Source organism: Lolium perenne, chromosome 3 (assembly GCF_019359855.2).
Source record: "Lolium perenne isolate Kyuss_39 chromosome 3, Kyuss_2.0, whole genome shotgun sequence".
Classification (NCBI taxonomy): Eukaryota; Viridiplantae; Streptophyta; class Magnoliopsida; order Poales; family Poaceae; genus Lolium; species Lolium perenne.
In genome coordinates, this window is record NC_067246.2 from 293,854,010 (window position 1) to 293,926,098 (window position 72,089).

The 72,089-nt window shown below is 41.5% G+C and overlaps 4 protein-coding genes across 5 annotated transcripts; 1 reads left to right on the top strand and 3 right to left on the bottom strand.

Annotated features, from left to right (window-relative positions):
• The first annotated feature begins 34,032 nt into the window (after window positions 1-34,032).
• On the top strand, window positions 34,033-38,747 carry LOC127345148 (KH domain-containing protein At1g09660/At1g09670). Its single transcript, XM_051371583.2, has 7 exons — window positions 34,033-34,454; window positions 34,926-35,011; window positions 35,691-35,836; window positions 36,278-36,394; window positions 36,486-36,602; window positions 37,933-38,076; window positions 38,157-38,747. Exons 1-7 carry the CDS (start codon window positions 34,336-34,338, stop codon window positions 38,307-38,309), a joined length of 882 nt encoding a protein of 293 aa, XP_051227543.1. The 5' UTR covers window positions 34,033-34,335; the 3' UTR covers window positions 38,310-38,747.
• A 982-nt stretch (window positions 38,748-39,729) lies between these two features.
• LOC127345146 (uncharacterized) lies at window positions 39,730-43,076 on the bottom strand. Of its 2 annotated transcripts, none has more exons than XM_071828561.1 (4): window positions 42,822-43,076; window positions 40,925-41,099; window positions 40,274-40,398; window positions 39,730-40,183 (listed from the first exon to the last, which is right to left on the bottom strand). In XM_071828561.1, exons 1-3 carry the CDS (start codon window positions 42,955-42,957, stop codon window positions 40,302-40,304), a joined length of 408 nt encoding a protein of 135 aa, XP_071684662.1. In that variant the 5' UTR covers window positions 42,958-43,076; the 3' UTR covers window positions 39,730-40,183; window positions 40,274-40,301. The 2 variants fall into 2 exon arrangements, with proteins under 2 accessions (XP_071684662.1, XP_051227540.1); XM_051371580.2 differs by having other exon boundaries at window positions 40,269-40,398.
• A 1,875-nt stretch (window positions 43,077-44,951) lies between these two features.
• Window positions 44,952-51,727, bottom strand: LOC127345145 (CLP protease regulatory subunit CLPX1, mitochondrial). Its single transcript, XM_051371579.2, has 15 exons — window positions 50,981-51,727; window positions 48,916-48,977; window positions 48,521-48,621; window positions 48,312-48,391; window positions 47,837-47,887; window positions 47,658-47,732; window positions 47,506-47,583; window positions 47,060-47,116; window positions 46,579-46,649; window positions 46,388-46,487; window positions 46,140-46,244; window positions 45,871-45,933; window positions 45,669-45,791; window positions 45,440-45,598; window positions 44,952-45,313 (listed from the first exon to the last, which is right to left on the bottom strand). The coding sequence occupies exons 1-15, from the start codon at window positions 51,650-51,652 to the stop codon at window positions 45,254-45,256; spliced, it is 1,857 nt and encodes a 618-aa protein (XP_051227539.1). The 5' UTR covers window positions 51,653-51,727; the 3' UTR covers window positions 44,952-45,253.
• An 836-nt stretch (window positions 51,728-52,563) lies between these two features.
• LOC127340195 (uncharacterized) lies at window positions 52,564-53,606 on the bottom strand. The gene is made up of 3 exons (XM_051365969.2): window positions 53,502-53,606; window positions 53,032-53,315; window positions 52,564-52,936 (listed from the first exon to the last, which is right to left on the bottom strand). The coding sequence occupies exons 1-3, from the start codon at window positions 53,529-53,531 to the stop codon at window positions 52,564-52,566; spliced, it is 687 nt and encodes a 228-aa protein (XP_051221929.1). The 5' UTR covers window positions 53,532-53,606.
• Between the last annotated feature and the right edge of the window lie 18,483 nt (window positions 53,607-72,089).

Below are 72,089 nucleotides of genomic sequence, written 5' to 3' on the forward strand. Positions count from 1 at the left end.
AAAATCCATAAAAATTTGAAAAACTGAAAAATTAAAAACTGTTGCTATGGGAGAACCTACAACCTATTTGGAGCTTATAGAATTATATATGAATTATAGAGAATCAATAATGGGTAAAGTTATGAGTGCTGTGATAGAAAAGTTGGATACAATTGCTAAAATCTTGCTTAAACGCCATGATATAAACTGTTGCTCTCAACAGGATACTAAACATCTTAAATTTCAATGTGGCTTTAGTGAGGAATTTTTAATTAAGAACTATAATCGTAATAGCTATATTCATTTTGGGTTCGAAGAAGTAGAACAATTTGTTTTGTTTATGGGAGCTTCTGAGATCGAATCCTTCATTGCTAAAAATTATGAAACTTGTGTTGTTTGTAAGGACCTTAAAGATTATGTCTCTTCCATCCTTAATTTTTGCATAGAAAGTTAGAGCAATAATCCTTATATCATTGATTATAAAGAGAGACTCATTAATGCACAAGAATGCACTCACAATTTGCAGGAACCAGTGGAAGAAGAAATTGATGAACCTAAAAGCTCATTGGATGAAAAACAAGAGGAGAGTAATGAACAAAAGGAGGAAGAATGGATTAGCTACCCATGCCAATCTTCTAATGAGAGTAACTCTTTATCTCTTACACTATTTGATTGTCCTCCATGCTTACCAAAGGAGGTTGAATGTTATGTTCCTGTGGATTCTCTTGAAATATCCCCTATGAGTAAAATTTGTGAGAATAATTATGCTACTGTTACCTATGATAATCCATGCTACTTTGACAAATCTTATGATAATGCTTTGTTTGTGCCTGATGTCGAAATGCATGGTACTAAAGAATTTTTCTTAGCAAATGTTTATGATAAATCTCTAGATGATGGTCCTATGTTACTTGATATTATTAATTGTACAATAATGAAAATGCGGTTGGAGAAGTCTTGACTTTATCTAGGAGTCCCATATCTCTTGAGAATGATCAATCATCTTGTTATATTATTGATAAAAGTGGGTTCGAAAGTTTTAATCCCACTATTTTTGAGCTTGATAAAAATTATTTGTTTGTGGATCATGAAAAGCATGCTGCATGTGATAGTTATATTGTTGAGTTTGTTCATGAAGCTACTGAAAATTATTATGAGAGAGGAAAATATGGTTGTAGAAGTTTGCATGGTACTAAAACACCTCTCTATATGCTTAAAATTTTGAAGTTACTCTTGTTTTATCTTCTTATGCTTGTCACTTTGTTCTTCATGAATTTATTTGTGTACAAGATTCCTATGCATAGGAAGTGGGTTAGACTTAAATGTGTTTTGAACTTGCTTTTTGATGCTCTCTTTTGCTCCAACTCTTATTTCTTGCGAGTGTATCATTAAAATTGCTGAGCCCATCTTAATGGCTATAAAGAAAGAACTTCTTGGGAGATAACCCATGTGTTTATTTTTCTATTGTTTTCTTGTGTCTTGGAAGTTGTTACTACTGTAGCAACCTCTCCTTATCTTTATTTTATTGCAATGTTGTGCCAAGTGAAGTCTCTAATAGAAGGTTGGTACTAGATTTGGATTACTGCGCAGAAACAGATTTCTTGCTGTCACGAATTTGGGCAGTGTTCTCTGTAGGTAACTCAGAAAAATCTGCCAATTTACGTGAGTGATCCTCAGATATGTACGCAACTTTCATTAGTTTTGAGTTTTCTGATTTGAGCAACGGAAGTACCTCTTAAAAATTCGTCTCTACTGGCTGTTCTGTTTTGGCAGATTCTGTCTCTGTTTTTTGCATTGTCTCTTGTGGACTTTAAGTGAGGCTTTCTAGACGTGGAGAGCTGTAGCTAATGTTTTATTGAGTTCTTGCAATGTGTCACTACAGGACCAAGGTGGATTAAAGTTTTTTGAGTACTAACCCCTCTAATGAAGTTTATGAGAAGTTTGGTGTGAAGGAAGTTTTCAAGGGTCAAGAGAGGAGGATGATATATGACTAAGAAGAGTGAAAAGTGTAAGCTTGGGGATGCCCCCGTGGTTCATCCCTGCATATTTCAAGAAGACTCAAGCGTCTAACCTTGGGGATGCCCAAGGCATCCCCTTCTTCATCAACTTATCAGGTTTCTTCTATTGAAACTATATTTTTATTCGGTCGCATCTTATGTGCTTTACTTGGAGTGTCTGTGTGTTTATTTTCGTTTTGTTTATGTTTGAATAAGATCGGATCCTAGCAATCCTTGTTTGGGAGAGAGACACGCTCCGCTTTTCATTTGAACACTTGTGTTCTTCGCTTTTAATGTTCATGACAAAAGTTGGAAGCTATTGCACTTGTTGTTATTTGGTTGGAAACAGAAAACGATTCATATTGTATTGGATAATTTGATACTTGGCAATTGTTTTGAGCTCTCAAGTAGATCATGATTAATCTCTTGCATCATGTAATTTGAACCTATTAGTGGAGAACTACCGTAGAGCTTGTTGAAATTGGTTTGCATGATTGGTCTCTCTAAGGTCTAGATATTTTCTGGTAAAAGTGTTTGAGCGACAAGGAAGACAGTGTAGAGTTTTATAATGCTTGCAATATGTTCTTATGTAAGTTTTGCTGTACCAGTTCATACTTGTGTTTGCTTCAAACAACCTTGCTAGCCAAAGCCTTGTACTGAGAGGAAATGCTTCTCGTGCATCCAAAACCTTCAGCCAAAAACTATGCCATGTGTGTCCACCATACCTACCTACTATGTGGTATTTCCTGCCATTCCAAGTAAATACTTCATGTGCTACCTTTAAACAATTCAAAATTTTATCATTCCTTATTTGTGTCAATGTTTTATAGCTCATGAGGAAGTATGTGGTGTTTTATCTTTCAATCTTGTTGGGCAGCTTTCACCAATGGATTAGTGGCTTCATCCGCTTATCCAATAATTTTGCAAAAAGAGCTGGCGCGGGGTTCCCAGCCCCCAATTAATTAACTTCATTAATAATTCTCTTCACATGTTTTGCTCTGATTCATCAGTAAGCAACTTAATTTTGCAAATAGACACTCCTCCATGGTATGAGATTGTTGGAAGGCACCCGAGGATTCGGTTAGCTATGGCTTGTGTAAGCAAAGGTTGGGAGGAGTGTCACCCATAAATAAAAACTAAAGTACATGTGTAAACAAAAGAGAAGAGGGATGATCTACCTTGCTGGTAGAGATAACGTCCTTCATGGGAGCCGCTCTTTGAAAGTCTGTTTGGCAAGGGGGTTAGAGTGCCCACTACCATTCGTTGACAACAACAAACACCTCTCAAAATTTTACTATTATGCTCTCTATATGATTTCAAAACCTAAAAAGCTCTAGCACATGATTTAATCCCTGCTTCCCTCTGTGAAGGGCCTTTCTTCTACTTTATGTTGAGTCAGTTTACCTACTTCCTTCCATCTTAGAAGCAAACACTTGTATGAACTGTGCATTGATTCTTACATATTTGCTTATTTGCATTCATCATATTACTTTGTGTTGACAATTATCCATGAGATATACATGTTGAAAGTTGAAAGCAACTGCTGAAACTTATATCTTCCTTTGTGTTGCTTCGATGCCTTTTGTAATATCCCAGGTATTGGGGTTACAAAAATAGAGGAAACAGAGGTGTGCATTGCATTCATGCATAGAAAATCTGGGGAATTTTCGCGCTTTAAAGTAAAACTGTCACAGTAACTGAAGTTTCACTTGACCTTGGTGGAATTGAAGTAGCTCATCAAGTCAAGCGCTATAAACCTCAATGTGACTTTGTTAAAACTTTGTTTTGGGAAAAGATGATTTGATCTAAGGGGTTAGATCAAATGGAATTAAAACCAACACAAGAAAATATTAATTAAGGATCAACTACTTGATCTTATTAAAGATAATAACATGGTGTTTCTTGAACCAAACCTTTGAACTTAACACCAACAAAAGCTTATCATTGAACCCTAGAGATGGGAGAGGTATATAACCAACAAAGAGATAAGAAGCAAACTCTAAATTATTAACACTTAAAAGTTAAGCAACTACCTTGAGGTATAATTGAATTCACTTTAAAACTAATTACCAAATATGATAAAACACCAGGACCTAAGTGCATAAAAGCCACACATTTTGATTTTAATCATAACTTATTAAATAGGTGGAATATTACAAAACTAAATTCGTTTACATTACGAATTATAGTTCAAACTATTTGAATAAAATAAACTATGAGTACTTTGAAACTTATATGATCATGCCTTGGTGAAATCAAAATCATCATTCAAAATTGGGGTATAATTCTTACTCTTGACATTTTGATCCCAATTATAATATAAATACAATCACATATGATATAGTGACTCACCCATAAGCATAAGATCATTCATAAGACATTTAGTAACAAAAGCCACTTGGCTCTCCAAAAACAAATCAAATGAGAGGATAATACCCATGCCACATAGAATGAAAATATCTACATAGCTTGCATCCTAAGCTATGCCACCTCATGCTTAAAGGATTGCTATGAATGAGAGCATGACAACCAAGCACCTTACTCATCAAAATAAAGCAAGAGTCATCCACATATGTGTCATGATACTAGAGCATGCCCAAGCCTATAAAAGGAGCCTCACACTCCATTCATCTCATCATCTTGCACCATGATGCAAGGACACCAACACATTGAGCCACTCCATAAAATAGTTAGGATCAAGATGAAGCAGCTAGGAGGTGGAGGCATGCCACAAGATGCAGGTTTATCAGAATTCCTGAAGAACAAGCTACAGAAGATAGCAAGGTAGAATTCTTAGGCAGACCACATGCTTAGATAATCATATCATCATCCCTTGAGTAGAAACCTAGATTATAGTCCAAGTCCTTGTGGATGGAGAGGGGTAATTGGTACAACCATATCTAAATATTTCTAGTAATAACTTAGGAAGCCAAACCTTGATCATTATAAATTGTGTAATGATCATAAACCCTAAGAAACTGAGGTAGAGATATCAAGAACAAGTTGATCATGTTTAACCATGATCATGCTCTTGAGTTATGTAAGGATAAGTTAAATCCTAATAGGATAAGAAGATATCATTCCCTACATGAAATCATAGGGAGGTAACTAGCAAGCAAACCTAGGCTTATATCCCAACCCTAACTTGTGAACCACTTGGTGATCATAAGTAGAATCATACCATATCTATATTTCATAAATTAATGAACCTAAGAAAACCTTAGTGTCAAACTCTATACTTTATAAGGTGAGAAACCATCCATCTATATGACCAAAGTTAACTATAAAAAAGAACTATAACCACTGTAGTTACTTTAATGATTAATTGAGAATACTAATAGAAGTTAATTGGTAGAAGATAAAACCAATTTTCAAATCCTTAGTAATTAGACAAGCACATAAAATATGAAGCAAGTAACCATCTTATCATGGTTAGGGGAGATTAAACCCTAGCATTGCACTCTCATGCTTAATTATTGAACACAAGAGACATCTAGTGTTAAACTCTATAACTAGAACCATAAGTGGTGATCAACCACTTATAATTATAACCAAAGCCAAACCATGATGAGAGTAATGCCTACTCTAAGTAATTAAGGTGTTATTAAGTCTAACCCTAGTACCACCTTTGAAAGATGGTTATAATAAAACCTACAAAACCTTAACAAGCAAGTGCTCACATAAAATTATGTGCAGGTGACAAATTTCTCAAATAGAAACCAAGCAGTAATAACAATCTATGAAATACTTTGAGTTCAAGTAGTAACTCTAATCATTCCAAAGTATTTGATTCATAAGAAAAAGGGAATTTAAACTCATGTTTAATTGCTATTTTAAATAAGCCAACAAGTATGAAATGTAATCAAATATAAACTACTTGTTATAAATAGAAAGAATGGTGTAATAATCATTATTCTGCAACTTGATGAAATTAACCTAGTTGAGAAGCCTGCAAAAATAACAAAGTTTGAATTTGAATTCATACAAGCAAATCCTACAAAGGAGATTGAATTCAAAACTGAATTTAAATAAGCAAGTGCAAAACAGAAAAAGAAAACCGAAAAGAAAATAAGGAAAGGAGGAAGCTTACCTATCGGGCCACCCCAGCCAAAGAAAGAGCCTCGCAGAGCAGCCCAAAGAAGACGGCCCAAGCACCAGCCCAACATCAGCCCATACCTCTTCGTTGAAAAATCAACAAGAGGAGCTCGTCCTCATCCCCTCCGTGCGCTGGAGGCCACCGCGACGCCGTGCTCGTCTTCCCCGTCGTGCTGTCGACCTCCCCTTGCTCCAAACGGTGACGAGGCTCGCCTTTGGAGCCCTATAAGTAACCCAAGTCGACAAATGAGCTCCGTTTCCTTCTTCCTCCGCTCGAATTCCTCACAGACGGAAAACCTAGCTCGCCGGTCTTGTTCGTCGCCGTCGATTGAAGCATCGCCGAGCCACACTGAGAAGCCCTGGAGCTTCGCCAAGCCCCCAGCAACCTCCTCGTCGACGCACGCTTGCCGGGAAGCTTCGAGGACCTCGAATTGCGACCTCACTGCCCCGCCGGTCACCATCAACCATCGCCGTTCGCCGTCGCCATAGACCTCCCCTCGCCTCGCCGACCTCACCACTGCGTTCCTGGTGAGCTCACGAGCCTCCCAGTACCCTCGCTTCGCTTGATTACGCCCTGCATCATCGACACGCCGCTCGCCCGTGTCCTCCGCCGCAGTACCTCGCCGTTGAGCTTGCTCCGGTGACCAAATAGGGGCGGCGCAAGTACCGTAATGCTCACGGTGGGGTGCTCGTTCGATTGGTCTTCGGTAGATGAAATCGTCCCGAGCCCGGGAACGGCGGCGCCGTCGCCGAATCCCGCCGGCCAGGAGCTTCCCCGGCCATCTCACCTATTTTGACCTGGTCAGCCACACGTGGCAGCTGACCTGGCAGCAGCCCCACCAGTCAGTGACTGGGTGGGTAGGTTAGCCGGGTGTATTTAGTTATTTCCTTTTAAATTTCAATTCCATAATTACTGCAACGTTACAAATTTATATAAAATTCATATTAAGTCAGAAAAATATAAATAAGATATTAAAATTCTTAGAAAAGAAAACTCTATCCAATAAAAATATAAAATGAAAATTTTATTTTTAATAAAAATTTAATTATTTAATACTTGATATTTAAGCCTTTAATTTTAATTCTAAATTCAGTTAAAATTCAATAATTAGGAAAAACTTCATAAAATTAATTTTCCTTTTCTATTAACTTATTAAATCCTTATTAGAAGGATTTAAAACCCTAAATAATAATTACCTTAATTATAAATTGTTTAAAAATAATAAAATACCAAATTCCATATTATTTTATTTTCCAAGTTACTAATAACTTCAACTTTAACATGAAGTTATTAATCATAGAATTAAATGATAAATAGCAAACCCTAAATTCCACATGGAATGATAATACAACCATATCATTTCATGTGAAACCCTAAACCCTAAATTCATTTAGACCCTAGTTCCATTATTACATGTGAACCCTAAATTGCTTCTAACCTAAACCCTAGGTTAGAACATGTGATCATGGTACCTTCATTCAAAGCATAGAACCCTAGTAGCAAGTAAATACCTGTCCTGACCACATAAAATGTAGAAGACCTAGCACTAATATATGGATATCCCATGTGTTCATCTTCATCAAACCTAGATAATCAAAGTAGGGTGAACCAAGTGTAAACCCTAGATCCTATTACCAAAGCCATTATCCATATTCATTCCTACTTAGCATCACACCAATGTGATGAACCTCAGGAGCAACTATGCCAAAACCTGAGCATTACCTAACCATATTCCACTAAACCCTACTAGTATTGGATATTTATCAACCATCCTATTCAGGAACCAATTACTCCTTACTTAATAGAACCAACAGTAAAACCTAGACCACCTCAATCTAAATTGATATACTTCTTAATACTTAAGAAGTATGTTCTTCAAAAGTTATTCTTTTGAAGAAAATAAGGAATCATCATCAATCCTACTTAATAGGACCCATAAGCCCTAGCTAGCTATCACCAACAAGATGAACCCCCATGATAGCAACCATGTATAATTAATTGCTTAAGTTGCTTATGCTTAAGTAAAACCAATCAAGCCTAGTTGTTGATGAATCCAACTATGTTGCGATCCATCTACCACTTACTCCAGAATCCAATTAGAACCATAGAACCCCACAAACCTAATTATCATACTTGTTCTTTATTAAAAGAACATGTTCTTCAAAAGTTATTCTTTTGAATTATATAATAAGTAATCATCAACCATGCACTATAGAATTTAAAATTGACAACAGCTCTTTACTTATTATACAACTACTATTCCTTGATGTGTACGATTGTTACTATGCATTCTACCACTTGTTTATGATTCTAAAACAACACAAACCTGAATAAGAACCTTGTATGTGAATCACTCTAAAAGTGTAACACACCCTAAACTAATCATTCCAACTCACTAATCCTAAATCATCGGGGTTAGGACACGTTTAGAGCGATTACATCTCTTACTTATGCATTATTGCATCTTTGCCAATCTTTTAAACATCGTCCTTACCGGACGATGATGCTGTTTCAGAATTTGGAGTTATTGCGTACCGAAGACCTTGTCTGCATAATCTTGCAGTCAAGAAAGGCAAGTTCATCGCTTGCTCATGTCATTTGAGTATCTTTATCAAATTACTTGCAAAGAATTATGGTTATCACTATTGCATAAAAACCAAAACCACTATTTTCATAACTATGAATATGACTATGTGGTGGGCAATGGAACCATGGATTGTGTTGATATGGTGGAGGTTCCATTGCAAGGGTTTATATCCATCTAGGATTAAACAACAAATGTCGTCCAGTGATTCTTGTGCCGTAATACCCGTGTTAACCATAAGATCCGGAGTGGGACGGAGTAGTCAAAAGTGTTTCCACCTCTCGTTCATCAACGGATGCGCTTTACCGTAGACACTTGTATCTGTCAGGGCAAGCGGTTGGCTGGGGAAGTCTTAAGTCCCCACGGCATAGTCCGTAGACACTTGTCGCTCGAAGTGCAAGCGGTTGGCTGGGGAAGCCTTAAGTCCCCACGGTATTGCGGTCTATGATGGGTTGCAGCTACCGGCGTAGGAGTGTATGGTAGAGCCCAAAGATCAAGCCGTCGTGGTCGGGGTCCACCTTGAAATCTACAGGAATAATGGGACCGGCGTGGACCCAGGGTCGGGGCATGCAACAAAGGGTGGGTGTTCGAGGTAGCGGAGGAACATGATTGGCTAGACCTTATACCGGGCCTCACACCAAAGGAAGTGTGGACGAGCACGCGGCTCGGTTGGCACTGATGTCTACGGGAGCTTCTATTCTTGTAGACAGTGTTGGGCCTCCAAGAGCAGAGGTTTGTAGAACAGCAGCAAGTTTCCCTTAAGTGGATCACCCAAGGTTTATCGAACTCAGGGAGGAAGAGGTCAAAGATATCCCTCTCATGCAACCCTGCAACCACAAAGCAAGAAGTCTCTTGTGTCCCCAACACACCTAATAGGTGCACTAGTTCGGCGAAGAGATAGTGAAATACAGGTGGTATAAATAAGTAGTAGCAACGGCACCAGAAAAGTGCTTTGCCCAGGACAGTAAACAAGCAGTAGTAACGCAGCAGTAGTAACGCAGTAAAACAGTAAACAAGCAGCGATAGCAGTATTTAGGAACAAGGCCTAGGGACTAGACTTTCACTAGTGGACACTCTCAACATTGATCACATAATAGAATAGATAAATGCATACTCTACACTCTTGTTGGATGATGAACACATTGCGTAGGATTACACGAATCCTCAATGCCGGAGTTAACAAGCTCCACAATTCAATGTTCATATTTAAATAACCTTAGAGTGCATGAAAGATCAATTTGACTAAACCAAGTACTAACATAGTATGCACACTGTCACCTTCACACTATGTAGGAGGAATAGATCACATCAATACTATCATAGCAATAGTTAACTTCATAATCTACAAGAGATCATAATCATAGCCTACGCCAAGTACTAACACGGATGCACACACTGTCACCATTACACCGTGCAGGAGGAATAAAACTACTTTAATAACATTGCTAGAGTAGCACATAGATAAATTGTGATACAAACACATTGCAATCATAAAGAGATATAAATAAGCACTTCACTATGCCATTCATAACAGTGAATAAGTATTCTGTGAAATATAGCCTAAGAGACCCACACGGTGCACACACTGTCACCTTTACACACGTGGGACAAGGAGTCTCCGGAGATCACATGAGTAAAATTCACTTGACTAGCATAATGACATCTAGATTACAAGCATCATCATATGAATCTCAATCATGTAAGGCAGCTCATGAGATTATTGTATTGAAGCACATAGGAGAGAGATGAACCACATAGCTACCGGTACAGCCCCGAGCCCCGATAGAGAACTACTCCCTCCTCATGGGAGACAGCAGCATTGATGAAGATGGCGGTGGTGTCGATGGAGGAGCCTTCCGGGGGCACTTCCCTGCTCCGGCAGCGTGCCGGAACAGAGACTCCTGTCCCCCAGATCTTGGCTTCGCGATGGCGGCGGCTACAGAAGGTTTCTGCGGGTTTCGTCGAACGTATCAGGGTTTTCGCGACGGAGGCTTTAAATAGGCGGAAGGGAGGCGTCAGAGGGCTTGTGGGGCCACCACACCATAGGGTGGCGCGGCCAGGGCCTGGGCCGCGCCACCTGCATGTGTGGGGCCCACAAGGCCCTCCTCTGGCGGCTCTCGGGTGTTCTGGATGCTTCCGGGGATTCTAAGATCTTTGGCGTTGATTTCGTCCGGTTCCGAGAATATTTCTTTACTAGGATTTCTGAAACCAAAAACAGCAGAAAACAGAAACTGGCACTGCGGCATCTCGTCAATAGGTTAGTTCCAGAAAATGCATAAATATGACATATAATGTGTACAAAACATGTAGATATCATCAATAATGTGGCATGGAACATAAGAAATTATCGATACGTCGGAGACGTATCAGCATCCCCAAGCTTAGTTCTGCCGTCGGAGCAGGTAAACGATAACAAAGATAATTTCTGAAGTGACATGCTATCATAACCTTGATCATAATATTGTAAGCATATGTAATGAATGCAGCGATCAAAACAATGGTAATGACATGAGTAAACAACTGAATCATAAAACAAAGACTTTTCATGAATAGTACTTCAAGACAAGCATCAATAAGTCTTGCATAAGAGTTAACTCATAAAGCAATAATTCAAAGTAAAGGTATTGAAGCAACACAAAGGAAGATAAAGTTTCAGCGGTTGCTTTCAACTTGTAACATGTATACCTCATAGATATTGTCAACATAGAGTAATATAACAAGTGCAATATGCAAGTATGTAGGAATCAATGCACGGTTCACACAAGTGTTTGCTTCTTAAGGTGGAGAGAAATAGGTGAACTGACTCAACAATAAAAGTAGAAGAAAGGTCCTACAAGGAGGAAAGCATCGATTGCTATATTTGTGCTAGAGCTTTTGTTTTGAAAACAAGAAACAATTTTGTCAACGGTAGTAATAAAGCACATGTATTATGTAGGTTATATCTTACAAGTTGCAAGCCTCATGCATAGTATACTAATAGTGCCCGCACCTTGTCCTAATTAGCTTGGATTTATATGGATTATCATAGCATAGCACATGTTTCAACCAAGTGTCACAAAGGGGTACCTCTATGCCGCCTGTACAAGGTCTAAGGAGAAAGCTCGCATTGGATTTCTCGCTTTTGGTTATTCTCAACTTAGACATCCATACCGGGACAACATAGACAACAGATAATGGACTCCTCTTTTAATGCATAAGCATTCAACAACAGATAATATTCTCATAAGAGAGTGAGGTTTGTTGTCCAAACTGAAACTTCCACCATGGATCATGGCTTTAGTTAGCGGCCCAATGTTCTTCTCTAACAATATGCATACTCAAACCATTTGATCATGATAAATCACTCTTACTTCAGACAAGACGAACATGCATAGCAACTCACATGATATTCAACAAAGAAATAGTTGATGGCGTCCCCAGAAACATGGTTATCGCACAACAAGCAACTTAATAAGAGATAAAGTGCATAAGTACATATTCAATACCACAATAGTTTTTAAGCTATTTGTCCCATGAGCTATATATTGTAAAGGTGAAGAATGGAATTTCAAAGGTAGCACTCAAGCAATTTACTTTGGAATGGCGGAGAAATACCATGTAGTAGGTAGGTATGGTGGACACAAATGGCATAGTGGTTGGCTCAAGGATTTTGGATGCATGAGAAGTATTCCCTCTCGATACAAGGTTTAGGCTAGCAAGGTTATTTGAAACAAACATAAGGATGAACCGGTGCAGCAAAACTCACATAAAAGACATATTGTAAACATTATAAAACTTTACACCGTCTTCCTTGTTGTTCAAACTCAATACTAGAAATTATCTAGACCTTAGAGAGACCAATTATGCAAACCAAATTTTAGCAAGCTCTATGTATTTCTTCACTAATAGGTGCAAAGTATATGATGCAAGAGCTTAAACATGAGCACAACAATTGCCAAGTATCACATTATCCAAGACTTTATAGCAATTACTACATGTAGCATTTTCCAATTCCAACCATATAACAATTTAACGAAGCAGTTTCAACCTTCGCCATGAAAACTAAAACTAAAGCTAAGAACACATGTGTTCATATGCAACAGCGGAGCGTGTCTCTCTCCCACACAAGCATGATGTAATCCAATTTATTCAAACACAAACAAAAACAAAAGCATACAGACGCTCCAAGTAAAGCACATAAGATGTGACCGAATAAAAATATAGTTTCAAGAGAAGGAACCTGATAATTTGTCGATGAAGAAGGGGATGCCTTGGGCATCCCCAAGCTTAGATGCTTGAGTCTTCTTGAAATATGCAGGGATGAACCACCGGGGCATCCCCAAGCTTAGACTCTTCACTCTTCTTGATCATAGTATATCATCCTCCTCTCTTGACCCTTGAAAACTTCCTTCACACCAAACTTCTCATAAACTTCATTAGAGGGGTTAGTACATAATCAAAAACTCACATGTTCAGAGGTGACACAATCATTCTTAACACTTCTGGACATTGCTCAAAGCTACTGGAAGGTAATGGAACAAAGAAATCCACCCAACACAGCGAAAGAAGCAATGCGAAATAAAAGGCAGAATCTGTCAAAACAGAACAGTCCGTAAAGACGAATTTTTAACAAATACTTCCGTTGCTCAAATCAGAAAACTCAAAACTAATGAACATTGCGTACATATCTGAGGAACACGCACGTAAATTGGCATATTTTTCTGAGTTACCTACAGAGAAAACAGCCCAGATTCGTGACAGATAGAAATCTGTTTCTGCGCAGAAATCCAAATCTAGTATCAACCTTCGATTAGAGGCTTCACTTGGCACAACAAAACATAAAACTAAGATAAGGAGAGGTTGCTACAGTAGTAAACAACTTCCAAGACATAAATATAAAACAAAGTACTGTAGCAAAATAACACATGGGTTATCTCCCAAGAAGTTCTTTTCTTTATAGCCATTAAGATGGGCTCAGCAGTTTTAATGATGCACTCGCAAGAAATAGTATTTGAAGCAAAAGAGAGCATAAAGAGGCAAATTCAAAACAACTTTAAGCCTAACATGCTTCCTATGAAAAGGGATCTTGTAAATAAACAAGTTATGTAGGCATAATGCAACAAGCGTAGAAAGATAAAACAAGTATAGTTTCAAAAATTTCAGCACATAGAGAGGTGTTTTAGTAACATGAAAATTTCTACAACCATATTTTCCTCTCTCATAATAACTTTCAGTAGCATCATGAGCAAATTCAACAATATAACTATCACATGAAACATTCTTGTCATGAGCTTCATGCATAAAATTATTACTCTCCACATAAGCATAATCAATTTTATTAGTAATAGTGGGAGCAAATTCAACAAAGTAGCTATCATCATTATTCTCATCATCAAATATAGGAGGCATATTATAATCATAATTAAATTTATCCTCCATAACAGGTGGAACCAAAAGACCAATATTATTATAATCATCATAAATAGGAGGTAAAGTATCATCAAAGTAAATTTTCTCCTCAATGCTTGCGGGACTAAAAAGATCATGCTCATCAAAACTAGCTTCCCCAAGCTTAGAATTTTCCATATCATTAGCAACAATGGTGTTCAAAGTATTCATGCTAACATGTTCCATGGGTTTTTTAATTTTCGGATCAAACCATCCATGTTTTAAATCAGGAAATAGAATAAGAAGCTCATTGTTGTCCATTATGCCAAACTAGTGTAAACAAGAAACAAAAAGTTGCAATTGCAGGATCTAAAGGAAATAGCTTCGAGCACAAACACAATGGTGCCAGAAAAGTACTGTTACCTGGAACCGAAGTGTGAGTGCCTTTTACCTTTCCTCCCCGGCAACGGCGCCAGAAAAGTGCTTGATGTCTACGGGAGCTTCTATTCTTGTAGACAGTGTTGGGCCTCCAAGAGTAGAGGTTTGTAGAACAGCAGCAAGTTTCCCTTAAGTGGATCACCCAAGGTTTATCGAACTCAGGGAGGAAGAGGTCAAAGATATCCCTCTCATGCAACCCTGCAACCACAAAGCAAGAAGTCTCTTGTGTCCCCAACACACCTAATAGGTGCACTAGTTCGGCGAAGAGATAGTGAAATACAGGTGGTATAAATAAGTAGTAGCAACGGCACCAGAAAAGTGCTTTGCCCAGGACAGTAAACAAGCAGTAGTAACGCAGCAGTAGTAACGCAGTAAAACAGTAAACAAGCAGCGATAGCAGTATTTAGGAACAAGGCCTAGGGATTAGACTTTCACTAGTGGACACTCTCAACATTGATCACATAACAGAATAGATAAATGCATACTCTACACTCTTGTTGGATGATGAACACATTGCGTAGGATTACACGAATCCTCAATGCCGGAGTTAACAAGCTCCACAATTCAATGTTCATATTTAAATAACCTTAGAGTGCATGAAAGATCAATTTGACTAAACCAAGTACTAACATAGTATGCACACTGTCACCTTCACACTATGTAGGAGGAATAGATCACATCAATACTATCATAGCAATAGTTAACTTCATAATCTACAAGAGATCATAATCATAGCCTACGCCAAGTACTAACACGGATGCACACACTATCACCATTACACCGTGCAGGAGGAATAAAACTACTTTAATAACATTGCTAGAGTAGCACATAGATAAATTGTGATACAAACACATTGCAATCATAAAGAGATATAAATAAGCACTTCACTATGCCATTCATAACAGTGAATAAGTATTCTGTGAAATATAGCCTAAGAGACCCACACGGTGCACACACTGTCACCTTTACACACGTGGGACAAGGAGTCTCCGGAGATCATATGAGTAAAATTCACTTGACTAGCATAATGACATCTAGATTACAAGCATCATCATATGAATCTCCATCATGTAAGGCAGCTCATGAGATTATTGTATTGAAGCACATAGGAGAGAGATGAACCACATAGCTACCGGTACAGCCCCGAGCCCCGATGGAGAACTACTCCCTCCTCATGGGAGACAGCAGCGTTGATGAAGATGGCGGTGGTGTCGATGGAGGAGCCTTCCGGGGGCACTTCCCTGCTCCGGCAGTGTGCCGGAACAGAGACTCCTGTCCCCCAGATCTTGGCTTCGCGATGGCGGCGGCTACAGAAGGTTTCTGCGGGTTTCGTCGATCGTATCAGGGTTTTCGCGACGGAGGCTTTAAATAGGCGGAAGGGAGGCGTCAGAGGGCTTGTGGGGCCACCACACCATAGGGTGGCGCGGCCAGGGCCTGGGCCGCGCCACCTGCATGTGTGGGGCCCACAAGGCCCTCCTCTGGCGGCTCTCGGGTGTTCTGGATGCTTCCGGGGATTCTAAGATCTTTGGCGTTGATTTCGTCCGATTCCGAGAATATTTCTTTACTAGGATTTCTGAAACCAAAAACAGCAGAAAACAAACTGGCACTGCGGCATCTCGTCAATAGGTTAGTTCCAGAAATGCATAAATATGACATATAATGTGTACAAAACATGTAGATATCATCAATAATGTGGCATGGAACATAAGAAATTATCGATACGTCGGAGACGTATCAGGCACCAAGGTTAAGATCTCTTATGGGTAAAGCAACACACCTCTGCAGAGTGTAAAGAACCGTGACCTGTCACTCCCTGTTCCGGGATATGGAACTGCGAACGCTGCCGGAAAGGAACTCCATGAAGTTCTAGTAAACCGGTGAAGGCTGACGGACATAGTTCTTCTGAATAAAAGCAACCTTTTGAAGAAATGGTTATGAAAAATTGCATTGGTATTAGACTTTCTGGTCTAATGCTGTAGCTAGTGCATTAAACACCTCTTTCCTATAATGAACTTGTTGAGTACGCTCGTACTCATCCCACTCTTAAATCCCCTGCTTAGATATGGAGGCTTCAAAGGAGGATCTACAGTGCAACTCGAAGACCGAGGAGTCAACAACTACTTCAAGGGACAGGAACCTGTCAGAAGAGTCAAACACCACATCCAACAAGGATAAAACCTAGCTTAGTAATAGAAAGGAACTAGTTTCCTAAACCTAGCTCCTATTTAGCTAGAATCTATTCATAGCCTCTATAGCTAGTTAAATACTCTACAAATAGAGTTCGTGATAAGACTAGACTACGAGTCGTTCTTCTGGAGTTTATTTGCAGTTTTACCTCATTGTAAAGTAGGAGGCTGTGATGATCTTATGTAACAGAGTCAATGTTGTAATTCTATAGACATGCCTTGGACCCGCATATGTTTCTGTTGTACCACTCTGAGCGATATAATACTAGTGGAACGGTGTTTCATTGGTGTTATATCAGACTTGCATACTACACCATGCAGTGGTATGCCGGGTCACCACAGTTGGTATCAGAGCAAATGCTTTGACCTAGGATTAAAACCCTTTAAAGGAGACCTATAGGATTGGTAGTGTCTATAGGAAGTTATCGTAGCTAAATCAAATACTTCTAATGACTTGAGATGGGTATTCACTTGAGAATAATCCTGACACACTTGAGTCAACCTTTCTTATTTATCTTTCCTAAGTGAAGTTACTTAGCTAATCCCAAGTATGTAGTATACCATTAAGTCCTTAAAACAATAGATGAGTAGATCACAGTTGGTATACAATACATGGTAGTCCAAAGAGAGGATACAACCATAAGGAAGATATCCTATTGGAAGATGTGTACCAACACATGTTATGGTTAAGTAAAAGTTATTTAGAACTGTAATAGGAGTAATATCAAATGATTAAGATAAAAAAATCCTATTATTTGGTGTAAACCAGTACAAGTAATAGGTAACTAAATTATCCAAACTTGTGAGACAATTGATAGAAAGTGTTTAATATGAGTTATATGAGGTAGTATAGACCATGATGAGTCAATCATGGGAGGTATGAAAGAAAGATAGGAATAAAATATACCTACTTACAGGGTAGAGTTGTTAATCATATATGATTCACCTGAGAATCGTTATGTGATGGACTGGAACAACATAAATACTTAGGAGGAATATGAGAAGAAGTCAGATGTTAAACAATAGTGCAAGAATTGTGTTCCAAAACCATGGGAAGTGTGCCAAGCACATCATGACCATATGTTTATGGTAGTAACACTTGGAAGTATTGGAGCTATATTCCAATAGATATGTGTTTAGAGTAGCCATTTTAGAATCTAGTGATACCATGTGAGGTAGTCCTCAACAAAATAGAATTTAAGTTAGTACTTCCAAAGAAAACTAGGTTAACCTTAACTATCCTAGACCACCTTTGTTTCCAATTTTATCTCATTGCAAATGTGCAATTAAGGTAAATGTTGAGATAAATAGTAGAAGTCCACATATTCGTGCTAAGTATCACGATATAAACCTATATTATGTGGTGTTATATACTACACATCTCAGCCTGATGTTTAGAGATGTCTTACTCAACTATTATATTCAGGCTTAAGATGGTGTGTATTATATGCACAAAGCTGAATCTTCTTGGATTTTAATGGATTTTCATTGTTTGACTAGATCCATACATGAAGTTTGACTTTGATATGCAAATGCATGTTGCAATATCAAGTTCTTACTTGATGCTATAGATCTAGAGGGTAATGGTATTCGTGTGAGGAAGTGACGAATTCTGAAGATTTTGAAGATAAGATGTAGGTTCATCAGATGAAGGAAGTAAAGTTGTGGGAAGCAACCACAATACTCTGAAGGAAGTGCTAATCAGAAACTCATGCTTACCTCAATAGAGGAGTACTTTCGTACGAAAGAAATATGAAGATGAGAAATCTGGTGATTATGGTGAAGCTCAAGCAGATCCATAATCACTACAGAAGAGGGAATGCATGGGAAATCACTTTGGATATTATATTCATAGTGGTTTTCTTGCAAAATAAACCCTGAAGAAAGGAAGATGACCTATGAAAACATAGCAGATATAAGAAGACCATAGTTGATATCAGAAGACCACAATTGGTATAGGATCAATACTGCGAGATAAAGTAGAGGATGTCTCGTCCAGTTGATCAGAACCTATATTAGAATCCATTTTTAGATAACAAATAACCACAATTGGTATCAATTAGTCCACCATTGGATTATTTGTACCAAGAAGTTGTGAACAAATACAATCTGGTCAGCCAGATAACTAAGACCTAGAATCATTTAGCCGAAGGATTCACGTCAGATATCCACAATTGTGTGGATATACCACAAACATTCTTCGTGAGACCTTAGAAGAAGTACAAACCATAACAAGAACCAGACCAATATTCTAACCATAAACCCAATGGTTAGAAGAAAAGGAGTTGAAGACCATCAGAAAACTCTAAGGGGTAGAGTAAAGATTGAGTTGGATGTACAGTAACTCAATACTTTAAGCTATATAGAAGCAGAAGGTCTGAACTGAGAGGAAGTTCGATCTTATTTTCATAAGATTATCAAACACTACTTTCAGAAGGATGTCAGACCAGGAGCCAAGGTTTATACCGCAAGGAAGTAAGAAGTAGATAATAACTTGAGAAAGTGAGTAATATTATCTCAGAAGTACGATAGCTCAAGTAAACTAAGGTTAACGAAGTTGGATGAAGGAAATACTGAAGACCAAATATAGTTCAAAAAGGCCAAAGACCGAGGAAGATTGAACATACCAATACCAAAGACTAATAGAATGATTCGTTTCATTGAACCTAAATAATCCAAAATAGTAATAGGTATCAATTATAAACCATGATTGGATGGACTAAATAAGTCTAATCCATTCTTAGGGAAATAAACCATCACGACCATTTCCATGGTAAGTACCTTACCAAGTACCATTATTGTAGTTTTGGTAGTAAGGGAAAACAAAGACCTACTCACCAATCAGGAGTATGTTATCCAATTAGTCTTCAGCTAAGACTAGCAGTACCAGAAGAAGTCCCAATCGTTGAATCTTCAACGAGAAGGAAAACAATATTATAATATGGAAAGAAATCATGGAACTGAAGTCAGAAGCCACTGTTCAGAGACAGACACTAATGGATTCCAGGAAGAATCTGGACAAGGGATATATTCAATTATATCCAGTAAGATCACCACGGAATTTGAGAAAAGTCATAGTCTGTACAAGTCAGATCCACACTCCAAAACATGAGAGAGTTCAAACTTCGAGGACGAAGTTTAGTTTAAGGGGTAGAGACTGTAATATCCCAGGTATTGGGGTTACAAAAATAGAGGAAACAGAGGTGTGCATTGCATTCATGCATAGAAAATCTGGGGAATTTTCGCGCTTTAAAGTAAAACTGTCACAGTAACTGAAGTTTCACTTGACCTTGGTGGAATTGAAGTAGCTCATCAAGTCAAGCGCTATAAACCTCAATGTGACTTTATTAAAACTTTGTTTTGGGAAAAGATGATTTGATCTAAGGGGTTAGATCAAATGGAATTAAAACCAACACAAGAAAATATTAATTAAGGATCAACTACTTGATCTTATTAAAGATAATAACATGGTGTTTCTTGAACCAAACCTTTGAACTTAACACCAACAAAAGCTTATCATTGAACCCTAGAGATGGGAGAGGTATATAACCAACAAAGAGATAAGAAGCAAACTCTAAATTATTAACACTTAAAAGTTAAGCAACTACCTTGAGGTATAATTGAATTCACTTTAAAACTAATTACCAAATATGATAAAACACCAGGACCTAAGTGCATAAAAGCCACACATTTTTATTTTAATCATAACTTATTAAATAGGTGGACTATTACAAAACTAAATTCGTTTACATTACGAATTATAGTTCAAACTATTTGAATAAAATAAACTATGAGTACTTTGAAACTTATATGATCATGCCTTGGTGAAATCAAAATCATCATTCAAAATTGGGGTATAATTCTTACTCTTGACATTTTGATCCCAATTATAATATAAATACAATCACATATGATATAGTGACTCACCCATAAGCATAAGATCATTCATAAGACATTTAGTAACAAAAGCCACTTGGCTCTCCAAAAACAAATCAAATGAGAGGATAATACCCATGCCACATAGAATGAAAATATCTACATAGCTTGCATCCTAAGCTATGCCACCTCATGCTTAAAGGATTGCTATGAATGAGAGCATGACAACCAAGCACCTTACTCATCAAAACAAAGCAAGAGTCATCCACATATGTGTCATGATACTAGAGCATGCCCAAGCCTATAAAAGGAGCCTCACACTCCATTCATCTCATCATCTTGCACCATGATGCAAGGACACCAACACATTGAGCCACTCCATAAAATAGTTAGGATCAAGATGAAGCATCTAGGAGGTGGAGGCATGCCACAAGATGCAGGTTTATCAGAATTCCTGAAGAACAAGCTACAGAAGATAGCAAGGTAGAATTCTTAGGCAGACCACATGCTTAGATAATCATATCATCATCCCTTGAGTAGAAACCTAGATTATAGTCCAAGTCCTTGTGGATGGAGAGGGGTAATTGGTACAACCATATCTAAATATTTCTAGTAATAACTTAGGAAGCCAAACCTTGATCATTATAAATTGTGTAATGATCATAAACCCTAAGAAACTGAGGTAGAGATATCAAGAACAAGTTGATCATGTTTAACCATGATCATGCTCTTGAGTTATGTAAGGATAAGTTAAATCCTAATAGGATAAGAAGATATCATTCCCTACATGAAATCATAGGGAGGTAACTAGCAAGCAAACCTAGGCTTATATCCCAACCCTAACTTGTGAACCACTTGGTGATCATAAGTAGAATCATACCATATCTATATTTCATAAATTAATGAACCTAAGAAAACCTTAGTGTCAAACTCTATACTTTATAAGGTGAGAAACCATCCATCTATATGACCAAAGTTAACTATAAAAAAGAACTATAACCACTGTAGTTACTTTAATGATTAATTGAGAATACTAATAGAAGTTAATTGGTAGAAGATAAAACCAATTTTCAAATCCTTAGTAATTAGAGAAGCACATAAAATATGAAGCAAGTAACCATCTTATCATGGTTAGGGGAGATTAAACCCTAGCATTGCACTCTCATGCTTAATTATTGAACACAAGAGACATCTAGTGTTAAACTCTATAACTAGAACCATAAGTGGTGATCAACCACTTATAATTATAACCAAAGCCAAACCATGATGAGAGTAATACCTACTCTAAGTAATTAAGGTGTTATTAAGTCTAACCCTAGTACCACCTTTGAAAGATGGTTATAATAAAACCTACAAAACCTTAACAAGCAAGTGCTCACATAAAATTATGTGCAGGTGACAAATTTCTCAAATAGAAACCAAGCAGTAATAAGAATCTATGAAATACTTTGAGTTCAAGTAGTAACTCTAATCATTCCAAAGTATTTGATTCATAAGAAAAAGGGAATTTAAACTCATGTTTAATTGCTATTTTAAATAAGCCAACAAGTATGAAATGTAATCAAATATAAACTACTTGTTATAAATAGAAAGAATGGTGTAATAATCATTATTCTGCAACTTGATGAAATTAACCTAGTTGAGAAGCCTGCAAAAATAACAAAGTTTGAATTTGAATTCATACAAGCAAATCCTACAAAGGAGATTGAATTCAAAACTGAATTTAAATAAGCAAGTGCAAAACAGAAAAAGAAAACAGAAAAGAAAATAAGGAAAGGAGGAAGCTTACCTATCGGGCCACCCCAGCCCAGCAGCAGCCTTCAGAGCAGCCCAGCACCACGGCCCAAGCACCAGCCCAACATCAGCCCATACCTCTTCGTTGAAAAATCAACAAGAGGAGCTCGTCCTCATCCCCTCCGTGCGCTGGAGGCCACCGCGACGCTGTGCTCGTCTTCCCCGTCGTGCTGTCGACCTCCCCTTGCTCCAAACGGTGACGAGGCTCGCCTCTGGAGCCCTATAAGTAACCCAAGTCGACAAATGAGCTCCGTTTCCTTCTTCCTCCGCTCGAATTCCTCACAGACGGAAAACCTAGCTCGCCGGTCTTGTTCATCACCGTCGATTGAAGCATCGCCGAGCCACACTGAGAAGCCCTGGAGCTCCGCCAAGCCCCCAGCAACCTCCTCGTCGACGCACGCTTGCCGGGAAGCTTCGAGGACCTCGAATTGCGACCTCACTGCCCCGCCGGTCACCATCAACCGTCGCCGTTCACCGTCACCATAGACCTCCCCTCGCCTCGCCGATCTCACCACTGCGTTCCTGGTGAGCTCACGAGCCTCCCAGTACCCTCGCTTCGCTTGATTACGCCCTGCATCGTCGACACGCCGCTCGCCCGTGTCCGCTGCCGCAGTACCTCGCCGTTGAGCTTCTCCGGTGACCAAATAGGGGTGGCGCAAGTACCGTAATGCTCACGGTGGGGTGCTCGTTCGATTAGTGCTGGTGAATCGTCCGCCCGAGCCCGGGAACGGCGACGCCGTCGCCGAATCCCGTCGGCCAGGAGCTTCCCCGGCCATCTCACCTATTTTGACCTGGTCAGCCACACGTGGCAGCTGACCTGGCAGCAGCCCCACCAGTCAGTGACTGGGTGGGTAGGTTAGCCGGGTGTATTTAGTTATTTCCTTTTAAATTTCAATTCCATAATTACTGCAACGTTGCAAATTTATATAAAATTCATATTAAGTCAGAAAAATATAAATAAGATATTAAAATTCTTAGAAAAGAAAACTCTATCCAATAAAAATATAAAATGAAAATTTTATTTTTAATAAAAATTTAATTATTTAATACTTGATATTTAAGCCTTTAATTTTAATTCTAAATTCAGTTAAAATTCAATAATTAGGAAAAACTTCATAAAATAAATAAAAACCAGTAAGTAAATAAGGAAAACATCAAAATTAATTTTCCTTTTCTATTAACTTATTAAATCCTTATTAGAAGGATTTAAAACCCTAAATAATAATTACCTTAATTATAAATTATTTAAAAATAATAAAATACCAAATTCCATATTATTTTATTTTCCAAGTTACTAATAACTTCAACTTTAACATGAAGTTATTAATCATAGAATTAAATGATAAATAGCAAACCCTAAATTCCACATGGAATGATAATACAACCATATCATTTCATGTGAAACCCTAAACCCTAAATTCATTTAGACCCTAGTTCCATTATTACATGTGAACCCTAAATTGCTTCTAACCTAAACCCTAGGTTAGAACATGTGATCATGGTACCTTCATTCAAAGCATAGAACCATAGTAGCAAGTAAATACCTGTCCTGACCACATAAAATGTAGAAGACCTAGCACTAATATATGGATATCCCATGTGTTCATCTTCATCAAACCTAGATAATCAAAGTAGGGTGAACCAAGTGTAAACCCTAGATCCTATTACCAAAGCCATTATCCATATTCATTCCTACTTAGCATCACACCAATGTGATGAACCTCAGGAGCAACTATGCCAAAACCTGAGCATTACCTAACCATATTCCACTAAACCCTACTAGTATTGGATATTTATCAACCATCCTATTCAGGAACCAATTACTCCTTACTTAATAGAACCAACAGTAAAACCTAGACCACCTCAATCTTAATTGATATACTTCTTAATACTTAAGAAGTATGTTCTTCAAAAGTTATTCTTTTGAAGAAAATAAGGAATCATCATCAATCCTACTTAATAGGACCCATAAGCCCTAGCTAGCTATCACCAACAAGATGAACCCCCATGATAGCAACCATGTATAATTAATTGCTTAAGTTGCTTATGCTTAAGTAAAACCAATCAAGCCTAGTTGCTGATGAATCCAACTATGTTGCGATCCATCTACCACTTACTCCAGAATCCAATTAGAACCATAGAACCCCACAAACCTAATTATCATACTTGTTCTTTATTAAAAGAACATGTTCTTCAAAAGTTATTCTTTTGAATTATATAATAAGTAATCATCAACCATGCACTATAGAATTTAAAATTGACAACAGCTCTTTACTTATTATACAACTACTATTCCTTGATGTGTACGATTGTTACTATGCATTCTACCACTTGTTTATGATTCTAAAACAACACAAACCTGAATAAGAACCTTGTATGTGAATCACTCTAAAAGTGTAACACACCCTAAACTAATCATTCCAACTCACTAATCCTAAATCATCGGGGTTAGGACACGTTTAGAGCGATTGCATCTCATACTTATGCATTATTGCATCTTTGCCAATCTTTTAAACATCATCCTTACCGGACGATGATGCTGTTTCAGAATTTGGAGTTATTGCATACCGAAGACCTTGTCTGCATAATCTTGCAGTCAAGAAAGGCAAGTTCATCGCTTGCTCATGTCATTTGAGTATCTTTATCAAATTACTTGCAAAGAATTATGGTTATCACCATTGCATAAAAACCAAAACCACTATTTTCATAACTATGAATATGACTATGTGGTGGGCAATGGAACCATGGATTGTGTTGATATGGTGGAGGTTCCATTGCAAGGGTTTATATCCATCTAGGATTAAACAACAAATGTCGTCCAGTGATTCTTGTGCCGTAATACCCGTGTTAACCATAAGATCCGGAGTGGGACGGAGTAGTCAAAAGTGTTTCCACCTCTCGTTCATCAACGGATGCGCTTTACCGTAGACACTTGTATCTGTCAGGGCAAGCGGTTGGCTGGGGAAGTCTTAAGTCCCCACGGCATAGTCCGTAGACACTTGTCGCTCGAAGTGCAAGCGGTTGGCTGGGGAAGCCTTAAGTCCCCACGGTATTGCGGTCTATGATGGGTTGCAGCTACCGGCGTAGGAGTGTATGGTAGAGCCCAAGATCAAGCCGTCGTGGTCGGGGTCCACCTTGAAATCTACAGGAATAATGGGACCGGCGTGGACCCAGGGTCGGGGCATGCAACAAAGGGTGGGTGTTCGAGGTAGCGGAGGAACATGATTGGCTAGACCTTATACCGGGCCTCACACCAAAGGAAGTGTGGACGAGCACGCGGCTCGGTTGGCACCAAGGTTAAGATCTCTTATGGGTAAAGCAACACACCTCTGCAGAGTGTAAAGAACCGTGACCTGTCACTCCCTATTCCGGGATATGGAACTGCGAACGCTGCCGGAAAGGAACTCCATGAAGTTCTAGTAAACCGGTGAAGGCTGACGGACATAGTTCTTCTGAATAAAAGCAACCTTTTGAAGAAATGGTTATGAAAAATTGCATTGGTATTAGACTTTACGGTCTAATCTTTGTAGCTAGTGCATTAAACACCTCTTTCCTATAATGAACTTGTTGAGTACGCTCGTACTCATCCCACTCTTAAATCCCCTGCTTAGATATGGAGGCTTCAAAGGAGGATCTACAGTGCAACTCGAAGACCGAGGAGTCAGCAACTACTTCAAGGGACAGGAACCTGTCAGAAGAGTCAAACACCACATCCAACAAGGATAAAACCTAGCTTAGTAATAGAAAGGAACTAGTTTCCTAAACCTAGCTCCTATTTAGCTAGAATCTATTCATAGCCTCTATAGCTAGTTAAATACTCTACAAATAGAGTTCGTGATAAGACTAGACTACGAGTCGTTCTTCTGGAGTTTATTTGCAGTTTTACCTCATTGTAAAGTAGGAGGCTGTGATGATCTTATGTATGTAGTCAATGTTGTAATTCTATAGACATGCCTTGGACCCGCATATGTTTCTGTTGTACCACTCTGAGCGATATAATACTAGTGCAACGGTGTTTCATTGGTGTTATATCAGACTTGCATACTACACCATGCAGTGGTATGCCGGGTCACCACACCTTTACTTTGAATCTATTGCTTTATGAGTTAACTTTTATGCAAGACTTTTGATGCTTGTCTTGAAAGTACTATTCATGAAAAGTTTTGCTATATGTTATCTATTTGTTAGCAACTATAGATCATTGCCTTGAGTCACTTAGTTCATCTCATATGCTTTATAATAGTATGATCAAGGTTATGTAAGTGGCATGTCACTACAGAAATTATTCTTTTTATCGTTTACCTACTCGAGGGCGAGCAGGAACTAAGCTTGGGGATGCTGATACGTCTCCAACGTACCTATAATTTTTGATGTTCCATGCTTGTTGACAATACTTACATGTTTTGCTTGCACTTTATAATGTTTTTTATGCATTTTCCGGAACTAACCTATTAACAAGATGCCACAGTGCCAGTTCCTGTTTTCTGCTGTTTTTGGTTCCAGAAAGGTTGTTCGGGCAATATTCTCGGAATTCAACGAAATAAAGACCCAACATCTTATTTTTCCCGGAACCTTCCAGAAAGTCAAAGGGGGACCAGAGGAGGGCCACAGGGGGCCCACACACGTGGCTGGCGCGGCCCAGGAGGGGGGCGTGCCGCCCTATTGTGTGGCGCCTCCGTAACCCCTCCGACTCCGTCTCTTCGCCTATATAAGCCCTTTCGACCTAAAAACTCGATACCAATTGACGAAACTCCAGAAAGACTCCAGGGGCGCCGCCGCCATCGCGAAACTCCAATTCGGGGACGAAGTCTCTGTTCCGGCACCCTGCCGGGACGGGGAAGTGCCCCCGGAAGCCATCTCCATCAACGCCACCACCTCCATCATGCTCCGTGAGTAGTTCCCCCATGGACTACGGGTTCTAGCTATAGCTAGTTGGTACTCTCTCTCCCATGTACTTCAATACAATGATCTCATGAGCTGCCTTACATGATTGAGATTCATCTGATGTAATCGGTGTTGTGTTTGTCGGGATCCGATGGATTGTTACATTATGATTAGTCTATCTATAAAGTTTGTGAAGTTATTGTTGCTGCAATCTTGTTGTGTTTAATGCTTGTCACTAGGGCCCGAGTGGCATGATCTTAGATTTAAGCTTTATACTTATTGCTTAGATTGTATCTACAAGTTGTATGCACATGTCTATGTCCGGAACCAAAGGCCCCAAAGTGACAGAAATTGGGACAACTGGAGGGGAAGGCTTAGGTATGAGGATCACATGTTTTCACAGAGTGTTAATGCTTTACTCCGGTGCTCTATTAAAAGGAGTACCTTAATTTCCAGTAGATTCCCTAGAGGCATTGGCTGCCACTGGTAGGACAAAAGATGTTGTACAAGTTTCTCATTGCGAGCACGTATGACTATATATGGAAAACATGCCTACATGATTAATAATCTTGATGTTCTGTCTTAATGCTATTTCAATCCTATCAATTGCCCAACTGTAATTTGTTCACCCAACACTTGTTATTGGAGAGTTACCACTAGTGAAGATAGCTGGGAACCCCGGTCCATCTTTCATCATCATATACTCGTTCTATATGTCATTGGAAGTAGTATCAACTATTTTATGGTGCCATTACCTCTGTGTTACTATTACTGCTGATGTGTTACTGTTACTACTGCTCTCATATTACTGCTGCTTTCACATCACCCCTGTTACTAGTGCTTTTCCAGGTGCAGCTGAATTGACAACTCAGTTGTTCAGGCTTATAAGTATTCTTTACCTCCCCTTGTGTCGAATCAATAAATTTGGGTTTTACTTCCCTCGAAGACTGTTGCGATCCCCTATACTTGTGGGTTATCAGCGTGACTTACCAGGGCGTTTCCGTCGTAATCGACGGTCTCGCCGATGAAGATGTGAATGCCATCGATTGGGACGATGGAGATCTTGACAGGGTTGGTCCTATCCGGAATCCAACACTCGTCTCAGGACGATCGGAAAGTTTCCGGCGTAAAGAACACGCCCCACATCGATGGATTTGTCGTAGCTTCCCATGGCGGAACCCTCCCGATTCCAGCCTCCAGACGCCACTAGCCCCACGGTGGGCGCCAACTGTCGTTGCCTATTCGACGGTACCTCGGAGGAGGGATCCTCACAAGGGGGAGAAGAAGTAGGGGTCATTGGGCGGAGAGTCCTCGGGACGGTGGTACGTGATTTACCCAGCTTCGGAACACCTGCATGATAAAAGGGCCTACTGCTGCTTGTCTGGAATTATCTAGGTGCTTTCGCGTTGTTACAATGAGTTATGGTTGTGCCTCTAGGGCTCTCAGGATCCGTCTTATAAAGGCGCACGAATCTAGGGTTTACATGGAGAGTCCTAGCCGGAATACAAGATGCCTAACTACGGAATATTACATTACCGTGCACGTTAAGGATCCACCCTTCCTTATATGTCATATTAGATCCGGCTACCCCTGATGGGCCAGGCCGGATCCGACTACTTGAGTTGGTCGGTGGATCCGACTTCTTGTTCCTAGGCCAGACTTCATCCTTCTTGATCTTCAGCAACTGGGCCGCCCGATGGGCCATACACCATCACCGTCTGTGGGCCACCCGGGCTTGCCGGATCCAGGCACTATCAATAGTACACCTATGAAGTATACCCACAACACACGGTGCTATATAAATGAGGAAACGACCATGCTTTTCTCTTTATTCTTTTCACCGCCAGATTTTATTCTTCCTTGGATTTCTTCATCCTCGCACTCTCGAGAAAACCCTACATTTAGTCATCCCTTGCAAGATCTCCGCCATGGGGAAACACTAAAACTCCTCTGATGCTACCAATCCCTCTGGTAGCGGTGGCATAGCGCGGTCCGAGCGTCCGTTGGAAGCAAGAACAAACCCAAGGTCACTCCTCCCATTGTTGCGGGAGCAGTAATGAAAAAGCGTGGATGGTCATCCACGCGGCAGCAAGAACAAGGCAAGGCTAGCTCTATTGCACTCGTGGCGGAAAGCTACGGAGGAGCACAAACTCACTCCTCCTCATCAAGTTCTTCATGCTAAAGGCTCGATCGCTGAGCCCGGTCTTGCTCCGATCCTCACTCATCCTCCGGGATATATATGCTCCGAAGAATACGCAACCCGACTTCCCTGGCTTCGAGTTCTTTGCTTTCGACGGGGACTAGACACTGGAGCACCTGAAGATTCCTGACAAGTTCGTCAAGGCCATTGCTGGTCAAGAATCCGACCATGTCTTCTAAGGGAATCTAGCAAGGCCTAGAAGATGTGGAGGCTGAGAACATACTTCGATGGAGAAGGGGGCATGCTCTTCACCAATGGCTAGAAGGAGTTCGCTCATGCCTACCACCTCGAGCATGAGTTTCTTCTGACATTCCACCATCACCAGAGCACATTCAACTTCACCATCAAGAACTTTGACGGTCTCATGTGCTTCCGCTTCAACCTTCCCGGAGAGTAGTGAAGACGATGAATTATCCCACATCTCCATGGATTCCTTGTCGACACGGATCTCGTTGACCACAAGCGCGAACTTCTCCACGGTCTCATTGTCGACGCGGATCTTATCGATCTCAAGCGCGAGTGCCTGGAGTTGCTCTTTTCTTTAAATAGTTTCTCTTTTGCTCATGAAATTTTCTTATGAAGTCCCTCAATGTAATCACCAAGTTTGTGCTTTATTTGCACTTTTATAAAAGAAAAAACTTTTGTCCTTTTGTTCTCGTGCTTTGTGTATGCATATATGAAGTATATTTTTTTGCTTGAAATTCTTGTGCATCCGCGTACTCCTGATAGGAGTATCCCCCAAGCATACGACCCAACTCATGGAGGGGGTTATAATGCTCGAGTGATGCTTCAGTTTATTGATGAATACATAACATTCTGAACGTTAGTGTTAGTACTATAACTTATAGCTTTTTGTAGGTAGCTTTGTAAAACCTTTCATTGCTGAACTAAATGATGCATTGGCACCCCGCGAAGATCTTTCGTTAGCATGATACCAATATTCTATATACTTTGCTGACATGTTAGTTGAGCTGGCCAGAGTTAACAAAGGTATAACTTCTAGGCAGAATCAGGTACTCAAGTCTTTGTATATGGGTAAAGGGTGTGCAAAATCAATAAGTGCATGACGCTGCCCCGAGTATCGGGTGTATTAAAGGAAATACAAGCTTATAATGGAGAAATATTTAGCTTTATTGAAGGCTAGGAGGGAGATGAATACAATTACAACTTGGTGTCATGTCGAAGAGGAATCGCTAGAAGCGAGAGGAGGAAGAGACATATGCCCAATTGGAACTTGATTCAATTACAACTCGATGGTTGTCTCACCTAGGAGCTCGACTAAAGAAACATGCACACCATGGTCACACTAGGGTTTTGGGCTGTCCAGGTAACTACGCCTTCGGTCCATGGCTTAAGTAGGCTGATCTTGTGACGAGCATCCTTCCGCTGGTTGGCTTTGATGGCTTCAGATAGTCTCAGCATCGTGATATTATTGTAGACGATGCCATCTCCATTGACGCGGAGGTAAACAAAAAACGACTACCAAAACCTTAGCATAATCTATTGAAAATATTACATTTTACTTTTAATTAAAAAAGCCACACATAAATTGAGTTCTCCACCTCTTCTAACATCGGCGAGTCCAGCTGAAGAAGCGGAAATCTATCTATGGAGAAGGCTAAGGTGGCTTAGTTTTTTTTTAAGCGGCTGCTGTCTTCCACAAGTTTGCCGGGCTTGATTGGACATGATTCATGCAAATCACACACATACCCGCATGGCTGTTCAACACGACCAAATTCAGCTCCAGGTCCCTGACTGAAACTCGTGTTTCCTTATGGTCGTTGGCCCTAACCCGACCGGCGTGCTCAAAAAAATATTCTAAGACGAGCTCGTTTCGAAACGAAATCTTTGCACTGCCCGATTGTCTCCGGTCCGCCGCGAGTATAATACGTTGTACATGTACTCCAATTACTTTCTTTCTTTAATTTCGCTAGACAAAAATCAATGATGACCTGACCAACTCATTGGCAGCTAGCCAGCCAGCAGTACAGACTTTGGCAGCGATCGCGAATTATCACGAATTTGTGTACACATTTCAGTGGCTGTTTACAGCTAATTCCAAGAAAGCGGCCGCCGCACAGCGCTTAGAATAGCTAAGAAACATGCCAAAAAACATAAATTAACATGATTTCTTTTCCTGAATAATAATAATAACAGCTTAACAAAAGGAGCAGCGAAATTGCTGGTAGAGCCAGGTGGCCTGCCTGCCTGGCGTCCGTGCTCCAATGATTGGCCGAGCTGCCTAAATTAGAGCACTGAATCACGAAAGGCGTTTGGCAGGCTAGCCTCCGGAATGGACGGCCCGGATGCAGCCCGATTTCACCGCCTGGATTCAGCCCGTTTCTACAGGAGTCAACGCCGCCGCAAACGGCCACCAAGATTCCGTGAACTTGGTGGGAATTTTTTTTTACCGCAGCAGCGTGGCTAGGGGTACACACAAAGAGGACCCCCGGGTTCTGCTTGCAGTTACAAAACTACTCTTGGTGTATGCCATCGAAAATTTCTGATTTTGTATTTTGTTACTGCGGCATTCTACCGGAAAGCGGTAAAATTGAGGTTATGTTTAGCATTTGCGAATCTTATGTTTAACATTTAGCCAAACAAAAGGACGAATACAATTAATTAGGTAGATTTAATAATTTCTCTGTACCAAGGTTAGTAAGACAGTAAGAGCATCCCCACTCGTTGGCGCTCCCCACGCCCAAATCCGGCGAAATTTTCGTCCGGATTGGATGAAGTTTTGGCGTGGGGAGCGCCGAAGTTCCAGCCGTCCCCCCGGCAGGAAACCCCCAACCTCGACCATTTGACATATTTCAAACAAATTCAACATAAAATTTAACAAGTTCGGCAAACAAGAGGACGAAAATTGCTGAAACAAATTCGGCGATAACAGTACAATGTTTAACAAGTGCTGAAACAAATGAAGCACACAAATTTCACAATTTTTCAAACAAATTAAGACAGACTAGTTGGCGTCGGCGTTGGCGTTGCCTCGGAGCCTCCATATGTGCTCCACGAGATCATCTTACGAAATTTGGTGCATTGTAGAGTCTCGAATCTCCTGGCGCATAGCAATGAAGGCGGCCCATGATGGAGGCACTTGGTGATTAGGGCTGTGCAAGAGGACCCTCTCTCTCATATGGTGCTTCTTGCTCGACGGAAGGAACCGGATGCTTTCGCTCATCTTCAATAATCATGTTGTGTAGGCACACACAGCAGTTCATCACCTCCCACATCTGATCTTTGGACCAAGTCATAGCGGGGAACCGGACGACAGCAAATCTCTGCTGTAGGACACCAAATGCTCGTCATGTGCTCCTCGTCTTGGGCGGCTGCTGCCATCTCTTCTTGCATAAGCTCGACGAACATCTGCTCCTCCTCTTCGTCCGAGTCCATGGCCGGCGAGGCAAATGGACGAACACCTGACGGGCGTGGTCGAGGCAACCCGAGCCGCGAGCGACGACGAGCAAGCAGGCCGGAAAACAGGCCGGCGGAAGAGCAGCCAGATAGGCCGTCGTCCAAACACGGCGGAATATAGGCAGGTGGGGAAGGAGTGGCGGCGCAATCTGGGCAACAAGCCGGCGGGGTGGTGCCGGCGGCGAGAGAGATACGAGGGTGGGGAGAATTTGAGCGACGTGGCGGTGGGGTTCGTGCGTCGAGTCACCGACGGATCGGGCCCTTCCCCGCTTTTCACTCGTCCGAGTCCCCGAGAGCCCCCGGGGCCGGGGGCGTGGGATCGCCGGATGAATTTAGGCCCAAATCCGGACGAAAACGAGGAACCGGGGGCGCGACTGGGCCGAATTTCGCCGTCCGGATGGAAAAAACGCTCGCCGGGGGCCTCCTCGGGGGGACGAGTGGAGATGCTCTAACACACGCACAATGACCACGCTCGGCGTAATTATGATGATACCTCACACACACACATATATATTGACGTGTAATTATGATACCTCGAGCGTGTATATATTTCAGACATAATGTTGTACGGTCTAGTACATTGATCGTATATATTGGAAAGCAAGGCGGCAAAATCTTTTTACGCTTAATATTTGCGAATTTGATTCACTTTAGCTAACTGAAAGGACGAATGAAATTTACTCAGTAGGTTTAATTCCTCCGTACCACCACGATCAGTGCGAGGGTAACGCCCACACAATGATGACGCTTGGCGTAAATGATATCTGGCACACATATATATTTCAGAGAAAAATTCATTACAAATAACACGAGTATATTAGTGAGTGTATATTTAACGGTTGTCGTGATATTTATTATTTTTAAAAGGCCGCGGCATATTCATACGGTTTGAGTACATTATAGTGTTATACGTAAATCAACATTTTACATATTTTATGGACTTTTTTTTATAATGGGTGACACCTAGCAGGACAATAAACCTTCTTCAAATAAAAAAATAAGTAAAGAAAATTACAGGGGGTGGAAACTCCAGAAGACCTCGATCAATCATCTGCGATTACAGCGACAAATACTGCAGCGAGAGGGAGAGAATCCAAAGCCCTCCTTTGGGTTTGTCTCTTCCCCTCTCTCCTCCCTTCTCCCACCCACCCCTGCTCCCCTCCTCTGCGGGTGTGTTGTGGAGGGGAGGAAGAGCAAGAACCAAGAGCTGCTGCCAACGCCGCACAGCCTGGGCTCTCCGATCATTGATTGCCCATCTATTACCTTCCTCTTCTGTGATATAGAATCCCATCTATCCCTTATATATATCTCCTCCTGGTTCTTGCTAATCTCTCCTCTTTTTAGATTTCGGGGCTTCAGGATAGCCCCTTCTTTGTGCCGTAGCTTTGCTAAGTAGTTGCTGTTCTTGGGTTTCTTAGTTGCTTTGGCTCTCCGATTTTCTGGGTCCACGGTTTCTTTGTCCTTCCACCAAATCTTGCAATCTTGTTTGAGTTATTCTGGGCTGTTTTTTCGCCGTCATGGACGATAGGATTCCGCCTCCTTCTCACTTGCAGTATTCACCCTCTCCTGTCCATCATTCTTCGCCTCATCATCACCACCTCAATTCCATGAGGTATTCTGCCTCTGACAGAGAAAGGTGAGGTCCCCGCTTCGCTATTTCATCGCTCCAGTTTTGTTTTGGTTTTTTGATCCAGCCTTTTGGGAATCTTTCGTGGAGTACGAGATTTGATGCTGGCTGTGGAGATTTCTGCCTAATTACTCCGGTCTTCATGAAGTGCTGAGGTTGTGATGGAGGAGTGATGTGCGGAAATAGGGATTTCGATGATTGCTCCCTGCCGATAGATTTATGTTGGGATTGTTCATGTAAATTTGTCTGTAATAAGCTAGTCATTATATTCATAAAGTTATGTATATTTTTTTATATCTTGCTGGGTCTTGTTGTATAAATCTAATCAAAGTTCTAGTTTTTACCGTGTCTTGTTGGCTTCTAGTTATTCTGGATGCCTCAAATTATGCTTCTACTTTCTGTAATACAAAACTTATCTCTTATGTGAAGGATAGAGTTAGAGTGGCTTGTGTAATACTAATGAACTTGTTTCTTTGGCAGATATCTGGCTGAATTGCTTGCTGAGAGGCAGAAGTTAGCCCCATTTGTTCAAGTTCTTCCCTTCTGTACCAGGCTCTTGAACCAAGGTCTAATTTTCTTTCAGGCATTACTGTAATTTTACATGTTTATATGCTCTTTAACAATGTAGCTATTATGTGTTGTTAATAATGCAGTAGATTCAGTCATTCAGTTGCTATCATTGATTGCTAAATTTAGGTTAACTTACTTTACCCTAAGTGTTGGGTTATCGACTGTTGGTATTAGTTATAAGTTGCTATGGCATTGGGACAATCTTTGTGGATATATGGCACTCTCCCCGTCGGGAAAAATATTGGTATCATTATCATTTATTAGTGAGTTAAACTAGATCTTCTGTTAATACGTTTCTCATACATCTAATATACCGGTAAGATTAACGAGAAGGTAGTAGCTTGTCCAGTTCTATTAATAACTTTGCTCTCGTAACTCTGTCTCGTAACGGACTTCACACTTTGGAATTGATGCTTTCTTATATTGATCACGAATATCTATTTTAAGTATGGTCACCATGCAGCTTATTCCTTTTCTTTAACTGTGTGAAGTGACAACTTGCTATCTCGTTTCTGCCATAATTCAAGGCATTAGACATTTTTGTAGATAATAACGCCTACTGCCTTTTTCCAAATTTAGCGCAGCACAAATAGTATTACCGTCTTTGCTTTGCTATAGCATATTAAAATTCATACCCAGTTACTGCCTAATCATCACCATGTTTGTTTAATGCAGAGATTTTACGGGCATCTTCTATGCCACCTAACCATAATTTTGTTGATGCCGAGAGAATCGAGCATGGTAGCCCATTAAGGTTACCTGGCCACCCAGTGAATGGTCAGCCAATGGATCTGGAGGGATGGCCAGGAAGGCAAACAGAGGTAATGTAGATTCCGGCAATCGCTGGTTATCATTGGGACTTAATTGTTACGTTGTAATTGCATTTAAATAGGATGCGTAGCCTGTTACAAAAAGGAATGTCTATGAATTGTGGATCTATGCATACCCTGTTGTCAATTTTGTGCATAACATTGCACTTGTTTTCTGCAATTTAATATACCAGTGTAGTATCATTAAGCATGTGATTCGATAGCCTGAATTTTGTTAATTGAAGACATGAATATTAGTTCTCCAGTTTGACTTCTCATCTGTTCCTGACAACCACAAAAAATCTTACGCTATTTATTTGCTGCCTCGTAGTTACTTAATTGAGATTACCCTTGCAACGGTTTTTGTCAAGGACATTTATATTCCATCTTGCTATGTTAGCAACTTTTCTTAATCTTATTTTGTAAAAAATATAACCTCTCTTTTTTCTTCAGCATATGGGTGTTCTGCAAGCATCACCAATGAGCTGGAATGGTGCTCCACCACATTCTGGTACCCCTGTTGTCAAGAAACTCGTGAGGCTAGATGTACCTGTGGACAAGTATCCTAACGTACGCGTGGATTTCCTTACTGCGTTTTGCAACTTTATTTAGTGTGCTATGTCATGTCATGAATAACTTACACTCTTCTGGTTATTACTAGTTCAACTTTGTTGGCCGTTTATTGGGGCCACGAGGAAACTCCCTGAAACGAGTTGAAGCTACGACCCAGTGTAGGGTTTATATTCGTGGACGTGGTTCAGTAAAAGATTCTGTGAAGGTAACTAAGCACACTATCATGTACTGCTGTCCACTTCCTGATTTTAGTAACTTTGCTTCATTAAAACCATTAGACGCTTTTTGGATATGCTGATGTACCATGTGTTACTCTTATAATTATCATGTGGAATTAAAATTACATATGTCCCCTCGTGGTTAAATTTGCTTATATATTACTAGTATATCACTAATACCATAAAAAAAAGGACGTACCCAGTGCTAAGAGCCCCCGCACTGTGCGGGGTCTGGGGAAGGTGTTAGTGGCAAGCCTTACCCTCACGAAGTGCAATGTGAGGAGACCGCGACTCGAACCTAGGACCTCTCGGTCACAGGCGGTGAGGCTCTACCGCTGCACCAGGCCCGCCCTTCATATCACTAATACCATAAACAACCGAAAATAGGCTGGCCTGATTGATACACAATGATTGCCGCAATATCTGAATCTCATATTATGTTGACAAGGCCAGAACTGATAATGCTGTTAAGGTTGAATATTCTGCTTTTCAAATTCAGTATCAGCTACTTTGACTTATCTGTAGTATCATAGGATTCAATCTATGTTCATTGAGATTGTGATATCTATTTAGAAGTTACTGTTGTGTTGCCTGCATCCACAGATATTTCATCATACAAACTCTATTGGTCAATATATCTCCTGCCTTTGTGAGATGGCACAGCCGCACAGGTTACCTATAACACACAGTTCAACTGTCATGAAGTACTGCCGCTCTAGCTTTCTGTTGCCGCTTAGCCTTCATTATTTGGATCTTGTTTTTATTGATCCAGTGTATCTTGTTATTCACTGGATAATGATGACATCTATGTTCTACTATCTATCAATGTTATGATTCAAAGAACTGCCCCTGTTATCTAAGCCTTTAAGGTTGTGGGCTCAGGGCTGTAAGACAATCTAGGGAATGTCCTTGCATCGTTTAAGTCCCTACTTCACAAATTGAGTTTTACAGTCATGAGCTTCTAGCACAGCATATTACTCTGATGCTAGTTATTTTAGATGCAAAAAATAAGCTTTTCAAATCTGATATCTCATTGCTCTGATGCAAACATAAGCTTTTCAAATCTGATATCTCATTGCTCTGATGCAAACATAAGCTTTTGAAATTGTGTCGGTGCTACTGTGTTACCTTCGGACACTAAAAGATATCAGCCTTGCTCTTTACCTGTAGGCTTTGACAATGAACTTTACTTCTGTTTATGTGTTGCATAATACACTACTCTTGAATAGTTGATGCATGTAGCTTCATTTCTGTTATTTCGCACCCCCTAGCGAGACAAAATCCTTACTGAATGTATTAATTATTATTGTAATGTAGGAAGAGAAGCTGAGAGATAAGCCTGGGTATGAGCACCTCAACGAGGCACTGCATGTGCTTGTGGAAGCAGAGTTTCCAGCTGATATTATTGATACGCGTCTAAACCAGGCTGTGACCATCCTAGAAGATCTTCTCAAGCCAATTGTAAGCGCATCTATTTCCTCTTGTCCTTCCATTGACTTTACAGCTTCAAATATGCTGTTGCTAACTAGTGGTATCACCAGGACGAGTCCATGGACTACTACAAGAAGCAGCAGCTGAGAGAGCTGGCCATTCTAAATGGCACTCTGAGAGAGGAGAGCCCAAGCCCCCACCTTAGCCCCAGTGTCTCCCCATTCAACTCAACTGGCATGAAGCGTGCGAAAACGGGTCGGTGATCCGGAGTTTGTCTCTGATAGAAAAAAAAAACTGGTCGCGGTTCGATGATGTGTGATGAGAAGCTGATGCTGTACTGCTGGAGATGATTGGTGTCGCATACGCTGGGATGATCATCAGTGCTGGCCTATGCCTGTCATGATCTGCGCGCTTTACCAACCGTATGAGTGAAAGACGGTCCGTGGGTGGTGAATGATGATGGTCTCGGCGGGGTTGATGTTTGACGCTGTTCCTATTATTTATTCTTTGTGCAATCTGACCTTTGAGAAAACATTAACATTAATTATTGGTTGTTTGGGCAAGTTTAACAAGGCCAGTTGGCCAAAGCTGGGATTCGTCCAAGTGTCGGACAATAATTAGTCGGTCGGTCAGGTATTGTTTATGCCTGGAAGAAATAGCTGTAATATCATAATGCTGTGTCAAGTGCTGATGCTTTTGTGTGTGCGTGTGCCAGTAGTACGGGACAACCAGACAAAGCATTGCTGGGAGACAGGCAAGCTCTGTTAATGATGATCATTTGCATTCATATTTTTCTCTTTCCTTGTCTCTTTCTCCAGCACTCTTGTGTTGCAAAGTGCAAAGCTGCATATGTTCAGAAATATAGTAGCTCCTAGGAAATACAGTATGTAGGAAAATTTTCTCTATCTTTAGATTGCTCAAGTGAAATCCTATCGGTATTAGCATTAGACTTGCATGCCAGAAATTATTGTATATATTTGTATCGAAGTTGTTGATCAAATTTGCATATGGGAGGTCGTTCCTGAAATCAAGTAACTCTCAGTTGTTAAATTGAGCCAGTCACCATCACTCTTTGGGGGTAGCTTGCATGTTAGCACCATGTGCCAAAGTGGCCATGTGATGCATGCGAACTTGAATAAGTTGCACGGTGTCGCTGCGGCGAAAGGTGACTCATTGTCATGTGCACGGTGGCAGCCTAGGTTTCGGCCAATAAAAGTGCCGGCCAGGGCCACTGCGGCCGATCTGGCATCACCACCGGACACCGGAGAGAAAAGGACCTCAATCATTTTGCACAGCTTTTGCTAGAGCAGCTTCGCATGAGACGTCAGGGCGCTAGATTTACCTGCCCCTGATGCTACCTTTCCTTCCTGTGGTCCTTCCATGGAGAAAGTTCGAATCAAGAAGAAGAATAGTACTGTAGGTTTTTTCTTCTAGGTCTCGTCAGTGGTCAGTCAGTCTATTCTACTCCAGCATTTGGCCGGCACAGCCAGAGGAATATCTGATGATTTTGATCGCTCTGATCTCTTGACTAACAAAATCAGATGCTGGAAGGCCGGCCACTGATTGATCAATCGCGTTGAATACCCAAGCGTATTAAGAACTCGGAATTGTGCAGTATACTGCAAGGCCTCCATTTTCTTAATGTTCCCATGGTATAGGAGAGATTTGATGAAAAGATACTGATAAAAAAGAAAATACTACTACTAATAGCATTTCATTTTCATCTGACGTAGTATGACAGAACGTTTGGTGTAGCACTGTGGAGGAACACAGATCTTGTTGAACAATGATGTCCAAGAAAAAAGAAAAACAGGAACGACTTACAAGGAGGCAAGGTAGACTAAATAATGGTGGCATGCTTAAGACGAGATAACGAAAGATTTGAGGCGACACCGTGTGCAAGACGAGTATTTCAATGCGCAACAGCGTTCTACAGATGAGCATTATACTATCGACAGCGACCCTGCGAAGGATACTACAATGCGGAAGGAGTGTCGCGTTCAATCACATGATGGTTGCATCCTGGCACATGCTTCACGAATTGATCCTTCCAGGCTCCACGATAGTAGTTTTTTTTTTACTTGGATGGCACCAGGGTAGAATATTGACAAAGCAAGAGAAACCCTGGAAACAATCGCTGCAAGATCAAACAAGCGAGTGGTCATTTCAGGTTCCACATAGGCATGGAACAGCGCCTTGAGCTTCTGGATATATGATATTACCAACCCTGCCCGTTCCTTCATGTGCTGCTTAGTCTACATCCGCCTCCACTTGTCGATCTCCTTCGTCGTCGCTTTGATCAGCTTCCTGGTGCTCTCCATCACCTCATCAAACAGGATATCAAACTCTTGGCTGCAGAGGTTTTTTACACATAATAGTGTTAGAAGGATGGGATAGCATGTGCCAGTAAATTATCACCTAGGAAGAATACAAATACACGAATCTTAATGATTAACTGGCCAGTTTTTTACAGAGTTGTTGTGTTAGCAATCATAAGATAACATGTGCTAGTAAATTATCATGCAGGAAGAATACACTAGAAGTATATTGACGCCTTAACCATAGGTAGCCTTTAACAAAATTTACCGAAGTTCCAATCAAGTGCAGGAACCACATTTTGACACTCAAATAACATGTATGAGCATAGCCAAGGTCAAACCGACCACTTGTATGGATGTAAGCATGTCAAACAATAGGTAAACGCCAAATGGAGCCATATTGCAGTTTTGCAATAATATAAATTAGAATAACTGCATGCACTCGTATAAGCACATTCAAGGTCAAATACGGCCCATCTAGGATGTAAGCATGTTGAACCATAGGAGAAGCCCAAATGGAGCCATCTTGCATTAGTACAAAGCATAGAGTAATTTCTTACTCGTAAGGAAGACTCCTGGAGTTCTGAAATGATCTCCTGATGTTTGAATATTTCCCGTTCTCATCATACGCCATTCCCTTTCCAAAACCATAACCAAAACCTATTCCTATTCCACATCCAGCACCAGCTCCAAATCCCAGCTGTAAACCAGGGAATCCAGCTCCAATTCCTGCACCTGTTCAGCAACATAAGAAGTGAGATAAGAACAGACAAGATAACATGATGTTAAAAAAAATCCACTGTCAGCATATGCGGGAACCAGATGTTTTATTGTGTTCACCGTCACCTGCTTAAATAATTTTGCTCTTTTAGATGGTATTCGATCTGTATGAACTGTAAAGTACTTAGAAGCCAACACCAGCATGCCACCTTACAATTAACACAAGTGATTATAGTGGGAGGAACAACTCAGAGCATGCACATGGAACAAGATTTACTGATTTGTACCATGGGGGGTCCAAAGTTACAGGATGCAAGGAAAGGCATAATCTAATACACTATACAGTGCAGATGACCTCAAACACACATGTGAATATCTGACGACCTTATTGTTAATCTCTTTTCAGCTAATAAATACTAGTTGTAATCAGACGTGAAGAATCAAGCAATAATCATATCATTATTGCCGACTCCCAGAGGAGTCGGTCTCTCCTAACCCTAGCCGCCGCCGCCTTGCCCGCCGCCACGTCGCCCTGTCGCCGGCGCCCTCCTCCTCGGCTGCGTCCGCTCTCCTCCTTCCCCTACAATCTACGCCCTCCTACCACTTATCCTTGAATTAGCAAAAAGAGTGTCACTAGAGTGATCTGGATTGGCAATACTTGTTTTAGTTCGCCAGACTATGGGAAGTTATATGAGTAGCTCTCTCCTTTTCAAGCTGGCTACTGGGTTTTGCACGACAGCCACATTTTCCTGGGTATCTCGGCTTATCACGTGCGTTTGCTCTCAGATGGGTAAATTCTACATTAGAACAAACAGTCACCAGAATACCAGATACACTAATACCAGTCATATTATTATTCTTGAGTCTTGACTGCAATTTCCTCTTTAAGTAATCATCAAAATCACGCAAATATTTTCGTTTGCGAACCACTTTTTTTCCAAACTGCCATAATATTTTCATTCACATAAAAGATAAAAATATATTGTCTAGCCAGTCATCCACAGAATCACAAATCAGCCAACACATTCACTGTATTAAATCATTTTCAAATGAACCGAACCAAACCTGTATGAAAATTTGGGGACACAGATTTTCACAGGAATCCCACAGCGACGGAATCATCAGAGTCCAATAGTTCATACAGGCCTAAATTACTGAACCTGAACCCAGCAGACCTACAGTCATACTAGTCCAACAGTAGATAACATGCAGCCGATTAGAAGTGCAGGATATGTTTATGCGCTTCAAACAAGAAAGAGTCTCGAATCGAATTTTCCCATTGTTGGAACTGCATGGGAGATCGGGAATTAATTACCGCGAGATGGGGATTCAAACCCGGGTGGGCTGGCTGCGCACTCGCTTTGAACTCAGTTCTCAGGTTTTCACAAGAATCCCACAGCGACGGAATCATCAGAGTCCAATAGTTCATGCAGGCCTAAATTGTTGAACCTGAACCCAACAGACCTACAGTCTTACTAGTTGCTGATAACATGCAGCCGATTGGAAGTGCAAGATATGTTTAACGATTTAAACAAGAGTCTCGAATCGAATTTTCCCGTTGTTGGAACTGCCTAGCCTGATCCTGACGGTGACGGCACCAAATATCCAAACTGAACAGCCGGTCAGCAGCCTACGCGCAAAACGAACCTAGCTGGTGGCGTACCATGCCCACCGCCGATTCAGTCCAGGCTGACAGAGAGGAGGCGGAGGAGTATCCTAAACTGGTGAGGCACGTACCGCCGAGGATGCCGACTCCGACGCCGACGCCGCACCCGGCGCCGATGCCGAAGGAGGGGCCGAGCTTGCCGAGCGCGTCCGACCTCACCACCGGAAGGCCCCACCTCGACGACCCCCTCCTGCCGCCGAACGCCATCTCTCTCTCTCGCGTTCCGAAGGTTCAGGAGAGTTCGAGATTTCTCTCTCGGTGAGGGGCTGGGAGTAGGTGGGAGGGGACGGAGACGAGAGTGACGGGTCCGTTTCGCCACCCGATCAGCCTCGTGATTCGTGCGCGCCCCGGGTTCATGTAACCGTAGCAAGGTTTGCGCTTGGTGGACTGGCCACTTCCGTTCGACATCCCCTCTGTTTTCCTCGCTTTTCGAACTGCCAGTTCAGGGTTCAGAGTTCAAACCTTTCCGCATACTCAAAACATTTGGGGCTGCATGTGAGTCCTTGGTTCGTATCGAGCTAGCAATTTTCAGCCATTTGATTACCTAGACCGAGTCGAGTTCTTGCATAAATCGGTTCTTAAAGCAGCGGCGGGTCAGGCCCCGGAGAAACGTCCAGAATGCCAGTTTCTCCAGGGACAGGCCCGTTCTCGAGCCTCCTTGACTCCACTGATGTAACTCCTACACCTACTTTGGGTTATCCCTTACACTACTCCACACACACCCTCTTCTCAAATCAACATAAACATAGTCCGAATCGAAATAATCTGTACGTGAAAAAGATGCATGTTAATGATAGGAATCAATTCCCACAATCGGTTTCGAGTTTCGTAAGTCGTCAATTTCGTGTATGAAGTTTTGAGCGAATTTTGCCAAATTCGTCACACGCACTCAACCGTTTAAAATTTCCTTCGAGGGGTGGGTTCACCTCACGATTCCGCATAATTTTCATGTTGAAAGGTTTTCGTTTTGGTGGACATAGACGTATAAATAAATGGCTCACTAGTATAATGTAATGTGTACGTATGTGTGAGTATAGTTTGCATTATTTTTGCTCAACTTCTCGCTTGTCATTTTCATAGACGGCGACGTGGTGATGATATGTGAGAAGTGAGAGGTGATAATCCATGGTGGTGGCGGCATGGTGATGTTCATCTTCGTGGTCCACGACGTGATGATGCTTGTGACCGGCGTGACCGACGGTGTCATGGTGGTATTCAGCTTCGTCATCGGCGACATGGTTATGCTTGTGACGGGCGTGAACGGTGTTATCATGGTGGTGTTTGTCTTCGTGGTCGGCGACGTGGTGATGCTTGTGACGGGCGTGAACGGTGTTGTCATGGTGGTGTTTGTCTTCGTGGTGGGCGACGTGGTGATGCTTGTGACCGGCGTGACCGGCGGTATCATGGTGGTCTCGTCTTCGTGGTCGACATGGTGATGCTTGTGGCCGGTGTCACCGATTGCGTCATGGTTGTCTTCGTTCTCGTGGTCGACGAGGTGGTGATGCTTCTGGCCGGCGTGAACGACGATGCTATGGTGGTCTTCATCTTCGTGATCGGCGACGTGCCCATGTTTCTTACCGGCGTGACCGACGGTGTCATGGTGCTCTTCGTCTTCGTGGTCGGCGACGTGGTGACGGTTTTGACCGGCGTGATCGGCGATGCCATGGTGGTGTCTGTCTTCGTGGTCGCCGACGTGCCGAAACTTGTAAACGGCGACGTGAGGCTTTGTGATAGGCGAGGAGGTGAGAGGTAAGGTCACCATATGTATAAGTGGTGAGGCTATTACTGGGCTCGTATGAAACCAAACAGATTGAGTCATTCATTTCTGCTGGGCCAAAAAATTCTGCACAACCTATTAAACAACAGCCCAAAACTGCACCGTGGCCTGTTCGCGCCGCGCAAGGGTTCCCATCTCACTGAAGCAGTTATGCAAGGAATCGGCCAAGGTAACCAAACGCGCCCTTGGTGTTAGCATGGAATCATGAATCTTTCGTATTGATCTGAAGATTCAGAATAACTTTTCTATAAACATTCATATGATGGTGATCCTGAAAAGTCTACATGCAGTCAGCTTCTGTAGGACTGCAGACACAGTGTAGCTTGTTCCAGAAATCACTGCGTCCCAGTACTACAGATTTTTAACAACTATACAAACGCAGAAGGTTGCAGACAATGCTTGGAAGTTGGAACATGTGCACATGTTACTGGGCAAACTGCTCTTGCTTATTATGTTAAAATGGTGTTTACACCTTTGCCAACAACAACTATAATCTGCCCGGTTGGGGGGCATCAGAAAGAATGGGAAACATGTTGTTTATAGCAGGATGGTTGCTCAATCAAAAGGCAACTCCTGTTTACATCAATTACAACACTATGGCGCGCTAGATCTCTGCTCCTCGTATCTTCAGCAGAATCTTAAATATATCACAGGAAAATTGGTTAAAATAACTGGGGGGTGTGAGTGGACAACATTTTACATGATATACGGTGTTGGTAAGGTTAATTACAAGCTAACAATCCTTGACAGCATGTACGCGTCTTCGACCTCCGCCTCGTTAGTTTCCTGTACATCAAAGCAGATATTACAGCAAGTAGTGCAAAATAGTTGGGTTGTTTCTGCTTTCCTATGTGTATTTGGTCTAGAAGATTCCGGTGTAAGTTTCAGTGTTCCAGCTATTAAGGACCATACCGGTGAATTCGGCATGTTACTTCTTGTTATGTACCGCCCCAATGCACCGTCCCCTCGAAGAATTTTAGCCCCGCAACCAGGCCTATCAACAGAACCAATGGCCTCCTCATCCACCACAACAGCATCTACTCGCTCATCTCCAGCTTTCTCATCTGGGATCTGTTTGCGAAGAACATCAGAATGTACACCCCAGTTCTGCATCATCATTACAGAACAGTGCAAAGCATACCTCATACATGGCCTCCAATAAGAAGTTCTCTAGGATAGCTCTTAGACCACGTGCGCCTGTATTTCTGACTATGGCCTTCTTTGCTATTATTCTCAGAGCACCATCAGTAAAGTGCAGCTTAACCTGAGAACCAAGAAAACTAGAGATTATAAATACCGCAAACAAGCAAGTCTATTATCACAATAATTTTTTGTGGCCTCACATTGTTCAGGCTGAACATTTTCCTGTATTGCCTCGAAAGCGAATTCTTTGGTTCTGTAAGAACCTGAATGCAGATCAAATTACTTCAGTTAGTTTCAGCGAGCTAGCAATACGAAAATCATCTAAGAACTTATGCAGATGTTGGATCATTTAGTTTATGTGAAAGAGAACAGAACATAATTCTGAATGAATGAGGACATCAAAGGCTTAAACCAGCAACATTATGGGGATACAAGTAAAAAATTAATTGCACTTCATTTTCAGAACTACCTGAACAAGTTGATCTTCGTTCAGAGCTGCTAAACTAACTAGAATTGGCAAGCGTCCGATGAACTCTGGTATAAGGCCATACTTCGCAAGGTCTCCACTCTCAACCTGCCAATGGGCATGGAATTGTTCATAACTATGTGAAGAATATATTTTTGTAAGATAAAAAACCTGCTCCAAGTACCAACGGAAACAGTTAGAACGTCGGAAGGCGTTTCTGTAATTCTATCACTAGATAACAACATGCTTACAGATTCTAACAAAGATGAAGTGATCGTTGGATTGGTCACTCCAGAACTTCTCATGTTTGTACGAATGGGTGCCCCAAATCCTATAGATGAATCTTGTCGTCTGATTCATGTAAGAAGTCACAGTTAAATTCCACATCCACTTATCAATTTCAAATATCTGCAAAGTAAGCAATTTCTAAAATATGCAGTACCTTTCCGAAATAGTTTTTTCCAAATCTACAAAAGCACCGCCACATATGAAAAGAATGTCTTTTGTGTCTATCTGCATTAGAATAAGATCTGTTACAGGCATGACTTGCTGAAAACAATGAAATATGAAGACAGGTTTACAGTGCTTATAATGCACATAGAGGCTGAGAAATAAAATATGCATGCTCTTGGGCATTTCCACCACAGCCCCATGGATCACTGCTATATTACTATCAAAAGAAACCCTGTATGAAAAGGCAAATAATGTAGCCAGTTCTACTCTAACAAGAGCATATTGGCCTTTCAGTCGTTAAAACATGCTTCTTATTTCCATGTTCATCATGAACAACGCACTAAGGTAGACTATCTTTTCCACACACACACAGAAGATTTCCATTTGAAGGAACTTTTTTATTAAATGCAATCAATTTTTGAATCCATATCATACTGAATGATTTATGAAGGACTGTATAGGGATGTAACCTGTATACTATCATTGCGAGAATTTTTGCGAGATCCCTTTTCAGGAATGGTGACGACCTGTGTACAAAGCAAAACTAAGTTAAGATAGTACCCAACATATGGCAGTATCTCCTTGCAGAAATGAATAAACATAATAATCAAAGTAACGCAGTATCACCAAATTATAGGCATTAATTGTGTCACCAACATCTGGAATAATTTTGATAACCCAGTGTGCAACAGCCGTTTATTTGTATATAAGATACAATATCACATAGTTTTGTATACAGTAAGGCTATTTCTTACATGACTTATCATCCAGGCATGGATGTAATATATTTCAATGTTGTATAGACTAGTCTCTTGATGAGAGGTTGAAGTCTTTCAAGGAAACCTCGTGTGAGGTCCAACTAATTACTACAGCTGTGAACATTAAATGAAGAAAAAAAATAATAGTGATCACTTACCGTTCCTTCTAGGATTTTTAACAAAGCCTGTTGAACACCTTCACCAGATACATCTCTACTAACATTTGCACTCTCAGCCTGCAACAAGGTTGTTATTAGAAGCCTCCTCGTTAAAAAAAACTAAGCAAAAGGGAGAAGAAAAAAATCTGTACCTTCTTTGTTATCTTATCTACTTCATCTATGTACACTATCCCTTGCTGTGCAGCTTGAACGTTATATTCGGCCTCCTGAAAATTCAGAATGTCAGGAGGGTCAGGAAATCTTAAATTTCTCTCTGATCATTAATGTGAATATATGCAAAGAAAAGGCATTGATAGCCAGCCACACATACCACTAGTAATTTCTGAAGTATTGACTCTACATCTTCACCTACATATCCAGCCTGCAAAACGATGTAAGCTTAGTTCTTTTTGGTTTCCCCTTAATAACAACATATATCTAGCTTCACCGTACAAATATCGCATTCTATCTCTGCAATTATAGTCCACAACATACAAGTATGATAGAAGTCGAAAAGCAGGTGGAAATAGTAATAAAAGCCAGTTCACGATAGAGAAATCTACTTTGATATGAAATCTTGACAAAATTACTTAGATTCAAAAATTGAAACCCAATCGTTAGGCATATTATAAGATAGGGAAGTATTGGTTAAACTGCGAATTTTAGAATAGTGTACACACACAATTCATGTTTAAGAGCAACAATGCTAATCACTGGGCATTCATATATCGACTGGATGCATTTAAGTAAGATTCTTCTGCGACAGTTCCGTAAGCAATATGATCATAAATTGGTGATGGACTTGCCTGTGTTAATGATGTCGCATCAGCTATAATGAATGGTACATTTACAATGCGTGCTAATGTTTTTGCGAGCAATGTTTTTCCTGTCAGCAGATAGAATGAAGAAATATATCATTATCAGCGCCAACTTGTAACATGTCCCATTAAACATGTATATGGTATCCTTTGAAAACTCTATTTAGAAATGTTGAAGCTCAAAAACAAATACTGACCTGAGCCAGTTGGACCCATCAGAAGTACATTGCTTTTATCTATCTCTACATTATTTTGCTCATCGTCTGTAGTGTCGGGATACCCAGAATTGGCCGCAGATCTGGATTCACAAATATGTCAGTCAAAAAGCAGAACATGCCAATAAACAACTATTCCCTCTGTTCCAAATTAGTTGACACAACTTTGGTCTAGATATGCATGTATATAGACGCGTTTCAGTGTGTAGATTCGCTCATTTTGGAAAGAAGCTGCATCAACTAATTTCGAACGGAGGGGTAAACACTTTAAATGGGCACATCACAAATGTGTAAAAATACTTCAGCATTTCATGATTTGATACTGTGGAGATATGATAAGAAGGCTAGACTGAGGACAGCTAAGGAGAGAGACTAACCCTTTCTGTACAGTTGCGTTATATATTCTCTTATAATGGTTGTATACAGCTACTGATAGAACCTGCAATGAAAGTAAGAATTTGGATAAGTATGTTGGAAATATCGTAGTATGTTTTTTCTGGAAAAAAAATATTATGCCATAAATGAAACACAAGGTAATACTTATTGCATTTTACTCATTTTGGTTAGTGAAAAAAATAGATATCCAACTTATTTCAAGTTTCTCCTGCAAAAATACCATATTGAAAATTTCCAATTTTATAAACAGCTTCAGGAACTATTGCCTAATTCAGTTCACAACATATCTCTAGTCCGTACACCCACTGGCGAGTAGTATAATATGGTAATCCATAGAGGCAGAATATTCTGTAATCAGCAGCATCAATGATCATTTACCAAGCAATCGCTTCATTTACCGAGCTATGATTTCTACATCTCGAATCACCAGAACCAAATTCTACATTTCTACTAGAAACACTCACGATCCTTACCGAGCCATAAAAAATCACGAATGAGATGTTAAGATACAGTGGTGAGTGTTACGTATTAGTAGCATCAATAATCATCTACCAAGCAATTGCTGCATTACTCAGCTGCGACTTTTCCATCTTGAATTTCCATAACCCGATTCTGCATTTTACTGGAAACAGCTGACAAGCTACGGTGATACCTTTCGGCAGCCGAATCATTGAAATCACTGCCGCGTGCTAAGCAGATGGAATTTCATCTTGGTAACCTGTGTATTCTCTGTTCTAGGCTTCTAGCTGCACGGCAAAGGAACATTCTCTCTATTTGAAGCCAGTGAATCATGTAATGCCAGGTTTTTTGGCCTCAATGATGCCCGTTTGAATACTGAAATTAATGCCGAAATATCATGTAGAGTAACTATATTTAAAAATACAGTATTGAATCTTTCCAATTTTATAAGGAGCTTCAGGAACTATTGCTAATTCAGTTCACAGCATATCTGTAATCCGTACAACCACTCACGAGTAGTATAATATGGTAATCCATAGAGGCAAATATTCTGTAATCAGTAGCATCAATGATCATTTACCAAACAATCGCTCCATTCACTGAGCTATGATTTCTCCATCTTGAATCACCAGAACCAAAATCTACATTTCTACTAGAAACACTCACAATCCTTACCGAGGCATAAAAAAATGATCAGATATTAAGAAACTGTGGTGAGTGTTACGTATCAGTAGCATCAATAATCATCTACCAAGCAATCGCTGCATTACTCAGCTGCGACTTCTCCATCTTGAATTTCCATAACCCGATTCTGCATTTTACTGGAAACACCTGACAAGCCACGGTGATACCTTTCGGCAGCTGAATCATCGAAATCGCTGCCGCGTGCTAAGCAGATGGAATTTTATCTCCGTAACCTGTGTATTCTCTATTCTAGGCTTCTAGCTGCATGGCAAAGGAACATTCTCTCGATTTGAAGCCAGTGACGCATGTAATGCCAGAGCTTTTTGGCCTCAATGATACGCGTTTGAATACTGAAATTAATCCCGAAATATCATCTAGCTATATTCAAACGTGCTGAAAATACGGAATTTGAAGCCAATTGGAAGACACCATTGAGGAAGCAATCACAAAAACACGCTTCAGACAGTAATTAAAACGAGGTGCGCTTTTTTGTTACCCCATCACCCAGCTGTATATGATTTCACTCAATTCTAGAAATTATAAACTATCATCACCTATATTTGCAGACCAAATATTTAAGCCAATTGGCAACAACCATTGAGCAAGCAACCACAAAAACAACGCACTGAACTTTCAAGTTCAGGCACAATCAGCCAGTAATTAAAGCCAAGTTGCATTTGTGCGTTGCCGCAGCAGGCAGCCGTACACGATATCACTCAATTATGCGAGCCACCTAGGCAGATCCACTCTGTAAGACCCAAAATTCACCTATCCGTGTGAAGGTAGCAGTGAAGTATGCAAGTACAGCATACTACATTGCATCACGTACGCCAGGACTAGCAGCGATCGCACCCGTTGGAACCGGATAACCCATAATTGGGACCAGAGCGGAGTAGCGAGTACCTTTTTAGCCTTGCCCTGGCCGATGACGAACTCGTCGAGCCTCCGGGACATCTCCCGCGGCGTGGGGAGCTCCTCGCCCAGGCTGGCGCCTCCCCACCACTCCCTCTTGGGCGCGGCGCTGGTGCCCTCTCCGCCAGAGGAGTCCCCGCTGTTGCCGCCACCGCCACCGCCGCCGCCGCCGCCCCCGCCTCCTCCGCCTTCCTCCCTCCCTCTCCTCCTCCCCTGTTTCCGGCGCGAGGGGACCTGCGGCATCTGCATCGGCGGCGGCTGCGGCATCGGTGGCCACTCGTCGGGCGGGCGCTCGGTGATCATCCTCTTGATCCGGAGTAGGCCCTCCCGGTGCTTGTCCTCGTCGGCGCCGCCGACGCCGCCGGGGATCTCGAGGAAGGCGCCGCGCAGGGGCTCGATCCGGTGGGCGCGGAAGAGGAAGGCGGCGCGGCAGGTGGGGCACTCGCCGGCGCCGTCGTGGTGGTGGGGCGGGTGGGAGGCCCCGTCGGCGGGCGGGGGAGGGACGGGCTGCACGGAGAGCTGCACGGACATGTGCCCCGTGCAGCGCGGGCAGTTGACGTCCGCGTGGATCCGGGGCCCGCCGGAGCATCGCCGGACGGTGGCGGCGGAGGCGGAGGCGAGCGGCGCCGCCGCCTCCCGCAGCCTCGAGATGGTCCGGAGCATGGCGATGGCGGGCGAGCGAGGTGGTGGAGATGGTCAGATGGATGGAAGGAGATAGGGAGGGAGGGAGGAGAGTGGGTGAAGAAGTTTTTCCGTTTTTTTTATACGGGCGGGGCCACTGGCGGAAAGTGAGATTTGATTGGGCGAATCTGGGCCGTCGGATGGGGAGCTGGAAATGTCTTGCGGCCCGGAGTGGTTAACGGCCGAGGGTGGGTGGATTGGGAGGCCGACGTGTGGGCCGCTGGTTTTTGGCTGCCATGTGGGGCACGTGGGGTCCGGGATTCAGCCGCTAGCGTCGAGTGCGGAGGAATCCTTATCTGCTGCGCGCTTTTTTGGGATGGTTGCGTGTTAGCGGAGCCTGCCTCAGGATCATCATCTTTGGTGAGCTGACGTGCCGATCGAGAGAAAACCTTGGCCATGCTCTTTACGTTTTCCGTTGGAGCTCAGCGGAAGAACAATGGCGGCAAGCGAGTACGTACGCGTGTAAGCAAGTGTGCACCTGCATCGCAACAACAGGAAGATGAGGAGGATCATTTGCTTCGCATGCACGCGCTTACCCCGGGTAGTTAGTTACCGGTCACGCTAAGAGCATCGCCAGAGACACCCTCGAATGGTCCTCCGAATAGCCATTTGAGGCGTCCACCCAAAAAAGGGGGCTCTCATCGGCCATCCCAAGTTGATGTTGGCATCAGCCCACATCAACGGCGGCTCCAGGAATTGGGTGAAGGGTATTCATTTCCCTCCCCCAAAAAAAGCTCAAAGCTCAATGTGAACAAAATAACAGCTATATAGTATATACATATGACATATGGCCACAAATTCACTAGTACCAACAATATTTTAGTCAAATAACAGCACAAAATAGATAGTTCATAAAACCATAAATCCATAGTAATTATCAATAATACAACTAATCATTTGCATTGAGGCATACAAGCATTACCTTTTCTTGATAGAGTAATTGATACTATTACCATGTAACTTTGCGATCGCCTAGTTGGAAGATTTTTATGACATCGATCTTCATCCTTCACTTGATTGAAAAAATCTCTCTCAACAAATGTAACCAAAGCATTGTTCAAATATTCATCACTCATTTTGTTTCTTAGCTTATTCTTCACATAGTTCATCAAGGAGAATATCATTTCAACACTAGCAGTAGCTATTGGCAAAATCAGTACCAACTTAAGAAGTTTGTAAACAAGAAAGTATTGTTGATGTTTGTTTGTCTCCACAAGCATAGCTGAAAGTTCAATTATACTCTTCAAGTTTGTAAACCTTCCATCTCTGCGCACATGACCTTGAACTTATGGTTCTTTGGTTGACATGGCCCCAGCTCAATGTATCTCCTACTCACTCTATCTTGATCATTGACATCATACCTTGAGATGGGAATTCGCTTCCCAGGATCATGTTCAAGTGCCCCCAAATCAGCTTGTGTTAGTTCATCATCATCTTCATCAATTTCTTCATTATCTACCATAATTGGGACTGGGTTTGCGCGGCTGCTCTCCGGTTCAAGTCCTGCATCCGGTGCTTGAAATAGAACCAATTGCAGACTACTCTCAGGTTGACTAGGTGTTGATCTTTCATCAATCTTTTTTGCTTTTGAAGCTTTTCCCCACATTGTAAATATGGTACTGTCAGCAGCACTTTTCTTTTTCATCTACATTACAAATGAAACAAATGAAATTTGAAGAAATTGCTCAAATTAGGAACTTGCATCTAGCAGCAATATCCTAAAACTAGCAACTAAATGTGCATCTAGCAGCAATATCCTAAAACAAGGCCTAAAGGCTAAATCTAGACTGAATTCTGAAGAAATAGAGAGAAAATGAAGTCTAAATATTACCTTCCCCTTGCCGTGGCTCTTGCTGGACATTGCGTCGCCGAATCGCCGCTCGCCGATGGCCGTCCACCGCGCCGCGGTTGCTGGTTCGCCGGCCGCCGCCCGCTGTTCGTAGCTGCGCCGCGCCGCGCCACGCCGCCGGCTCGCCGCCGCCTCCGCTTGGCTCGACTGGAATCGAGCTAGGGTTGCCGCCGTCTCTTTTCTTCTCTATGTGACTGCGTGTGCTCTATTCGTGCGAATGAGCGAATCGTGACTCGTGACTGAGAGCACAGCGTGCTGCGGTTGTGTTGGGATGAGGTTGGGCTAACGGGCCACATATTTCCTGTACTTAATTTTTTTCTGCCCAAATCATGGGTATTCAATTTCATATACCTGCATACTGATACGTCTCCAACGTATCGATAATTTCTTATGTTCCATACTACATTATTGATGATATCTACATGTTTTATGCACACTTTATGTCATATTCGTGCATTTTCTGGAACTAACCTATTAACAAGATGCCGAAGTGCCGATTCTTTGTTTCTGCTGTTTTTGGTTTCAGAAATCCTAGTAAGGAAATATTCTCGGAATTGGACGAAATCAACGCCCAGGGTCCTATTTTGCCACGAAGCTTCCAGAAGACCGAAGAGTCAACGAAGTGGGGCCACGAGGTGGCCAGGAGGGCAGGCGGCGCGGCCCCACCCTTGGCCACGCCGCCCTGTCTCCTGGGCCCCTCGCGACGCCCCCTGACCTACCCTTCCGCCTACAAATAGCCTTCGTCGCGAAACCCCCAGTACCGAGAGCCACGATACGGAAAACCTTCCAGAGACGCCGCCGCCGCCAATCCCATCTTGGGGGATTCAGGAGATCGCCTCCGGCACCCTGCCGGAGAGGGGAATCATCTCCCAGAGGACTCTACGCCGCCATGGTCGCCTCCGGAGTGATGTGTGAGTAGTTCACCCCTGGACTATGGGTCCATAGCAGTAGCTAGATGGTTGTCTTCTCCTCATTATGCTTCATTGTCAGGTCTTGTGAGCTGCCGAACATGATCAAGATCATCTATCTGTAATTCTATATGTTGTGTTTGTTGGGATCCGATGAATAGAGAATACCATGTTATGTTGATTATCAATTTATATCTATGTGTTGTTTATGATCTTGCATGCTCTCCGTTATTAGTAGAGGCTCTGGCCAAGTTTTTACTCTTAACTCCAAGAGGGAGTATTTATGCTCGATAGTGGGTTCATGCCTCCGTGAATCTGGGGAAGTGACAGAAATCTCTAAGGTTATGGATGTGCTGTTGCCACTAGGGATAAAATATTGATGCTATGTCCGAGGATGTAGTTATTGATTACATTACGCGCAATACTTAATGCAATTGTCTGTTGTTAGCAACTTAATACTGAAGGGGGTTCGGATGATAACCTGAAGGTGGACTTTTTAGGCATAGATGCATGCTGGATAGCGGTCTATGTACTTTGTCGTAATGCCCAATTAAATCTCACTATACTCATCATAATATGTATGTGCATGGTCATGCCCTCTTTATTTGTCAATTGCCCAACTGTAATTTGTTCACCCAACATGTTGTTTATCTTATGGGAGAGACACCTCTAGTGAACTGTGGACCCCGGTCCAATTCTCTTTACTGAAATACAATCTACTGCAATACTTGTTCTACTGTTCTCTGCAAACAATCATCATCCACACTATACATCTAATCATTTGTTACAGCAAGCCGGTGAGATTGACAACCTCGCTGTTTCGTTGGGGCAAAGTACTTGGTTTGTGTTGTGCAGGTTCCACGTTGGCGCCGGAATCCCTGGTGTTGCGCCGCACTACATCTCGCCGCCATCAACCTTCAACGTGCTTCTTGGCTCCTACTGGTTCGATAAACCTTGGTTTCATACTGAGGGAAAACTTGCCGCTGTACGCATCACACCTTCCTCTTGGGGTTCCCAACGGACGCGTGATGTACGCGTATCAAGCTCTTTTTCTGGCGCCGTTGCCGGGGAGATCAAGACACGCTGCGAGGGGAGTCTCCACATCGCAATCTCTTTACTTTGTTTTTGTCTTGCTTTACTTTATTTACTACTTTGTTTGCTGCACTAAATGAAAACACAAAAAAAAATTAGTTAATTGTTTTACTTTACTTAAAAAAAATTAGTTTTATTTCACTAGTTAAGCATAATGGAAAACAACAAAAATATGAGAGATCTTTATGAACTTTATCTTGAATTAGGACATGATGTGTTTGAAGAGAGAATTAAAAAACCCATGAAACTTTATATGCATGCTAATGGGAATGTTATTACTATGAATGCTTTGAACACCATTGTTGCTAATGCTATCGAAAATTCTAAGCTTGGGGAAGCTGGCTTTGATGAGCATGATCTTTTTAGTCCCCCAAGAATTGAGAAGAAAATTTTCTTTTATGATTACAATATGCCTCCTATATATGATGATAGCCACTTTGTTGAATTTGCTCCCACTACAACTAATAAAATTGATTATGCTTATGTGGAGATTAATAATTCTATGCATGAGACTCATGATAAGAATGCTTTATGTGATAGTTACATTGTTGAGTTTGCTCATGATACTACTGAAAGTTATCATGAGAGAGGAAAATATGGTTGTAGAAATTTTCATGTTATTAAAATGCCTCTCTATATGCTGAAATTTTTGAAGCTACACTTGTTTTATCTCCCTATGCTTGTCACTTTGCTCTTCATGAACTTATTTATTTACAAGATTCCTATGCATAGGAAGCATGTTAGACTTAAATGTGTTTTGAATTTGCCTCTTGATGCTCTGTTTTGCTTCAAATACTATTTCTTGCGAGTGCATCATTAAAATTGCTGAGCCCATCTTAATGGCTATAAAGAAAGAACTTCTTGGGAGATAACCCATGTGTTTATTTTACTACAGTACCTTTATTTTATATTTGAGTCTTGAAAGTTGTTTACTACTGTAGCAACATCTCCTTATCTTAGTTTTGTGTTTTGTTGTGCCAAGTAAAGTCGTTGATAGTAAGGTTCATACTAGATTTGGATTACTGCGCAGAAACAGATTTCTTTGCTGTCACGAATCTGGGCAAAATTCTCTGTAGGTAACTCAGAAAATTATGCCAATTTACGTGAGTGATCCTCAGATATGTACGCAACTTTCATTCAATTTGAGCATTTTCATTTGAGCAAGTCTGGTGCCTCAATAAAATTCATCAATACGAACTGTTCTGTTTTGACAGATTCTGCCTTTTATTTCGCATTGCCTGTTTTGTTATGCTCGATGGATATTTCGATTCCATTGACTTTCAGTAGCTTTGTGCAATGTCCAGAAGTGTTAAGAATGATTATGTCACCTCTGAACATGTATATTTTGACTGTGCACTAACTCTCTAATGAGTTGTTTTGAGTTTGGTGTGGAGGAAGTTTTCAAGGATCAAGAGAGGGAGATGATACAACATGATTAAGGAGAGTGAAAGCTCTAAGCTTGGGGATGCCCCGGTGGTTCACCCCTGCATATATCAAGAAGACTCAAGCGTCTAAGCTTGGGGATGCCCAAGGCATCCCCTTCTTCATCGACAACATTATCAGGTTCCTTCCCTGAAACTATATTTTTATTCCATCACATCTTATGTGCTTTGCTTGGAGCGTCGGTTTGTTTTTGTTTTTGTTTTGTTTGAATAAAATGGATCCTAGCATTCTTTGTGTGGGAGAGAGACACGCTCCGCTGTAGCATATGGACAAATATGTCCTTAGGCTTTACTCATAATATTCATGGCGAAAGTTTCTTCTTCGTTAAATTATTGTATGGTTGGAAACGGGAAATGTTGCATGTGGTAGTGTATAAATAAAATACTTGTAGAACATTGAGCTTTGATAACTTGATTCTTTGCAAATGTTTTGAGATATTTAGATGGTAAGGCTTGCTGGATAAATAAGTTAAAATTAGTAGTGGATTGTTGTCTTTAAGCTTGTACCGTACTACAAACTCTATTTAAATAGTTGAAGGCGTAGTTGGACTTGATAGCTTTCCATGTCTGAGAGTTCATCGTAATAACTAAGTTGTGCTGAAGGTCGAGGGAGCTAGCGGGGTACTTGTGCCACCGTGAACGGCCCTCCTTGGAGTAAATTTTAATCATGCTCTTAATGATGAACCTGCTAGTTGTTTGCAATAAGCTTGTGAGTTCTTTTTGACTAATGTTAAGCTACGGTTTTTGGCACTTCCACCATCCAAATTTGCTAGCCTCTTCGGTACTGTGCATTGCCTTTTGCTCACATTGAGAATTGTGCATACTTCGCCGGTACATCCAAACCGTGGGAGAACTTTCTCTTGTTCTCCTACACATAAGCCCATACATCTCCTCAAAACAGCCACCATACCTACCTACCACAGCATTTCCATAGCTGTTCCGAGATATATTGCCATGCAACATCCATTTTTACATTACATGCCATGTTGTCATTTATTATTTATATATTGCTTTGCATGATCATATACAGCTGATGTGTGGTTTACCCATGTTACGCTAGATCATTGCACATCCTGCTACACTGGCAGAGGCATACAGTTTCATACATCATGTTTCATTCATTATGAGTTATTTGTACCAAAAAGTGTGTTGTCATATTAGGATGTTGCCCCTAAAAATGAAAAGAGCCGTGGAGGCCATCAAAAAGAAAAGAGAAGAAAGAAAAAAAATGAAAAGAAAGAGAAAAAAAAGGGAAAAGAAAAAGAAAAAAAAGAGAATAAAGAAAAAGGGGGCAGCATTACTATCTTTTATCCACACTTGTGCTCATGTTTTAGCACCCGCATTATTCATAGTCATCATTTGTGCTTATGTTTAGCACCTACATTCATATGAGAGAGTTTTCATGTTTTACTAGTATAACTATGTGGGGAATTTACACTATAGAACTTGGGTTGTATATTCCAATGACGAGCCTCCTCAAAAGTGCTCTAGGTCTTCGTGAGCAACCAAGTTGGATGCACCCCCACTAGTTCCATTGGAGAGCTTTCATACACATATAGCTCTATGTGCATCCGTTGCATGGCAATCACTACTCTTTGCATAGCTTCGATCATAAGGCTTCCTCTTGTCTAATGGTCATTTGCAGCTTTGCAAGCCTTTCTTCCATTTGGCCTTCCAAACCCCCATTAACGTTCTTCATGCCATAACATCCTGGTGCTAATACCAAATGCTTGCGCTCACCGGTTGAGTAGACTTCGAAACAGTTGATTCATGACATTCATGTTTATGTTTACTTGACTGAATCCTTCTTATGTTGTGAAAATTTACTTGATGCTTGGAATGAAGGATAGAAATTCGATGCTGAATACTTAATACATCTTTAATGAACTTTGTACGGTTGGATGTCTTTAAAGCAATAGTTCATGAAAACTTCTAGCTTGTCTAACTCTTGCATTATCATATCTTATATCAATATAGATACTTGCTTTGAATGATTTGATCTCAGCTCATATGCTTTACAATAGTATGATCAAGGTTATGATGGCATGTCACTCCAGAAATTATCTTTGTTTATCGTTTACCTGCTCGGGACGAGCAGAAACTAAGCTTGGGGATGCTGATACGTCTCCAACGTATCGATAATTTCTTATGTTCCATGCTACATTATTGATGATATCTACATGTTTTATGCACACTTTATGTCATATTCGTGCATTTTCTGGAACTAACCTATTAACAAGATGCCGAAGTGCCGATTCTTTGTTTCTGCTGTTTTTGGTTTCAGAAATCCTAGTAAGGAAATATTCTCGGAATTGGACGAAATCAACGCCCGGGGTCCTATTTTGCCACGAAGCTTCCGGAAGACCGAAGAGTCAACGAAGTGGGGCCACGAGGTGGCCAGAGGGCAGGCGGCGCGGCCCCACCCTTGGCCGCGCCACCTGTCTCTGGGCCCTCGCGACGCCCACGACCTACCCTTCCGCCTACAAATAGCCTTCGTCGCGAAACCCCGCACCGAGAGCCACGATACGGAAAACCTTCCAGAGACGCCGCCGCCGCCAATCCCATCTCGGGGGATTCAGGAGATCGCCTCCGGCACCCTGCCGGAGAGGGGAATCATCTCCCGGAGGACTCTACGCCGCCATGGTCGCCTCCGGAGTGATGTGTGAGTAGTTCACCCCTGGACTATGGGTCCATAGCAGTAGCTAGATGGTTGTCTTCTCCTCATTATGCTTCATTGTCGGGTCTTGTGAGCTGCCGAACATGATCAAGATCATCTATCTGTAATTCTATATGTTGTGTTTGTTGGGATCCGATGAATAGAGAATACCATGTTATGTTGATTATCAATTTATATCTATGTGTTGTTTATGATCTTGCATGCTCTCCGTTATTAGTAGAGGCTCTGGCCAAGTTTTTACTCTTAACTCCAAGAGGGAGTATTTATGCTCGATAGTGGGTTCATGCCTCCGTGAATCTGGGGAAGTGACAGAAATCTCTAAGGTTATGGATGTGATGTTGCCACTAGGGATAAAATATTGATGCTATGTCCGAGGATGTAGTTATTGATTACATTACGCGCAATACTTAATGCAATTGTCTGTTGTTAGCAACTTAATACTGGAGGGGGTTCGGATGATAACCTGAAGGTGGACTTTTAGGCATAGATGCATGCTGGATAGCGGTCTATGTACTTTGTCGTAATGCCCAATTAAATCTCACTATACTCATCATAATATGTATGTGCATGGTCATGCCCTCTTTATTTGTCAATTGCCCAACTGTAATTTGTTCACCCAACATGCTGTTTATCTTATGGGAGAGACACCTCTAGTGAACTGTGGACCCCGGTCCAATTCTCTTTACTGAAATACAATCTACTGCAATACTTGGTCTACTGTTCTCTGCAAACAATCATCATCCACACTATACATCTAATCCTTTGTTACAGCAAGCCGGTGAGATTGACAACCTCGCTGTTTCGTTGGGGCAAAGTACTTGGTTTGTGTTGTGCAGGTTCCACGTTGGCGCCGGAATCCCTGGTGTTGCGCCGCACTACATCTCGCCGCCATCAACCTTCAACGTGCTTCTTGGCTCCTACTGGTTCGATAAACCTTGGTTTCATACTGAGGGAAAACTTGCCGCTGTACGCATCACACCTTCCTCTTGGGGTTCCCAACGGACGCGTGCTGTACGCGTATCACATACCCCTGCCGCCGCCCATGGCCCACATCGAAAACTCTGTTCGTCAACCTCGTGTCGGCCCTAATCCATAGGGTGCGGATAGGACGGATGGGGACGATAGCAAGCATGCCACATTGAAATTAGAAGGCCTTCGAGCCATGGAGAGGGTGGATCTCGGTCTCCATCAGCGAGAGGCTCCGTTTTTTCAATTTTAGGGTTAAGGTTTGGTATAGCGATGAAATAAAGTCTCCCACTCCCCTGCTTCAGCCCCATCTCGACGGCGACATCGAGAAGTTTGTGGGAGTGGTGTGGTTCTCGAGGACTCCTGGCTAGGGCGAAGCTTCATCGCGGTTATTATTCCTTCTTCTTCGTCTACGGGATGGATGTGGTCTTTTTGACCCGTTCGGCGACTTCCCGTACGCAACCAACAATGTCAGGCCGACACAAGGAGGAGTGGCGGTGGCGCGCTGTCAACACGGTCTAGAGGTTGAACACGAAGAGCATCTCAATGTTTCATTGTATTTTTTTTTTTACTTTTGTTGGGCTGCTTTGTATCGTTTGATTTTTCTCTTAATGCAAGAGTTCTATTCATAAAAAAAACAGAAGGGCGGACTCCAACCGGCAACGGGCTAGCCATTTTTACCACCCAATCCCACTCTCTCCCGCTACTCCGCTGCCACACAACCACCGTTTCGAAGCTTGCTGGTCCGGTCACCGCTGCCCAAAAACACTTGTAGCCCCCCGTAGGATAACGTTGCATAGAAAACAAAAAATTTCCTACCGCGAACACGCAATCCAAGCCAAGATGCAATCTAGAAGACGGTAGCAACGAGGGATTTATCGAGTCTCACCCTTGAAGAGATTCCAAAGCCTACAAGAGGAGGCTCTTGTTGCTGCGGTAGATGTTCACTTGCCGCTTGCAAAAGCGCGTAGAAGATCTTGATCATGATCGCTTCCGGCGCCACGAACGGGCAGCACCTCCGTACTCGGTCACATGTTCGGTTGTTGATGAAGACGACGTCCACCTCCCCGTTCCAGCGGGCAGCGGAAGTAGTAGCTCCTCTTGAATTCGACAGCACGACGGCGTGGTGTCGGTGGTGGTGGAGAAGTCCGGCGGAGCTTCGCTAAGCGTGCGGGACGTGGTGGAGGAGAGAGGCCGCTAGGGTTTGGGAGAGGGGGGCGCCGGCCACTAAGGGGTGCGGCCACCTTGGTGGTTCTTGGGTGGCCGGCCCCCTCCCCTTGGCCTCTCATTATATAGGTGGAACCCCAAGTGTTGGTCTCCAAGTCTTCGAATAAGACCCGAACCAAAAACCTTCCATATGGTGGGGAAACCTACCCAAGCTAGGACTCCCACTAGAGGTGGGAGTTCCACCTCCCATATGGGGGGGTGGCCGGCCCCCTAAGGGGGAGTCCACTTGGGACTCCACCCCCACTAGGGTTGGCCGGCCATGGAGGTGGAGTCCCATGTGGACTCCACCTTCCTTAGTGGTTTCTTTCGGACTTTTCTAGAACCTTCTAGAACCTTTCATAGAACCTTCCGCATCATTTTAATTCACATAAAATGACATCCTATATATGAATCTTATTCTCCGGACCATTCCGGAACTCCTCGTGATGTCCGGGATCTCATCCGGGACTCCGAATAAATATTCGAACTCCATTCCATATTCAAGTTCTACCATTTCAACATCCAACTTTAAGTGTGTCACCCTACGGTTCGTGAACTATGCGGACATGGTTGAGTACTCACTCCGACCAATAACCAATAGCGGGATCTGGAGATCCATAATGGCTCCCACATATTCAACGATGACTTTAGTGATCGAATGAACCATTCACATACGATACCAATTCCCTTTGTCACGCGATATTTTACTTGTCCGAGGTTTGATCTTTGGTATCACTCTATACCTTGTTCAACCTCGTCTCCTAACAAGTACTATTTACTCGTACCGTGGTATGTGGTCTCTTATGAACTTATTCATATGCTTGCAAGACATTAGATGACATTCCACCGAGAGGGCCCAGAGTATATCTATCCGTCATCGGGATGGACAAATCCCATTGTTGATCCATATGCCTCAAATCATACTTTCCGGATACTTAATCCCACCTTTATAACCACCCATTTACGCAGTGGCGTTTGGTGTAATCAAAGTACCTTTCCGGTATAAGTGATTTACATGATCTCATGGTCATAAGGACTAGGTAACTATGTATCGAAAGCTTATAGCAAATAACTTAATGACGAGATCTTATGCTACGCTTAATTGGGTGTGTCCATTACATCATTCATACAATGACATAACCTTGTTATTAATAACATCCAATGTTCATGATTATGAAACTAATCATCCATTAATCAACAAGCTAGTTTAAGAGGCATACTAGGGACTTCTTGTTGTCTACATATCACACATGTACTAATGTTTCGGTTAATACAATTATAGCATGATATATAAACATTTATCATAAACATAAAGATATAAATAATAACCACTTTATTATTGCCTCTAGGGCATATCTCCTTCAGTCTCCCACTTGCACTAGAGTCAATAATCTAGATTACATTGTAATATACCTAACACCCATGGCATTCTGGTGTTGGTCATGCTTTGCCCTAGGGAGAGCTTTAGTCAACGGATCTGCTACATTCAGATCAGTGTGTACTTTGCAAATCTTTACTTCTCCATCTTCGATGTACTCGCGAATCGAATGGTAACGCAGCTTGATATGCTTCAGCCTCTTGTGTGACCTTGGCTCTTGTGTATTGGCGATGGCACCCATGTTATCACAGTAAATGATTAATGGGTCCAATGCACTAGGAACCACACCGAGATCTACAATGAACCTCTTCATCCATACCGCTTCTGATGAAGCCTCTGAAGCCGCTATGTACTCTGATTCTGTTGAAGACTTCGCCACCGTGCACTTCTTCGAGCTTGCCCAGCCATCGCAGCACCATTCAATATAAACACGTACCCAGATTGTGACTTAGAGTCATCAGGATCAGTGTTCCAACTTGCATCGGTGTAACCACTTACAACGAGCTCTTGGTCACCTCCATAACAAAGAAACACATCCTTAGTTCTTTTCAAGTACTTCATGATATTCTTGACCGCTGTCCAGTGTTCCATTCCTGGATCACTTTGATATCTGCTAGTCAAACTAACAGCATGTGCTATATCCGGTCTAGTACATAGCATGGCATACATGATAGATCCCATCGCCGAGGCATAGGGGATATTACTCATCCTTTCTCTTTCTTCGCCGTAGCCGGTCCTTGAGTCTTTCTCTAGACCTTACCTTTTAACATAGGTAAGAACCCTTTCTTACTTTCGTCCATTCTAAACTTCTTTAGAATCTTGTCCAGATATGTACTCTGTGATAGCCCTATTAGGCGTCTTGATCTATCTCTATAAATCTTGATGCCTAATATATACGATGCTTCACCAAGGTCTTTCATTGAAAAACTATTATTCAAATAACTTTTAACACTGCTTAATAGTTCTATATCATTCCCGATCAATAATATGTCATCTACATATAATATCAGGAATGCTACAGAGCTCCCACTCACTTTCTTGTAAATACAGGCCTCTCCATGACACTGTATAAACCCGAAGTCTTTGATCACCTTATTAAAGCGTCGGTTCCAACTTCTCGATGCTTGCTTCAGTTCATAGATTGAACGCTGAAGTTTGCATACTTTGTCAGCATTTTTAGGATCGACAAAACCTTTGGGTTGTACCATATATAACTCTTCCTCAATGTCTCCATTAAGGAACGCCGTTTTGACATCCATCTGCCAAATCTCATAATCGAAAAATGCAGCTATTGCTAACAAAATCCTCACAGATTTTAGCTTCGCTACAGGTGAGAAAGTCTCATCGTAGTCAACTCCTTGAATTTGTCGGAAACCCTTTGCGACAAGTCGAGCTTTATAGACAGTAATATTACCATCAGCATCTGTTTTTCTCTTGAAGATCCATTTATTCTCGACAGCCTTTCGGCTATCAGGTAAGTCTACCAAAGTCCATACTTTGTTATCATACATGGATCCTATTTCGGATTTCATGGCTTCTTGCCATTTGTTGGAATCTGGACTCATCATCGCTTCTTCATACGTCGCAGGGTCCTCATCATTGTTATCCACAATCATGACATTTAGACAAGGATCATACCAATCAGGAGTGGCACGTTCCCTTGTCGATCTGCGAGGTTCAGTAGTTTCCTCGTTCGAAGTTTCATGATCATTATCATTAGCTTCCTCTGTTGCCGGTTGATGTCTACGTTCCCCCTCCTTTCCTGTAGACAGTGTTGGGCCTCCAAGAGCAGAGGTTTGTAGAACAGCAGCAAGTTTTCCCTTAAGTGGATACCCAAGGTTTATCAAACTCAGGGAGGAAGAGGTCAAAGATATCCCTCTCATGCAACCCTGCAACCACAAAGCAAGAAGTCTCTTGTGTCCCCAACACACCTAATAGGTGCACTAGTTCGGCGAAGAGATAGTGAAATACAGGTGGTATGAATATGTATGAGCAGTAGCAACGGTGCCAGAAAATAGCTTGATGGTGTGTAGTTGATGGTGGTAGAATTGCAGCAGTAGTAACGCAAAGAAACGGTAAACAAGCAGCGGTGATAGCAGTATTTAGGAACAAGGCCTAGGGATTACACTTTCACTAGTGGACACTCTCAACATTGATCACATAACAGAATAGATAAATGCATACTCTACACTTTTGTTGGATGATGAACGCATTGCGTAGGATTACACGAACCCTCAATGCCGGAGTTAACAAGCTCCACAATTTGTTCATATTTAGTAACCTTATAGTGTAAGATAGATCAAAAGACTAAACCAAGTACTAACATAGCATGCACACTATCGCCTTCATGCATATGTAGGAGGAATAGATCACATCAATACCATCATAGTAATAATTAACTCCACAATCTACAAGAGATCATGATCATAGCCTACGACAAGAACCACACGGTGCACACACTAGTCACCTTTACACACGTGCAGGAGGAATAGAACTACTTTAATAACATCACTAGAGTAGCACATAGATAAATTGTGATACAAAACTCATATGAATCTCAATCATGTAAAGCAGCTCATGAGATTATTGTATTGAGGTACATGGGAGAGAGATGAACCACATAGCTACAGGCGAAGCCCTCAGCCTCGGGGTGAATTACTCCCTCCTCATCATGGGGCAGCGATGGCGGTGAAGATGGCGGTGAAGACGGCGGTGGAGATGGCTCCGGGGGCAATTCCCCGTCCGGCGAGTGCCGGAGCAGAGAGTTCTGTCCCCCGAATTGGAGTTTCGCGATGGCGGCGGCGCCCTGGAGTCTTTACGGAGTTTCGTCCAATTGGTGTCGAGGTTTTAGGTCACGACGGCTTAAATAGGCGAAGAATCGGAGTCGGAGGGGGCTCTGGGCTGGCCACACCATGGGGGCGCGCCCCCTTGGGCCGCGCCACCCTAGGGTGTGGGGCCCCCGGCACTCCTCCGACTCTCCTTCGGTGTTCGGAGCCTTCCGGAAAAATAGGAGGTTTGGCGTTGATTTCGTCCAATTCCGAGAATATTGCCCGAACAGCCTTTACGGAACCAAAAACAGCGAGAAAACAGCAATCGGCCTCTCGGCATCTCGTCAATAGGTTAGTTCCGGAAAACGCATAAAAATGATATAAAGTGTGAACAAAACATGTTGGTATTGTCATAAAACAAGCATGGAACATCGGAAATTATAGATACGTTGGAGACGTATCAGCATCCCCAAGCTTAGTTCCTACTCGTCCTCGAGTAGGTAAACGATAAAAGATAATTTACGAGGTGACATGCTACCAACATAATCTTAATCATACCATTGTAAAGCATATGAGATGAATGCAGCGATTCGAAACAATGTAAATGCAATGAGTAAACAATTGAATCATATGGCAAAGACTTTTCATGAATAGTACTTTCGAGACAAGCATCAATAAGTCTTGCATAAGAGTTACTCATAAAGCAATAAATTCATAGTAGAGACATTGAAGCAACACTATGGAAGATTAAGTTTCAGCGGTTGCTTTCAACTTGTAACATGTATATCTCATGGATAGTTGTCAATGCAAAGCAATATAACAAATGCAATAAGCAGGTATATAAGAATCAATGCACAGTTAACACAAGCGTTTGCTTCTTGAGGTAGAGAGAGATAGGTGAACTGACTCAACAATAAAAGTAAAAGAATGGTCCTCCATAGAGGAAAAGCATCGATTGCTATATTTGTGCTAGAGCTTTGGTTTTGAAAACATATAGAGAGCATAAAAAGTAAAGTTTTGAGAGGTGTTTGTTGTTGTCAACGAATGGTAATGGGTACACTAACTACCTCGCCAACCGGACTTCCAAGAGCGGCTCCCATGAATTATTTTATTTTTGGGTGGCACTCCTTCCAACCTTTCTTTCACAAACCATGGCTAACCGAATCCTCGGGTGCCTGCCAACAATCTCATACCATGAAGGAGTGCCTTTTTATTTTAGTTTTATTATGATGACACTCCTCCCAACCTTTGCTTACACAAGCCATGGCTAACTGAATCCTTCGGGTGCCGTCCAACAATCACATACCATGGAGGAGTGTCTATTTTTGTTAATTAATTTGGGACTGGGAATCCCATTGCCAGCTCTTTTTGCAAAATTATTGGATAAGCGGATGTGCCACTAGTCCATATGAGAGTCCGTCAAAAGTAAATGACAAGGTTGAAAGCTAAACACCACATACTTCCTCATGAGCTATAAAACATTGACACAAATCAGAGGTGATAAATTTTGAATTGTTTAAAGGTAGCACTCAAGCAATTTACTTTGGAATAGCAGGAAATACCACATAGTAGGTAGGTATGGTGGACACAAATGGCATAGTGGTTGGCTCAAGGATTTTGGATGCATGAGAAGTATTCCCTCTCGATACAAGGCTTAGGCTAGCAAGGTTGTTTGAAGCAAACACAAGTATAAACCGGTACAGCAAAACTCACATAAAAGACATATTACAAGCATTATAAGACTATACATTGTCTTCCTTGTTGTTCAAACACCTCACTAGAAAATATCTAGACTCTAGAGAAACCACTCATGCAAACCAAATTTTAACAAGCTCTATGTATTTCTTCACTAATAGGTGCAAAGTATATGATGCAAGAGCTTAAACAAGAGCACAAATATTGCCAAGTATCACATTACCCAAGACATTATAGCAATTACTACATGTAGCATTTTCCAATTCCAACCATATAACAATTAACGAAGCAGTTTCAACCTTCGTAATGAATATTATGAGCTAAGAACACATGTGTTCATACGAACCAGCGGAGCGTGTCTCTCTCCCACACAAGCATTTATTCAAACAAAAACAAAAACAAGAAACATACAAACGCTCCAAGTAAAGCACATAAGATGTGACCGAATAAAAATATAGTTTCAAGAGAAGGAACCTGATAATTTGTCGATGAAGAAGGGGATGCCTTGGGCATCCCCAAGCTTAGACGCTTGAGTCTTCTTGATATATGCAGGGGTGAACCACCGGGGCATCCCCAAGCTTAGAGCTTTCACTCTTCTTGATCATAGTATATCATCCTCCTCTCTTGACCCTTGAAAACTTCCTTCACACCAAACTTCTCATAAACTTCATTAGAGGGGTTAGTACATAATCAAAAACTCACATGTTCAGAGGTGACACAATCATTCTTAACACTTCTGAACATTGCTCAAAGCTACTGGAGTTTAATGGAACAAAGAAATCCATCCCACATAGCAAAAGAGGCAATGCGAAATAAAAGGCAGAATCTGTCAAAACAGAACAGTCCGTAAAGACGAATTTCTAATAAATACTTCCGTTGCTCAGATCAGAAAACTCAAAACTAATGAAAGTTGCGTACATATCTGAGGAACACGCACGTAAATTGGCATATTTTTCTGATTTTTCTACAGAGAGAAAATCCCAGATTCGTGACAGATAGAAATCTGTTTCTGTGCAGAAATCCAAATCTAGTATCAACCTTCGATTAGAGGCTTCACTTGGCACAACAAAACACAAAACTAAGATAAGGAGAGGTTGCTACAGTAGTAAAAAACTTCCAAGACACAAATATAAAACAAAGTACTGTAGCAAAATAACACATGGGTTATCTCCCAAGAAGTTCTTTCTTTATAGCCATTAAGATGGGCTCAGCAGTTTTAATAATCCATTCGCGGGAAATAGTATTTGAAGCAAAAGAGAGCTTCAAGAGGAAAATTCAAAACAAATTTAAGTCTAACATGCTTCCTATGAAGAGGAATCTTGTACACAAATGAATTCATGAAGAACAAAGTGACAAGCATAAGAGGATAAAACACGAGTAACTTCAAGATTCTCAACATAAAGAGGGGAAACTTAATATCATTAAGATGCATATAACCATATTTCCCTCTCTCATAATAACTTTCAGTAGCATCATTGATGAAATCCACAATATACCCATCACTTAAAACATTCTTATCATGGTTCATATGCATAGAAGTATCATTAAATTTGGCATAAGAAGAGTTATTCTCATTAATAGTAATTGGAGCAAGATTATTATCAAGAATTTGAACATGGTAAACAAGTTGCCTATTAAGGGAATTGTTTTTGGTAATCCAATCATGACTGTGACAAGTTTCATAAGGATAGTTAGAACCTATATCATAGCATTCTTTATAATAATCATTAGAGATCGGAGGCATAGTGTCATCATAAGAAATAGAATAGTTATCCTTCACAATCGGTTTATCTGTGTCCACACCATTATTGTTATTAGAAGGAGATGTATCAAGAACATAATGACCAGTAGCTAAACGATTTGCAAACACCTCTTCCCCAAGCTTAGAGGTTTCTATATCATTATGGGAGGAAGCATGGATAGTACTGACACTATGGCAATTATTATCATCATCATTTTCAGAATTAGTTTCCCAGAGATTTGCGATATCAAAAGTAGTGTGCTCATTCAAATCATGATTGCTAATGTATGTAAAGGGCATAGGAAGATCATCATATTCAGATTCATTATCACAATAATCATTAGGAGCAACATACTTACGGTTACCTATTGTTATCTCATATACGCGGGGATATGATGTTACCTCTTTCTTTTTATTCCCCTTCTTCTTCTTCTTCTTCTTCTTCTTCGTTCCCTTCTTCTTCTTCTCTTCCTTCTCCTCGTTCCCGTCTTTAGGTGGAAGAGGCTTGAAGGGTGGCTTGTCCGCATAACCTGATTTACTTTCAGAAACAATAGAAGAAACTTGGGAGAATCCCTCCTTTTCATTAATTAGTTGAAAACACACAGCAGTCCTATCATATTTTGGCAAGGTGTCATCTTCTAAGATATTTTGTATGTAAGTATTTGTATGGCTATTATCAATGCAATAAGAAAAACACCCATGCAGGACATCATCAATATCAAGATCACTCATATGTAACAAAGAGATTTTTCTCGACAATTCTTCACACCCCAAAAATAAAGTAAGTTCATCATGCTGATTAGGAGTAATTTCATCATCACAATACAAATTTGCAGCACTCATTGGGTTCAATATATCACTGGAGGAGCATTGAAAATTAAAATGACCCACTTCATGGCAAACTTCACAAATAAAAGGATAGAGGGCACAAACTTTTTTACCAAGATCATCTAGAGCCCTAAACCACTTTCTAGTTTTTTCATTAACATGATGGATACAATATTCATCTTTGATTTGATTAATTCCACAAGGTCTATGTATTCCACAAAAATTAACATACTTATAGGAAATAGCATTCTTAGGAGTTTGAGCATGCTTATTGCAATAATTAACAACAATTTCATTCTTCATGCAAGCCTCTTTAAAAGGTTCATGATACTTATCAAAATTATTTTTAGGCAATTTGAAATGAGAAGCAAAGGCTTTATAAAGATTTGCAGCAACTTGAGAGTCAAGACCATAAGTAGCACTCATATTTCGGAATTTATCGGTATCCATAAAAGCTTCAATGCATTCATAATCATAATTTATACCTGACTCTTTACCTTCATTGTTCTCCCATCCTTCAGCGTTGTCCTCAATCCGATCAAGGAGGTCCCACCTAGCTTCAACCTCCTTGCTTGTGAAAGATCCTTCCGAACACGCGTCCAGATAGTCCTTGTGTTGTCCTGAAAGTCTCGCATAAAAATTGTTAACAATAACATTACGGGGGAGCTCATGAATGGGACATTTGAGCATTAGAGATTTCAATCTCCCCCACGCTTGAGAAATACTCTCTCCATCACGAGGATAAAAGTTATAAATATAATTCCTATCAATATGCACTTCATGCGGAGGATAAAATTTAGAATAAAAGAGAGATGCAATTTCCTCCCAACCAAGAGAATGTCTATTCTCCAACAATTTATACCAATGCGCCGCTTTACCGGACAAATAAACAGAGAATAGCTTCTTCCTCACTTCATCCATAGAGATACCGCACACTTGAATAACCCACATAATTCGTGCAAAAACAAGAAATGATCTCTAGGATGGACAGTTCCATCCCCTTTATAGTGGTTGTCCATAACACGTTCAATAATTTTCATGGGTATTTTATACGGAATACTTTCAGCAGGTGGATTTAAAATATCAGAAGCATTATTAGAGTTATCGCATATGGGAGATAAAGCATTATCAGAACAAATTTTCTCCCCAAAAGATGGGAAGCTAAAAAGACCACAAAAACTAGCTTCCCCAAGCTTAGACTTCTTCATAGCATTAGCAGTAATTGCATTCATACTAATAACATCGCTACTAGCATGCAAATAAGGTTCCATAGATTTTTGAATTTTCGCATCAAACAATTCTAAATCAGGAAAAAGATTAAAAAGCTCACTAATTTTTTTGTTGTTTTCCATTATGCCTAACTAGTGTAAACAAGAAACAAAAAGTTGCAATTGCAGGATCTAAAGGAAATAGCTTCGAGCACAAACACAATGGCGCCAGAAAAGTACTTTACCTGGAACCGGAGTATGAGTGCCTTTTACCTTTCCTCCCCGGCAACGGCGCCAGAAAAGTGCTTGATGTCTACGTTCCCCCTCCTTTCTGTAGAGACAGTGTTGGGCCTCCAAGAGCAGAGGTTTGTAGAACAGCAGCAAGTTTTCCCTTAAGTGGATACCCAAGGTTTATCGAACTCAGGGAGGAAGAGGTCAAAGATATCCCTCTCATGCAACCCTGCAACCACAAAGCAAGAAGTCTCTTGTGTCCCCAACACACCTAATAGGTGCACTAGTTCGGCGAAGAGATAGTGAAATACAGGTGGTATGAATATGTATGAGCAGTAGCAACGGTGCCAGAAAATAGCTTGATGGTGTGTAGTTGATGGTGGTAGAATTGCAGCAGTAGTAACGCAAAGAAACAAGAAACAAGCAGCGG

What these genes read in the sequence shown, in the direction of transcription:
- LOC127345148 (XM_051371583.2), top strand. Translation starts at nt 34,336, where the DNA reads ATGGACGATAGGATTCCGCCTCCTTCTCACTTGCAGTATTCACCCTCT. An exon ending in TACCAGGCTCTTGAACCAAG is followed by an intron (nt 35,012 to 35,690) that starts GTCTAATTTTCT and finishes TGTTTAATGCAG; the next exon opens with AGATTTTACGGGCATCTTCT. An exon ending in CTGTGGACAAGTATCCTAAC is followed by an intron (nt 36,395 to 36,485) that starts GTACGCGTGGAT and finishes GGTTATTACTAG; the next exon opens with TTCAACTTTGTTGGCCGTTT.
- LOC127340195 (XM_051365969.2), bottom strand. Translation starts at nt 53,531, where the DNA reads ATGTCCAGCAAGAGCCACGGCAAGGGGAAG. An exon ending in AGAGCCACGGCAAGGGGAAG is followed by an intron (nt 53,316 to 53,501) that starts GTAATATTTAGA and finishes TTTGTAATGTAG; the next exon opens with ATGAAAAAGAAAAGTGCTGC. An exon ending in AAGCGAATTCCCATCTCAAG is followed by an intron (nt 52,937 to 53,031) that starts GTATGATGTCAA and finishes TCATGTGCGCAG; the next exon opens with AGATGGAAGGTTTACAAACT.
- LOC127345146 (XM_071828561.1), bottom strand. Translation starts at nt 42,957, where the DNA reads ATGGCGTTCGGCGGCAGGAGGGGGTCGTCGAGGTGGGGCCTTCCGGTG. An exon ending in CGGAGTCGGCATCCTCGGCG is followed by an intron (nt 41,100 to 42,821) that starts GTACGTGCCTCA and finishes GTTGCTGAACAG; the next exon opens with GTGCAGGAATTGGAGCTGGA. An exon ending in TCCAGGAGTCTTCCTTACGA is followed by an intron (nt 40,399 to 40,924) that starts GTAAGAAATTAC and finishes AAACCTCTGCAG; the next exon opens with CCAAGAGTTTGATATCCTGT.
- LOC127345145 (XM_051371579.2), bottom strand. Translation starts at nt 51,652, where the DNA reads ATGCTCCGGACCATCTCGAGGCTGCGGGAGGCGGCGGCGCCGCTCGCC. An exon ending in CTCGCAATGATAGTATACAG is followed by an intron (nt 46,650 to 47,059) that starts GTTACATCCCTA and finishes ATTCTAATGCAG; the next exon opens with ATAGACACAAAAGACATTCT. An exon ending in ACGAAGATCAACTTGTTCAG is followed by an intron (nt 45,934 to 46,139) that starts GTAGTTCTGAAA and finishes ATCTGCATTCAG; the next exon opens with GTTCTTACAGAACCAAAGAA.